The sequence below is a fragment of the Gossypium arboreum genome, chromosome 4 (genome assembly GCF_025698485.1).
Source record: "Gossypium arboreum isolate Shixiya-1 chromosome 4, ASM2569848v2, whole genome shotgun sequence".
Classification (NCBI taxonomy): Eukaryota; Viridiplantae; Streptophyta; class Magnoliopsida; order Malvales; family Malvaceae; genus Gossypium; species Gossypium arboreum.
In genome coordinates this window covers 18,110,124-18,182,212 of record NC_069073.1, presented here as the reverse complement: position 1 = coordinate 18,182,212, position 72,089 = coordinate 18,110,124, and the positions used below count along the sequence as shown (strand labels likewise).

Genomic DNA, 72,089 nt, shown 5'->3' with positions numbered 1-72,089 from the left:
TTTTTTTGCAATCAATTTCTAACATGAAATAAGAATCAATAATTAGATAATCAAATTGATAAAAAAATATAAAATTAAAAAAATAAAATGAGAATAATAATTACCTGTTGAAAATCCCTTAGCTCGTATCCAATCATCCAAGCAAACAACGGCTTGAACCATTTTTGGCTTAAGTGAACTCCTCAAAGGCGTGAAAACTTTCTTACCCATGCTAAAAGCCGATTCGAAAGCTATAGTCGATATTGGAATTGCCAAAAGATCACAAGCCAATAATGAAAGCTCATTATATCGAACTGAACTTTTGCTCCAATAATCCAAAACATCTATTTGACTAATCAACTCAAACTCCGGTTCTTACAAATAAATGTCCAACTGTGACTTTTCACTCTTAGTGCTAGATTCATTTAAATACTGTTTATAATCATCACTCTCATCAAAATCTCCCCCAAAATCAGCACTATTAACATTGTGTTCATCCAAATTAGAATCAATAGGATTTTTATTTGAAACATTAGAACTCCCAGCCAAAGAGGAAGACGTGGATTTGGATTTCTTAACATACTCGTCAAACAAGAGTCTAAGATTGCTAAGAATGGTTTCAACAAAATTTGAAGCATGAATATCATAGATTGTAGTAAAGTAATACTGCACGTAATTCAACTTGTAGCGAGGATCTAAAGTTGCAGCACATGACAATATCAACAAATACTCAGCCCAATATTTATTAAATTTCTCTTGATTTGTTTAACCATTGGAGTTAAAAACGAATAAGGACCTTTAACTATATCAAGCAAGACCTTGTGAACCTTCCAAACCCCTCTAAAATAAAGATTAGCCGTTGGATAATTAAGACCAAAAAAAAAAACAAGTCACATCATAAAATACTTTCAAAAATTTGCAAAGAAGTAATATTTCTCCATTCCTCGTTAGGAAGTGCAAATATTTGATAATCTTTATCCCATTGGCCCCAATAATCTAGTACATCTTTATAGTAAAGAGAAGATTCAAGCATCAAACAAGTAGAATTCCATCTCTCACACACATCTTGAAGCAACTTTTTGGTCACATTCAAATGAAAACTTTTTTCAGCCACATCATAAAATCTTTTCCTACGAATTCCCAACTTTTTTATGTACTTAATTCTATTTCGAATCTTACCAAAAACATCATCAGCAAGTTCCAAACCAGCTTTAACTATAAGATCCAATATACGTGCACAACATCTAACTTGAAAAAAAGCACCATCATACAAAATAGCTCGGTTTGCATGAAAACGATTTTAAGATAAGAAACCATAACATCATTATAAGAAACATTATCCAAAGTGATGATAAAAATTTTCATGTCTATACCCAATTGAGATAAACATAAAACAAGTTCATCTGCTATGTTCAAACCATCAAACGGAGGAAATAAAGCTCTAAACCTTACGATTCTCTTTTGTAGCTTCCAATATTTGTCAGCCAAATGAGCAGTAATGCAAATATATTCATCATTAGTATGCTCTAAGTTCCAATTATCGGAAGTTAGACAAATTAAACTAGGTGCTTTAGCGAACTATTCTTTAACACGATCTATCTCTTTTGCGTAATACATTAGGACATCCTTAGCAGTTGTATGTCTACTTATATTATTAAAATTAGGACTAGCAGTTCTCATCATGTATCTAAATCTCGGTTCTTCAACTGTCCTAAATGAATGCTTGCCATACACAAGAAAAGTAGAAACAGCTTAATGACACTCATCAACATCAAACTTGTAGTTTTTTATAGATGGAACACCTCCTAATGATGGTTGAGTAGGTATGGTGTATTGAGTGATGTCCTTATTAACTTTTTTCAAACAGCTATTTAGATGACGTCTTAAATGAGAGGTTCCACTAGAAGATTTAGCAGAGAAGATAGTCTTACAATGATTACATTATGCCTTCAATTCATTTTTGTTCTCGCATTCAAGCTTTGTCATTTCATCCCACACCTTTGAAGTGGTAGACTTTTGATGTTTGCGAGCACTTTCATTCTTATTAAACCCATTGTCCACATGTATAGGAGTTCAAACTAACCATAGTCATAAAAACTCAAGTCCTGAAATCCAAATAAACCAAAAGATTATACAATTGTTCAACAATTGTATATAATATATGAATTATTCTATATTATTATTTACTATCATAAAATGTTAGCCCAACTTAAAATCAATTGTATATAATACATGATTGGCATAACATAAGAAAGATAAAGATAAAGGGAGAAAATGTGTGTCAGAATCTGACACATTTACATATATATAGAAAAGACAAACATATAAATATCGGGTATGCGGCTAGTCAGATTATTGTTTTGCAATAACCTAGAAGACGCGAATCATCAATAATTAGTTAAACTTGACCAAAACAAAGTTATTAATAAAATTATTGTATAGATATGAATCATCAATAATAAATTTTTAAGCTAGTTCCGTTGGTATACTGAGTTTATTACAACTCGATGTGGATCATCAATATAATTTAATTTAAGCACAACAAACCTAGCTACCTAATGCAATATATATACATGGATTTCATCACTACTTGAATGGATCGTGGCCTAAGTTTATTACAACTTAGAAGGTAGAATCTCCATCAGTGTGAATTACAGCTACAAAGGAATTGATGTAGGGGCCTTACATAGATCAATATTGCAATTTATTAACAATCGACAGAACAAAAAGAAAAGGAACAAAAGAAAAGAGCTAAATATAAAATACTTATAACCCAACTACAAATTTCCTTATTTAAATCATTGCCTATTGATGAAAAGAAAAAAAAAATTGTTGCAAAAACTGTGTAGATCATGATCATAGGTTAATCAGCTAGCTAGCTGTATATGTTTATTAAATTTCTAGACAGTTCATGGCCTTCTCACTTTTCCCTAACATAGAGAGAAATTGCTCATCAAATTAATATTTAATAGTAAAAGTTGTATAATATAATCTCTTCTTCTTCTTTTTTTTTTTTTACTTTAAAACCAAGTGTTTTACGGATCAATCTTTTTTGGTTTGTTCATTAATTAATGGGGTAAACCAAATCAAACACAAAATCTGGCCCTGCATATGCGAGAATTTTGGCACTGCAGATTTGTCCCATGCAAGTGTGGAACTATTCTGTGCTTTTAATTTCAAAACTTTATTTTTTTGTGGATTTTCTCCAACCATGGATATATGTATGCATGTATATATATATACTTTGTATAGTAACTTTCATTTACAAAGGAGGCCGCATTTATCAGCCCAAAAGGAACACCCTACTTGGAGATGTATTAATTAGGTATAAAACAGGGTACAAAATTAAAGCTACTTCAATAAACTATATTATTGCATTAAAACCAAAAAAAAAAAACTATATATCGTTTTCTATAAATAAAAAGAACAGTACTTAAATCAGTAAAAAAAGAAAAAATATAAATAAAAATGAAAATATCATCGAAAGACACTAAAAAACCCAATCCAATCCCATCGGGAGCTCACGTTTCTTTTTTATCTACAATCCAAATAAATAATAATTACAAAAATAAACTAAAAAAAAAGAAAAACAAGAAAAAAGAAAGAAATACCAAAGTCTTCACACATGAATTAATTTTTACCTAAACCTGATTAGAGGCCTTTTTGATCTACAGACAATAGGAATTTATTGTTTCTGGGGGGAATGACTAGAGTTTACGCCAAGTGGCCATATTACAACAAAAAGCTTAATCCATGAAACAAGAAGAAAAGAACTTGTAAAAATAGAAACAACTTAAGCTATGATGATAAGACAGCAAAAAATGTAGCAATGATCTGATTTGGTACATAGATCTACAAATGAAAGTCAGAAATAGGAATTTGAGTGGTGGGTCTATGACCAAGACGGATTCACATAATATAAATTTAAAGCTAATATTATTTTTTGCTTAATTACATTAATATGCAATTCAAACTAATTTACTAATCTATGTATGTTTTCCACAAATATTCTGTAATAAAACAGACACAGGCAATACAAAAATCTTCTAAAACATCATTCTTATCTACTAACAACAAGTACCATACCTGTATCAGCCCTATCAGCAACTCTATGTTATTATAGCAAAACAGGAAAATATTATGGAGTGTTATCATAATATATATACATACATACAGGCACTTATGCAATAGAACGGAAGAAAAGGGTTGTCTAGCTACTGGTCCTTTTTGCTGTTAGGCAAAATGAACTAAAAAAAAAAAGAAGAAGAAAAAGAGAAAAATACCAGACTTACACAAATTCCTATTGACGAAATACCAGGGCTAGCTACTGGATTCTGGAATTTGGGATTTTGAGTCTTGATTCTGGAATTGGGTGTAGGTGGTGACTACTCAGTTAGGGTTTAAGGATTTTGAAGCTTGATTTTGGAATTGGGGAAAAAGGGAGGGCACTAACGGACTAAAGTGAAACATGAAAGTTAAAAAGTATATTTGATTAAAAATAAATATATATATATTTAATATATAATTTGGGCCGGGCTTAGGCCAAAAATATTTTACCCAAGGCCCAGCCCATTTTCTAAACGGGCCTCGTTTTTTGCCCAAACCCATATTTCAGGCCTATATTTTTACCCGAACCCTCCCATTTTTCGGGTGGGCCTTTAGGCCTGGCTGAATAGCCCAACCCATGATCACCTCTAAAACAGACAAAGGGCCTTAGGGTTTCAAAAGTTTCAAATTCAATTGGCTAGTCAATTTAATCCATTTTTCTTGTAACTTTTATGTTTTTGGAATCCCAGTGTTAAATACTACCCGACCTATGTCAAAATTTTAGAAATTATTGAGTTTTTAAGTGTTGTCTATTTGAATAATTGTAGTATTAGGGACTAAATTGATAGATTTTTAAGCCAGAAATGAAAAAGGATTAAATTGTTGAACAAATAGTAAATTTTGTGTAATAGGGACTAAATTGTAAAAAAATTGAAATTTAGGGATTTAAGTGAAATTAGAGTGTTAAATCTAGTTTAAAGTGGAAATTGAATAAAAATATAGAATTGATTGGAAAGAAAAAAATTAGTCTCGGTTTAGGGACTAAATTGGAATTTAGACAAATGTTGAGTAAAAAGTTGAAATATTCAATATGAAATTTAAAATGTATTGTATTGATAAATTTTAATTGTTTTAATTCCGTAGCTAACGTCGTATTGGAATCCTTAACTAAAAAGGGGAAAGATAAAGTCGACGTGGAATAGCATGGAATTCCTAGTTTGTATTTCTATAATCCGAATCTAGTTATTAATTCTTGTATTTTGATTTAATGCTTATGGTAAGTGGTTGAGGTGAGTATTTGACATTTTGACATTAAATTGAATTAAAGTTGATTGAATGGATTGAATTGATATATATATATATATATTATGAATATATTTATTATTGAATTGAAATGAATATATCTTATGTGTGCAAATATAATAATTGAATTTTGGTTGTATTTGGAAAGTAAAATTAAACCTTATTAACAGTATTAGGCTGAGTCGGATATAGATGGCATGCCATAGGATTGGAAGAGTTCAGGGATTTCTTCGACTTCGAGTCGATGAGACACTAGGTGTCAAATTATTACTTCGGATATATTGGATGAGGCACTGGGTGCCAATTTACTTCGGTTTAGCCGATGAGACACTTGGTGTCAAATTATTACTTTGAATTATTCTGGTTGGATCCGTGTATCCATCTAAGTCCGAGCCGTATTAATAGGGGTAAATTAATAATAAAGTTTTATAATTGATATTGAAATGGTATGGTATGAGAAATGGAAGTGAAATAATGAATTGAAAATAGAATGTGAAATATGTTGCAAATATATGGAATATATGAGTTATATACTCATGAAATGACTATGGAATGGATATTGCAATTGTATAATGAAATGTGAAATAAATGTGAAAAACTATATATATAGCAAGTATGAGAATTGAGATATTTGTGAAACAAATGAAATATGATATGGTTGTTGTAATAGTTAAATATTAATATGTGTTTATATTTAAATTGTATATTTGTAATTTATTATCTTTAAATATTCAAATTATAGAAATACCACTGAGTTTATACTCAACGTACGGTTTTGTTTTCTGTGCGCAGGTTAGGTACTTAACTTTTCATTGCCAATTCAGCATCCAACAACGATCCCGAGCTCAAATATGGCGATGTTTATCCTCCATGTCAGCATGTACCTAGGGTGTCTAAATAATAGTTATTTTGTGATTTGATTGTAAATGAGGTTATAAGTTTAATTTTGCTTGGTTTTATACATATAAATATGTGTTTGTTTTTGAAGCCATATTATGGGATTATTGTAACGCCCCAAAAATACCTTATATTTATTTTTGTATGTTTCTATCACAAAATACCATCTGCATCAGTGGTTATGAGTTTGGGAGTGTCTGAGAAGTCTTGGGTTCAAGCTTTGTCTTGAATAAACTTTTGTTTTTATATGAATAATCCCTATCTCTGGCCTGTAGGCTTATAAGGATAAGTGTGTGAAAATATAACAGAATGGGTCTGCTGGATAAGTTTGTGAAAATATAACAGAATAGGCCTGTTGGTCTAGTGGTTAAGTTGGGGTTAGCATGCTGGAGGTCTTGTGTTCGATTTTCTGCGATGACAAGTAGTATTATTTTTGCTCAAGGTTCGGCTAGAGTTGCGCTATTAGTGGACTCCTAGTGGTGGGTGGTTAGTAGAATTTGATGGAGAAAATTAGTGGTTTTTGAAATAGTAGGGATTTGTGGAAACATTAGGGTACCAAAATTCTCTCCGGAGAAAGAAAAATTGACGCAAGAAAAATTGACGCCTTTTCTTCCATCTTTTGCTGTAGCTGAAATTCCCCATGTTGCCTTCTTTTTTCTTATTTTCACACTATTTTCTTATTCTCTAAACTCGATTTTTGCCTTGTTCCCATTGTCATTTCATGTCTCTACTTTTTGTGTGTTATTCGATAAGTGATAAGTGAGTTCTTTTCGATTTATTCAATGAATATTTGTTTGATGAGAGTCACTTGCTGTTTAGGCTCAAGTTAAGGGGCTGGTGGATCTCAATTGATGCTGCGGTTGTACGAAATTGGGGTTGCTTAAGCGAGGTAAGGTTGTCGATGGTATTTGAGAATTGTCTGTTCATAGTAATTAGGATTAAGTGGCTGAAATTGGGCTTTTTATTGTCGAGTATAAGTTCTAGAGTGCTCGGGAGTGATTACGTGTCGGAATCAAACTAGGTGTGTAACTGAAACGTAGAAAATGCGACTAGACAAAAAGTCGAAAAAGCTCTCTGTCACGTCGCACAGGCGTGTGGTTACCCAACTTGGCCGTGCACGCATAACACGGACGCATAACACGATAGTGTAATGGCCTAGCGAGGCCGTGTGCGACGCACGGGCTCTACCTATTGGGCCGTGTAGGCCACACTGGTAAATCACACGTGCATGTGAAATTTTGGGCCAGGCCGTGTGATCCACACAGCTAAGGCCAATTTGGGCTATGTGGGTCACACGGACGTGTGGGCCCACACAAGCATACAACATGGGCATGTGAGACCATTTCCACTGATTTGTAGCTAAGGTTGCACAGGTCGCCTAAGAGGACTGTGAACCTTTTGTAGGTTCAGTAGGCTTACCTAAACCCTTAGCTGAATGAAATAACTGAATGACTAAAATATCCATATATGATATGTGTATATATGTATGACTGTAAACTAAGCATGCTGTTAATACTGTACTGAATATATGCATGATACCATGATTTGGCATGACATGACTGTATGTTGTATTGTATAGGGATGGGTTGGTATTGATCGGAGGAAGTGCACTAAAAGGCTTCGAGCCTAAATTACTGGTAGCATAGCTGCATATTACTGTCCAATGCCACATTCGGTACTATTTGGAGTGTAAGGATGGGTGGGTTGATTATATCCCCACATGGAGTGTAGGGTTGGACGGAAATCGTGTGTAGAGGCTGGTTGGGTAGGATTTTTTGACTGCATATCTAATACTACTATCGTTACTGTGATGGGCTAAGGCCCTACTGCATGACTAATTCTGTACTGAGGCAGGCTAAGCCCAAACTGGACTAATACCGATACTAGAAAATGGCTTAAGCCCAGACTTTGTTTGCCTGGTTATTTGCATGGGGATTATACATTGAGTTTATGTAAACTCACGCCTTCGGTTTAATCTGTACAAGTAACCCCTAGATTTGACGGATTGGTGTAGCGGAGGACTCGATGGTGGCCATACGACCTCTTTTACACTATTTCGTACTTATTTACATTTTTTATTTTGGTTTGGGTATTTTATTGAAAATATGGCCTCTACGAATTTTCATTTTGGTTTGGGATTTTTATTGGTTATGGTTTATAACTGCTAGTAATAGGAAAACTCAGGTTTTCAAAAGAAACGAACGTTAACAAGATACTCATAAATATGCAAGCCATTTTAAAAGCTTCCGTATTGAAAAAATATTTTGAAAACTTTTAGCTGATAAAATAACACGATTTTAGAATTAATAAGTAATTATAAAAAGTTTCTAAACGGAAATTGTTTCAAGTAAAGTTATGGTTTTCAAACACACTACCATGTGACATTGCTCGATCCAGCCATAACGTCCAGACCGAGTTTGGGGTATTACATTTAGTGGTATCAGAGTTAAGTTACAAAACTCAACTATAGATTTGGGGTTTTAAGATTTGATTTCCTAATAACTATTTTCTAATAATTTATTTTTACCAAATGTGTGGTATATCAAGACTCCGGCGTCGATCCAGTAAGTTTTTTAAAACTGTTTTTTATAGTACATTCTGAAACCGATATAGGTAGTACTGAGACTATTATAGATAGACTGTACTGAAAACACTTAAAATAGTGTATAATGAGATTGTAGTAAAACTGATAGACATTGATTGACACTACGATGTACGAAACAAACTTTACACTTCTGATACTATTTTCATAAAATATCTGATAATAAACAATGAAACTGTAAACTGATGCATAAAACTATTAATACAGATAAAATGTAATTAGAAAATGAGCACCAGAGGTACTCGCGGATGGGGTACAATATGCTGTGGTAGAGGCCGTAAAGGTGCTCGAGCTAGGTCTTCATCATCTGGCAACCTGCCTAATCTAGATACTAGTGAGACACCGGCTTCACCTGTGACTGAGACTGGGTCTCATGATCGAGCGGCTGGAGACGACGCACTATCCCTGGCCATGTTGAAGATTTTAGAGAGGGTCGTTGGGCCCAACACTGGAGTTGAAGGCCGCGGGTCGGTTATGGAACGACTCTGGCCTAACGGAGCTGAGCTTTTCAGGGGTATTGCAGGAGTTTCCCCTAATGTGGTTGAGTACTAGATAGAGGCCACAAAGAGGATTATGGACGATCTGGACTACATTCTCGAGCAAAAATTGAAGGGTGTTGTATTGCTGCTACGTAATGAGGCATATCAATGGTGGCGCACTGTTAAGGAGGGCACTCAGCCTAATCGATTGACTTGGGAGTTCTTTAAGACCACTTTTCAGATGAAGTATGTGAGGGCCAGTTATGTGGATGCCTGTAGGCGAGAATTCCTGAATCTAACTTAAGGAGATAGATCGGTGCCCGAGTTTGAGGCCGAATTTTTGAAACTTAGCCGCTATGCGCTAGGTATGGTAGCGACTAAGTATGAGCAATGTATTCACTTTGAGGATAGCCTCAGAGATAATCTGAGGGTTTTGATAGCTCCACAAAAGGAGCGATACTTTGCTGCACTGGTTGGTAAGATGAAGATTGCCGAGGAAGTTAAGCACGCTGAGTGCCAAAACCAAGAGAGAGGTAGGAGCAATAGGGATTCAGAGCCCTCGAGTTTTGTTCAAAGGCCTAAGGAAAAGGCTAGAGTGGATGAGCCGGTCAGATTTGGCTCCTATTTCTGCTATTGTATAGCTACCGTGTACTGACTGTGGTAGACGCCACCAGGACGAGTGTTGGAAAAGAACTGGGGCTTGTTTGAGGTATGATTCATTAGAGCACCGTATTAGAGAGTGTCCGCGAAGGTCCAATCAGATGCAAGCTTCGAGTACTACTACTGCACTACCACCGAGAGCAGTTCAGCAGCCACCGAGAGGTCGTTGTCAAGCTAGAGGTGGGAACGGTTTGGGTCATGGTCAGAGAGCATCGGGTAGAGGTGCTGGTCATACTGAGGCGAAATAGTCGGCTCTAGTTTATGTTGCATGTCGCTAAGAGGATAGAGATGCTCTGAACGTTATCACAGGTACATTCTTTATTTATAATATAACTTATACTGTACTGATAGATATAGGGTCCACTCACTCCTATATAGCTTGTACTATTTCTGAGAACATGGATATCTTGGTTGAGAGTACTGCAAGTGAAGTGACTGTACTGAGCCCGTTGGGAAATCAGTAAAGGTAGATAACTTATCTAGAGACGTTCCTCTAGAGGTTTAAGGGGCTATTTTTCTAGCTGATCTGATAGAACTGCCTTTTAGAGAGTTTGATCTGATACTGGTGATAGACTGGTTGGTAAAACACCGAGTGAGCTTGGATTGTGCCACAAAAAAGATTATATTGAGAATTGAGGAGGATAGCGAGGTAGTCGTAATTTGGGAACTTCAGAACTACTTGTCGAATATGATTTTTGTATTGAAGGCAAAAAAGTTGGTTTGTAAGGGATGTGAGCCGTATCTGGCCTACATCAGTGTTTCAGATTCTGAGGATTCTTCAGTTAAGGATATCAGGACAGTTAAGGACTTTTCAGATTTTTTCTGAAGAGCTACCAGGGTTACCTCTGAATCGTGAAGTAAAATTTGAGATTGAGCTCCTTCTTGGTACAGCTCTGGTGTCCATCACCCCTTATAGAATGGCATCGAAGGAGCTCGTAGAGCTTAAGGCTCAGATTCAAGAGTTACTGGATCGTGGGTTCATCCATCCTAGTGTGTCTTCGTAGGAAGCATCGGTTCTGTTCGTAAAAAAGAAGGATGGATTCATGTGTATGTGTATTGATTACCGGTAACTGAACAAGTTGACCATAAAGAATAAGTACCCCCTACTGAGGATTGATGATTTGTTCGACCAGTTCTGAGGAGCTTCAGTTTTCTCTAAGATTAATCTCCGATCAGGGTATCACCAGTTGAGAGTTAATGAGGCTGACGTTTCATAAGATGGCATTTAGGACTCGTTATGGACACTACGAGTTCCTAGTAATGCCATTTGGACTGACTAATGCACCGGTAACTTTTATAGATCTGATAAACCGAGTGTTTTAGCCCTATCTGGACCGGTTCATGGTGGTATTTATTGACGACATACTGGTATATTAGAAGACCGAGGATGAACATGATAAACATTTCAGAGTGGTTCTACAGATTCTGCGAGAGAAACAACTGTACCCCAAGTTCAGTAAATGTGAGTTCTGGTTACATGAAGTAGCATTTCCAGGATATGTGGTTTCTGCTGAGGGGATTAGAGTCGATCCTCGAAAGATTGAGGCTGTCTTAGATTGGAAGCAGCCTAAGAATGTATCTGAGATTTGAAGTTTTCTGAGATTGGCAAGGTATTATTGACGTTTTGTAGAAGGGTTTTCGTTAATTGCGACACCCTTGACTAAGTTGCTACGTAAGATTGTGCCTTTTAATTGGACTAATGCGCAACAAGAGAGCTTTGAGAAGCTCAAAACTATATTGATTAAGGCCCCTCATTTTGATACAACCAAAGTTTGGAAAAGAGCTTACTGTCTACAATGATGCATCACATGTCAGTTTGGGATGTATGTTAATGGAAGAAGGTAAGGTGGTAGCGTATACGTCTCGTCAACTTAATATTTATGAAGTGAATTATCCGACGCATGACCTAGAGTTGGCCGCTGTGGTATTCGCACTAAAAATCCAAAGACATTACTTATATGGTGAGAAGTGTATCATCTACACGGATCACAAGAGCCTCAAGTATCTCATCACTCAGAAGGAGTTAAATCTTAGGCAGCACAGATGGATTGAGTTATTTAAGGACTACAATTGTGTGATTGAATACCACACTGGTAAGGCCAATGTGGTGGCCGACGCACTAAGCTGTAAGGTTATAACTGATTTGAAGGTGATGTTTGCTCGCCTCAGTTTATTTGATGATGGAAGTCTGCTAGCAGAGCTTTAGGTTAAGCCTACGTGGATTGAGCAGATTAAGGGTAAGTAGTTGGAAGACGAACCGTTGGGTCTTCGTTTCTGACAGGTTGAGAGTTGGATTATTGAGGACTTTAGACAGAATAGTGAAGGGGTACTTTGTTACCATGGGAGGGTCTGTGTGCCGAAAGACATTGAATTGAAGTAGGTGATACTGAAAGAGGCATATAGTAGCCCCTATGCTAAGTATATTGGTGGAAATAAGATGTACTGAGACCTTTGTGAGATATACTGGTGGCCAGGACTTAAACGAAAGGTTACTGATTTTGTTGGTAAATGTTTAACTTGCCAGCAGGTTAAGGCTGAGCATCAGTTATCTTCGAAGTTGTTGCAGCCAGTTAAGATTCCACTTTGGAAGTAGGAGAGAGTGACTATGGACTTCGTTAGTGGGTTGCCCCTCACACCCACTAAGAAGGATTTAGTATGGGTTATAGTGGATCGGTTGACCAAATCTTCCCATTTCATACCGGTTCGTACTGACTACTCTCTACAGAAGCTGGCTAAATTGTATGTGCCTGAGATAGTGAGACTGCATGGGGTACCGGCTTCGATTATCTCTGATAAGGATCTTCGCTTCACGTCTCGATTTTAGAAGAAGCTACATGAGGCTCTGGGTTCAAGGTTAGACTTCAATACTGCTTTCCATCCTCAGACAGATGGTTAATCTGAAAGGGTGATTTAGATACTGGAGGATATGTTGAGGAGCCATGTGATTGATTTCCAAGGCAGTTGGGAGGAGTATTTGCCGTTGGCAGAGTTCACTTACAATAATAGTTATCAGTCTAGTATACAGATGGCACCTTATGAGGCACTTTATGGCCGTAAGTGTCGCACTCCTTTATACTGGATTGAGTTGGGCGAGCGACAAGTTCTGGGTCTTGAATTGGTTTCTGATACAAAGTATAAATTTAGATTGATTCGAGACCGACTGAAAGATGCATCTGATAAATAAAAGTCCTACGCCGACCTGAAGCGACGTAAGATTGAGTATTCTGTGGGGAATTTTGTTTTTCTCAAGGTCTCACCATAAAAGAAGGCACTGCGATTTGGTCGTAAGGACAAGTTGAGCCTTAGATTTATTGGACCCTATTTCATACTAAAACGAGTGGGACCTATTACTTACTAGTTAGAGCTACCTCCAAAATTAGATCAGATTCATGATGTTTTCCATATCTAGATGTTGAGGCGCTATCGCTCTGATCCAACACATATTGTTCTAGTAGAGGAGATCGAGGTTAGGCCAGATCTGACCTTCGAGTAGGAGCTGGTTCAGATATTAGATCGCGACATTAAAATTCTGAAAAAAAAATCCATTCAATTGGTTAGAATCTATCGTGTAATCATAGCACTAATAAGGCTACGTGGGAGCCTGAGGATGCGATGCGTCAGCAGTATCCTCAACTGTTCTGATCAGGTAAAATTTTGAGATCGAATTTTTTTTTTAAAGGGTAGAGTTGTAACGCCACAAAAATACATTATATTTATTTCTGTACATTTTTGCCATAAAATACCATCTGCATCAGTGGTTATGAGTCTGGGAGTGTCTGAGAAGTCTTGGGTTCAAGCCTTGTCTTGAATAAATTTTTGTTTTCATATGAATAATCCCTATCTCTGGCCAGTAGGCTTATAAGGATAAGTGTGTGAAAATATAACAGAATGGGCCTGCTGGTCTAGTGGTTAAATGAGGGTTAACATGCTGGAGGGCTTGTGTTCGATTCTCTGCAATGGTAAGTAGTATTATTTTTGCTAAAGGTTCGGCTACAATTGTTCTATTAGTGGACTCTGAGTGGTGGGTGGTTAGTAGAATTTGATGGAAAAGATTAGGGGTTTTTGAAATAGTGGGGATTTGTGGAAACACTGGGGTACCAAAATTCTCTCCGGAGAAAGAAAAATTGACGCCTCTTTTTTCATCTTTTTCTTTTTGCTGTAGCCGGAATTCCTTATTGCTGCCATTTCTTTCCTTTTTTCACACTATTTTCTTATTCTCCAAACTATATTTTTTCCTTATTCCCATCATCATTTCAGTCTCTACTTTTCGTGTGTTATTCGATTAGTGATAAGTGAGTTCTTTTTTATTTATTCAGTGAATATTCGTTTGACGAGAGTCACTTACTATTTAAGCACAAATTAAGGGGCTGCTGGATCTCAATTGATGCTGTGGTTGTGCGAAATTGGGGTTGCTTAAGAAAGGTAAAGTTGTTGATGGTTTTTCAGAATTGTCTGTTCGTAGCAATTTAGATTAAGTGACTGAAATTGAGCTTTCTATTGTCGAGTATAGGTTCTAGAGTACTCAAGAGTGATTACGAGTCAAAATTGAACCAGGTGTGTAATCGAAACGCGGAAAATATGACTCTGAAAAAAGCCGAAAAAGCTCTCTGTCGACGCCACACGGGCGCCGTGTGACGGAACACGGGTGTGTGTTCGACGAACCAGGCCGTGTGTGCATGACACGGGGGTGTAATGGCTTGACGAGGCTGTGTAAGACACACGGGCTCGACCTATTAGGTCGTGTGGGTGACACGGGGGTGTAGGATTTTAGGCCAAGCTGTGTGATCTACACGACCAAGGCCAATTTAGGCTATATGGGTCACACTGGTGTGTGAGCCCACGTAGGCATACAACATGGGTGTGTGAGCCCATTTCTACTGATTAGTAGCTAAGGTTGCACGGGTCGCCGAGACGACTGTGAACCTTCTGTAGGGTCGGTAAGCTTACCTCAACCCCTAGCTGAATGAAATAACTGAATGACTGAAATATCCATATATGATATGTGTATATATGTATGACTGTATACTAAGCATGCTGTTAATACTATACTGAATATATGCATGATACCATGATTGGCATGACATGACTGTATGATGCATTGCATGAGGATAGGTTGGTATTGATCGGAGGAAGTGTACTGAAAGGCTTCGAGCCTAAATTATTGGCAGCATAGCTGCATATTACTGTCCAGTGCCGCATTCGGTACTATTTGAAGTGTAGAGATGGGTGGGTTGATTATATCCCCACATGGAGTGTAGGGCTAATAATAAATGATTATGTTGAATGTATAATGATTATGTTGATGATGACTATTATGTTATGCATGTGTATATATGAGAGTCAAATTTTGAGGCTTTAAGGCCTTCACCCCCTCACCTGTACAGTCTTATACAACAAAATTTATAGGATTTATATTCTTTAAGCTTACATGTGTGAAACTGAAGAGTTCAATAGTTGAATGAATAATAATGCGGCCAGAGCCGATGATAGGTTAGCAAGTAAAGAAAGTGCTAAAAGTGATATCAGATTTTTCTAAAAATTATTAGGGATACGCAATGTCACTATTAAGGAAGAAGTTATTCATGAATAATTTACTTATTCAGGTATGGTATTTAAAGAACGGGTTAACCAAAATTTCATTTGAATTGATTTTTTTAGTGATTCAGATAATGTGAGATCATTGATGACTGTCGTAGTTAGTGGATAGTGTTGAAATTCCAAAGATATCTGAATGCAGCTGTTATAGTCGAGTATCTTATAGTGATCTCTTTTAGGTTTTCTATTTGTTCATTTATTCTCAGAGGTATATGTAATAATTCATCTTCAGAGGTGATTCTTATCGTAAGATAACATTAGCTAATCATAATGTTAGACGGAATTATTATTAGTCTGGTTTATTCATGATCAGTATTGCTCTATCTTTCTTTCGTTTTCTAATCTATTATGTTCGATAGAAGACTTGATGATAAGACTCATATGATATTATTTTCTATTTCTACTGGTTGATGCTCTGAATTACATATGAGCAATTTACATTGTCTCTATCACAACTGTTTCTAGTGTGCATGAGCGATATTCTTTTTCTGGACTTTCTCTGGGATATGATCAATCTCTTTATCATTCAATGTGGTTTTTATTCTCGAAAATTCAGTATAGCTTCACATCTTTGATTTCATTATCTCGATTTTCTTCTCATTCTTATTGTTTAATTTATCAAACATGGTTCATCTGTAAAAGATATTCATTGGCTGAAGGTAATTATATTTATTACTGTTATAAATCCTAGTTTGATCAGGGGAGCTCGGTGATATGGATTTCAGATTATAGAAGTTGTATTACTGCACTAGTTGTTATTGGGACTACTTTCAATTTTCCTCTTCTATTTTGGAGTGCACTATTGATGTTGAGGTATTGTTCTATCTATATAGTTGAAACGTCAGTCCTATTATAGCACTATGGTTTTTAATCTATCTGATGGTTGTGGCTTCAATATAGTTCAAAGCTTCGATGTTAATAATCAAAATAGCTTTATTATATATAATCCCTTTCTAGCTTTCGTGAAAGGGTTGACATCGACAAAAGAGTAGACAGTGGAAGATTAAGCTCAAACTTGTATATTGGTTTTCATTCCTTAGGTAATTTTGGATTAATGTCAACAAGTTAAAACGGGATGTTATGTTTCATTTAAGTTAATGCAGTTTTTAAGGATCATTGATTATTATTCTAGGGGAATTGTGATAGATTGTATGTATGGGTTGTCTTGACAACAAAAAGAAGGGATTATGCTGAAATATTATTATCTGATAGATAAAATTGACTCAGTTGTTTTAATCAAAGTGGGTTATTCATTGAAAAGTTAATTGAGTTATACACATTTGAGTTTATCCTCAGGTCCGAGAATAAATTTTGTGCATTCTTGAGTAAATAAACGGACAGTCAGAATGAGAAATTCAAATTCTAGAAGACTTGATACAAAAAATATATATATCATGTCAGTTCTAATCGGGAAAATGTTATTATGGGTTAAAGTCGTCCCGATTGTTGAAGTTATCTCACTTGTGTAAAATGATATTGCTTCACGCTTTCCTGGAAAAAAAGGGAACAAATATCAGTTGAAAATTATAGATGCAACCACGTTAAAAACATTAGTCAGAGTTTGATAATCCAGGTTTCTCGGTTATGTTTCGACAAACGATTACTGGGAATTTCTCGATAGTTATATTACTAATGATAAAGCAATGATAAGAGAATGTTAGAGCTATTCAGTTAAGTTCAGGTCTAGTATTAAGTTCTAAAATGAGTTCTGATATGAGTTCGGAAATGATATGAGTTATTATCGATTTTTATGGACTTCGATTGAAAATGTGAAAGAAAGACTTGATTTAATAGCTTGTACTAGGTAAGAAACTTCGAGGACGAAATTTTTGTAAGGGGGAAGAGTTATAACAACTCTTTTTTTTTAGTGGTGTCAAAAATAGTGGTTTTGGGGCCACCAAATCTGACGAGTAAGTTTGTAAATATTATTATTTAATATTTATGAGTCAAATGTGATTTTTAAAAGGTTTTTTATTTGATAATTTATGTTATATAAGTAATTTATTAAGTTCAAGCATTTTAGAAAATGAGGTATCGGGGCCTTTTTTTATAAACCGAGCCGTAAATATTTTTATAAATATATACGGAGTGTCATTAAGGTGGTATTAAAGTTTCGTTAAGAAATTTTAACGTTTCGATAGTTTATTAATTAAAAAGGACCAAATTAAAAAAAAAGTGCATTCCCGAGAACCTATTCTCGTAAATCGGACTCATAAATATTTTTAATAAATATTTACAAAGCTAGTTGTGTAGTTAATTAGGTTTCAGGTTAAGTGAATTTGCTTGAATTAAAAGTAATTAGGTATAAGGACTAAAATTGCATATAAGGTAAAAGTTGAATTATAGATTAAAGAAAAATTAAAAGGGACTAAATAAGCAATTATACGATTGTTCTTTAGGTAAGGCTTAAAATAAGTTTACTTAATATATATGTATATATATTATATATTATAATAATAATAAAACAAACAAAATAAAGAAAGAAAAAGAAATAGAAAGGTAGAAACGAAACAGAGAAGCAAAACGAGAAAAAAAAAGAAAAGAAAAAGGAGAAAGAAACAGACGAAGGGCTTTAGGGTTTTTAAATTTTTAAATTCAATTGGTTAGTCAATTTAATCCATTTTTCCTATAATTTTTATATTTTTGAAATCCCGGTGTTAAATACTACCCGTCCCATGTCAAAATTTCAGAAATTATTGAGTTTTTAAGTGTTTTCTATGTTGAATAATTTTAGTATTAGGGACTAAATTGATAGATTTTTAAGCGGGAAATGAAAAAGGATTAAATTGTTGAACAAGTAGTAAATTTTGTATAACAAGGATTAAATTGTAAAAAAATTGAAGTTTAGGGATTTAAGTGAAATTAGAGAGTTAAATATAGCTTAAAGTGGAAATTGAATAAAAATATAGAATTGATAGTGAAGAAATAAAATTAGTCTCGGTTTAGGGACTAAATTGAAATTTAGACAAATGTTGAGTAAAAAGTTGAAATATTCAATATGAAATTTAAATTGTATTGTATTGATAAATTTTAATTGTTTTAATTTCGTAGCTAACGTCGTACCAGAATTCTTGACTAAAAGGGGAAAAGATAAAGTCGACGTGGAATAGCTCAGAATTCCTAATTTGTATTTCTATAATCCGAATCTAGTTATTAATTGTGGTGTTTTGATTTAATACTTATGGTAAGTGGTTGAGATGAGTATTTGGCATTTTGACATTAAATTGAATTAAAGTTGATTGAATGGATTGAATTGATATATATATATATATTATGAATATATTTATTATTGAATTGAAATGAATATATCTTATGTGTGCAAATATAATAATTGAATTTTGGTTGTATTTGGAAAGTAAAATTAAACCCTATTAACTGTATTAGGCTGAGTCAGATATAGATGGCATGCCATAGGATTGGAAGAGTTCAGGGATTTCTACGACTTCGAGTCGATGAGACACTAAGTGTCAAATTATTACTTCGGATATATTGGATGAGGCACTGGGTGCCAATTTACTTCGGTTTAGCCGATGAGACACTTGGTGTCAAATTATTACTTCGAATTATTCTAGTTGGATCTGTGTATCCATCTGAGTCCGAGCCGTATTAATAGGGGTAAATTAATAATAAAGTTTCATAATTGATATTGAAATGGTATGGTATGAGAAATGGAAGTGAATAGTGAATTGAAAATATAATGTGAAATATGTTGCAAATATATGGAATATATGAGTTATATACTCATGAAATGACTATGGAATGGATATTGCAATTGTATAATGAAATGTGAAATAAATGTGAAAAACCATATATATAGCAAGTATGAGAATTGAGATATTTGTGAAACAAATGAAATATGATATGGTTGTTGTAATAGTTAAATATTAATATGTGTTTATATTTAAATTGTATATTTGTAATTTATTATCTTTAAATATTTGAATTATAGAAATACCACTGAGTTTATACTCAACGTACGGTTTTGTTTTCTGTGCGCAGGTTAGGTACTTAACTTTTCATCGCCGATTCAGCATCCAACAACGATCCCAAACTCAAATGTGGTGATGTTTATCCTCTGTGTCGGCATGTACCTAGGTGTCTAAATAATAGTTATTTTGTGGTTTGATTGTAAATGAGGTTATAAGTTTAATTTTGGTTGGTTTTATACATATAAATATGTGTTTGTTTTTTAAGCCATATTATGGCATGATAAATTGAACTAAATTTAGATAAGTGCATGTGAATTTAATTCTATATTTAAGTGCTCATAAACTAGGCAAAATTGATTTGGATTCGATATATTTATAATTTGGATTAAAATGATGCTTTGATGACTTGTTTTGATGATATGAAATGTTTGGAATTTCTCTTTGTTTAATCTGTAAACTTTGGTAATGCTCTGTAACCCGGTTCTGGCGAGGGATACGGGTTGGGAGTGTTACAAAGTGTGACGGTGGGTTAGGCTCTCAAGATTTTGGCAAATTTAATATAGCTTTATTAGAGAAACAGGCATAGAGATTATTGACGAAGTCAGATAGTTTGTTTGCTCGAGTTATGAGAGCTAAGTATTATCATGTTGATGATTTTATGAGTTCAAGGTTGGGGTCTTACCCTTTTTATACCTGGTGGAGCATTTGGAGCGCTAAAAAATTTTTAGAGAATGATTGTGGATGGAGGGTGGGCAATGGGACGGTGATAAATATTTGGAACAATTTATGTTTGCCAGGACTTGGATAGGGAAGGGTGAGGGGTCAGGATATTAACATTAATTATACATTTGTGGCAAATTTGATTGATTTAAATTCGGTTACCTAGAAATTGGTGTGCTGAAAAGGCTATTTTATAGTGAGTAGGTGGAAAGAATTGTGTCAATTCCACTTTCCTGGTTTGCTCAAATGGATGAACTTTTATGGCAATAGGATAATACTAAAGTGTACTCGGCCAAGAGTGGCTACAAGTGGCTAATGGTACACGACAATGATACAACAGTAATTGACACAACAAATCAAAATATAGTGCTAAAGGCTTTTTATAGGAAACTGTGGAATTTAAATGTTGCTAGCAAGAACAAAATTACATGTTGGAAGATTGTTAATAATTATTTGCCCACTCTTGGTAATCTTCAGGTAAGAAGAATTGTTGTGGTGAGTTGTTGTCCTCTCTGTCAAAGGGCTGAAGAGTCTGTTGAGCATGTTTTCAAGGAATGCTAGTAACGATTCAAATCCTATAGGAGCTGGAGGTGCCATTTTCATCCTCCAAAAGAACAAATAATTTGAAGTTATGGTTAGCTTAGGAATTTTTGAATAATAGTTTAAGCACATGCAAAATGTGGGGGATTATTTTTTGGGCAATATGGCATAATAGAAATAGCATTTACCCTGAAGGGGTACGCCATAATGCATTTATGGTGATGGCTTTTGTGAAAGCCTATGCTCAAGAGCTTGACAATTTAAATGGGGTAATGATAACTACTAAACAGTCAGATATTTTCATATGGGAACCACCAACAGGTTACATAAAGAAAGTCAATGTTGATGCAACATTCTATCAATTTTAAAGGATTACAACAATAAGGGCCTTAGTGCATAATAGTGAGGGTTTAATAGTGGGCGTGTGTACTTATCCATGTGAGAATATGGTGGATCTAGTAGCAACAGAAGCCAGGGCATGTTTGCAAGCTATAACATTTATAGAGGAGCTTGGTTTTCCAGAAATCATTGTCGAAGGGGACACGTTGGCAATCATAAAAAAAGCTAATGTTAAACGAAGAGGATAGATTGAATGTAAGTGTTTTAATTAAGGAGATTAAAGAACAGGTTAATAGATTTGGATCGGTGGAATTTAGATACATACCCCGCCAAGAAAATGAAGCAACCCACTTGTTAGCTGAAGAGGGAAAAAAATATACGAGTCTCATGATTTGGATAGAGTAAGCTTCAGTGATAGTGGAAGCGGAGGTAGAGAAGAATAGAGAAGCCATGCAAGGGAAGAGATGAGATGGGTTTTGTCACGCCCCATATTTTTATTTTTAATTTCGTCAGTTTATGTGCAAGCAAGTAGTAGCCTAATAGTAAGGAGCTCAACTAAATTCCCTAAGATTCTAAGTTTAATTCCCTTTACCTACAACTTTTTTTTTTTTAGAATTTTTGACACATTAAACCTTGGTCAAACCCCCTTGTGTTGTCTGCACCTAGTTACCATGCAAGGGAAGATTCTTTCTTTGCTTAGCTAGTCAACATTCCCTCAATAGTCCCCTTTTCACTCTCTTGATTCCCTCATGATCCACTTTTCATGCCTTTGTCCCCCTTGCTGCCATTTTTCCTTCCCTTGCCATTCTATTGCCGTCTCATGCATCTAGACACTATATAATTCCATTTGCTTCTCATTTGAACTTTCTCTCCCATATTTTCTCTCTTTTCCCCCTTCTTCAACCATCATTTCTTTTACATTTTTCCACCATATCACCACATTTGGCCACCACTTTATCATCCAATCACCACCACAACACCACTAAAACCCCCCTCTTCCATGCCTCTTCCACACATTATCCCCACAGCACCACCGTCGTGTCATCACCGTAATGTTGTCGTACCACCACCGCTGTTAGTCACCGTTCTTCGCAAATTTTCATTTCCTCTTCAATTCTTTAGTTATAATTTAACTATTATTCCTCCTCTCCTATTTTTATCGATCATTTGTGGTCCTGATCTATTCTTTTGAATTTCGGACGTTGATTCTCCTTAAATAATCTTCCTTTATAATTGAATCACCATGGGATTAAGGACTCTCCTATTTCTTGGAATTATCATAAGTGATATTTAAAGTTCAGATATTAATATTTTCCTTTCCATTTCTTAAGGTCGAATCTAACATTGATTTTGCACACTTGTGAAGTGTTTGGATTCGTATTCTCATTTTAGGAAAAAAGTGTATTCATTTATATGATTGATAAGTTAGTCCTCTCACTTGATTTTGATATGAGACCTATATGGAACGTTTTAGCATTTTAACACATGGTATTTATTTTATTAATAAAAATGATTCAAGGTCGAATTTCTTCCCTTGGAGTTGGAATTAGAATCAGAATCGATGTTGTCGAACTTACAAAACAATGTGTAGTTAACTTAATAGCAAACATATACGAGATTTATTATCTAAAATAAATATATTTTATTACAAAACTTTGTTAAGCTCTCTGTATTGTGAAATAATGTGAATACTCTAGGTATTCAAAAAGGGATGCAAAATTCATAAAAAAGGGCGATTCTCAAGTAAGTAATCTGAATTGATCATTTTGTGACAGTATGATTATGTTGAAGTGATACAAGTTGATTGTGAAAATACATTTACATTCCAATTCTCATTGTCGATGTGATATCTCGAATTAGGGCCTAATCGGAATAGTAGTTTTAGGACCACAAATCCGAGATAAAAATAATTATTTTATGATTATTTTGAGGTCTATGATATGATTTCATGATTTTGTGAAAATTTCGTGAAGAAATTCTATGCATAAAGTGCTTAATTTGAAGTTAGGGACTAAATTGAATAAGTTACAAAATTTGCATTCTAGAAGTTTCTAGTATGAAATTGCTTTAAAATATTAATTAGGAGGTCTTAAATAGCAATTTGACCAATTTCTAAGTTTATGGACAAAAATTGGATATGGATGGAATTTTTTAAAGTTTAATAAGGAAGGACATTTTGGTCATTTTGATATTAAATGAAATAAAATGGGAAAAATAACACAAAAATGATCATCTTCTCCATAAGTTGCTGCCAAATTTTTCTCTCCACCATAGCTAGGGTTTCAACACTTTTAAGCCTTGATTGTAAGTGATTTCTATGCCTGTTTTTAATGTTCTTTACATTTTTGAAATCCTCGTTGCTTGGTTTACCTATTTCTACCAATATTTTGAGCTAGGGTTTATATTTAAAATTTTACCCATGGATGATATGTATGAATTTTGATGTTTTATGGTAGAATATGAAGTTTGAGTTTGTGTTAAACAACTTTTGCTAAGTGATTTTTCCTAAAAACGAGTAAAATGACATAATCGATAAAAATACCTAATATTCATAAGTACATGTTAGAGTGTGAATTTGATGTTTCTATAGAAGGGAAAAATGATTAGCATGTCATAAAACATAAGAAAATAGGATGAGGTTTAATTTATGAGCCTTGGGGTAAAAGTGTAAATATGTGAAAGTCTAGGGGTAAAATGGTAATTTTTCCAAAGTTCGTACTAGGGGCTGTTTTGATGAATGTGTGTATTAAATAAATTAATTTGTATTATAGATCAAGAGAAAAGAGATTCGAGTCGAGATCAGGGGAAAAATAAAGTTTACGAGGAATAGGCTCGACTATTCTCATTTTGTATCGAGGTAAGTTCATATGTAAATATTGTAATATAACTGTTATTTTAAATCATTTAATGCTATTTATACGATATTATGATTGTTATCATGCAATTCTATGTTTTGTGGTCATTGTTGGACAACATGCAAAAATTTTATGAATTATGTGAAAAATGTGAAAGACTACCGAAGTATCGTCATTAGTATTCTAAGGAGAATGGTAAAGGAGTACGAACGAGGAAAATCCCGTTAAACCTTAGTAATAGATAAGGATATTTGGGCATCCGAACTCGTTGAGTTGAGTCCGAGTTCACTTATGGATGCGAATGCCCGAACTCGTTGAGTTGAGTCCGAGTTCATGAGATGTAACTAGGTATCTAAACTCGTTGAGTTGAGTCCGAGTTCACTTATGGATGCGAACGTCCGAACTCGTTGAGTTGAGTCCGAGTTCGTGAGAAATAACTAGGCATCCGAGCTCGTTGAGTTGAGTCCGAGTTCAGTTATGGATGCGAACGCCCGAGCTCGTTGAGTTGAGTCCGAGTTCGCTTATGGGCGGGTTACATGGTAGCTTGGCTACATATGTGGCACTTATGTGCAAACTTTCCATGTATCCAAGTTATATTCCGATATGTTCAACGGATAAAATTCTAGTGAAATGGAAGAATACTTAAGATGCAAGTGACGTATTGGTAAGTGTTGTGGAATGGGCACTTTGGACAGGTATGTACTGAACCCTCGGGTTGAGACTTGATACGACAACAATAATTTAGTAAGACGATGAATGATGAATAGAAATGTGATATATGTTTTAGTGATATTATGCTAATGTTGGTTGGTATAATTGCTTTGTTAAGTTATTGGTTATTTGCATGTGAACTTACTAAGCATTTATGCTTACTCCTTCCCTTCCATTCCTTGTAGTTTTGACAAGCCGATTTGGAGATCAGAACGGTCAGAGGCACGCTCACACTATCAACGGACCATCTCGGTATGGTGGCTTGCATATTTTGGGAATATGGCATGTATAACATTATAATCCTTTTGTGTATATAATCTTATGATATAGCTCATGGATGGCATGGAAATGTTTGAGAATGATTAGCTATTGGAGTGGCTAATCGAGATTATATTTGATAACAAGTATGCTTTATGTGCTAACTAATCTATGGAAATCCATAAAATGGTGAAATTGGCTATAAAACAGAATCACACAGCAGCAGTGACGTGAGTTTGAAAAATCACTAAAAATAGTAGAGATAGAATTAGTGATGAATAAAATATGGAATTGAATCTTAATGAATCTATTTTCATGAGGAAGAAACGAAATAGGTAAAAGAGTTGTATTTTATGAGATATTTAAGTTTTGGTGAAACAGGGTCAGAGCAATTTCTGGATTCCCTGTTCTGACTTTAGAAATTCACCATAATTTGTGTAAACATAATTAGGACTCACAATTTATATTTATGGATTCCTTATTGAGTCTATTTTTAATTGAAACAAATGACATAGTCATTGGATTTCTGTACAGAAAGAAATTTGATTCGTAGTGCACAGGAGTCAGAGTAGCCGAACCCTGAAACAAGGGAGACTTTAACTAATAAAATGTACTAATTGGCCTAATCAAAAATTCTAAAAAAAAATTATTAGATATATATATGATTCTAGTTTCAGGAAAAATTTACGGATCTTAATTTCGAGTTTCATAACTCGAGATATGAATTTTTAAGCAACTGTGATGCAGTTAGCCAGCTTGTCCGGAAATTTTAAAAATAAATTGTTTGAGCTGTTTAATTAATGAATTAAGTCTGTTAACACCTCGTGCTCGACTCCGGAAATGGTCTCGGGTACGGGGGCGTTACAGTCGAAACCCTTTTTTTTTTTGAAATCAACTTTTTATTTAAAAATGAAGATGGAGTCGCCACCAATCTTTTTTATTAGGTGTGATTGGATCACCCCGAAATTTGATCATTTTAATAAAAGGTTAAATTTACTAAAATGATGATTTTCGGTCTACAAAATCCAAGAAATGAGTTCGGGAGTCGGTTTCGTATGAGGAAGGATTAGCATCCTCATAACACCCAAAATTGGTTTGTAGTTGATTACTTGATGCCTTAGCGTCAAAAATTGAGAATTCGAAGAGAATTTAAAATGCAATCCCTTTTTACATGATGTTATTTGATGGCATCGAAAATGTCACTATCTAAGTTAAATTTTACAGAGGAGATTCTCTTATTTCGAGAAAAAAAGATCATGTCGCAGGAGTTAGGGCACAATGTCTTGAATTCCCAAAAACAAGAATGCTCACCATTTGATTATTACCTAAATCATTTGCATTTTGAATTTTAAAAGGATGTTCAATTATTTAGGTTCAAAGAGAAAGTCGAACCCCGTAAGTTAGGGCACAACTTCTCGACTCCCTAAATAAAGAACATTGCCTCGATTTTAATTATTTCCTATGTGTCAGGTAAGAAAAAATATAACGCTTAATGCGATATGCAATTAATTCATTTGGGCATAGTATGAAAATGGATAAATATATTTAAACACGATACATGGTATGGGGATATCAAAATAAAATAAAATAACTAAACTATGTGGGTGAAAAAACAAAATGTTGATATTACAATAATAAATAAAAATAAAAAAAAAACAAAAAAAACCATGCGAGTAAATAATAATAATACAACTATAATAGTAATAACAACAGTAATTCATAATGATAATAGCAATGGTCATGACATGATTACTACCATAATACCGATATAAATAAATAGAAAAAAAGATAACCACCTAAGAGTAAAAAAAAAAAATGTGTAGTTAAAAAGGAGAAATGTAAATAACATAAATTTCAAGTGTTAAAAAAAGTAAGTAAATGGGTGAAATTAAATAAATGAAAGATTAAATTGAAGTTTAAACAAAATTTAAAGTATGAATTAAAAAATAAAGCAAAATAAAGGATTAAATTAGAAAATGTGAAAATGAACAGGGACTAAAAGCAAAGTTATCTCGACCATATTACACGTGTCATTCCTTCAATGGGTCAATAGTGAGCTAAAGGACTAGATTGCACGAGAAAAAAATAAAAAGGATAAAAATAAAATAAAATAAAAGATGTTGGACGAAATTAAAAAGGGGCAAAAAGGAGGAAGGGCCAAAACAACAAATAGCCCCTCCCTTAAAAAACACGCTGATCCTGAGAGGATATTCGGGTTAGGCTTGAAACGACGTCATTTTGAGTGTCTGAAGCCAAGCCCAAAATGACGTCGTTTTGAGGGGCTATATAAGTTTAAAAAATGTTAAAAAATTCATTTGCATCAATTTTTTTTTAAAAAAAAACTTCCTTTTCTCTTTTTCTTCTCTCCAAAGTCCCTCCCTATCCGACCTTGGAGTTGGCGAGTCTCCGCCGTGGCCATCGATTATCGACGACGGAGACTACCGCCTTCGATGGTCGGAGATATAAAAAAAAACCCTTTTAATCCTTTAAAAGCGTATAACACAAATCTAGGGTCAGAATCCCAAAAAACCCGACCAAAACCCGACCGAAGGTGGAGAAGCCTTTTAGTTTCTCCTTTTTTCGACAAGACGTTCGACGAATCCCAAGGGATTCGAAGACCTTTCAAGTCGTAAAGGGACATCCACGATAGCGGCGCGATGAAACAGGTAAAACACAACTTTTTCAGTTCTTTTTCCTTTTTCATATTTTTGGAATTTAAAAGATAAATAAAAAATGAACTAGAATTTAAAAGATAAATAAAAAATGAACTACCTTTAAACTTGTTTTTTTTTCTTGTATTCTATTTTCTATTTTTTTTTTGTGTTACAATTGGTTTATGCTTTTATAGCCGAAATATATTACAAGATATTAATTTTTTTTTCTTTATCTCTGTTTCTGTCCTTTCTCTGTTCCTCTGTCTCTGTTCTTGTTTTTTTTCCTCTTTTTTGCGGGTATTTGTGGCGGTCAATAACGATAGGAAGCCTCGCTTTGCCATTTTGGTGAAAGAGGAGTAAACTTCGGATAGTGCGCCTGCTGACATGGAGAGGGAGCGATGTTGAAGGGGACTTAAGGTTTTCCTTTTTTTTTTTTGTTTAGGTTTTAGGATTTGGGCTATTGGGCTTCGAGTGTTTGGGTTTTAGGGTTTTGAATTTGGACTTGTAAATAGACTTTTTATGTAATGTGTTTATTTGTTTTATTTCTGGTTTAGTTTGTTTGAGCTGGATAAAAATGGGCCTCTACACTCATGATGTGTGATTTGTTGGCATTATATGATATGCATGGTAAATAAATCATGCCATTGATATAGAAATTGAGATATATGATACGAATGTTAAGCATGCCCACTGTACTAATTATGAATCTAATTCGCATGTTAAGCATGCCCACTGAAAATATTATTTATATGTCATATCACATGCATTGGGTTGGATGATTTGTAAGGAGGAAGACTTTGACAATTTTACTGCAATATTCAATGGCTTGACTACAACGTTATGTAATGGCTTGACAACAACAACGTGCAACTTGTTTGCATGGCTTGGCCACAAAGTGGTGTATTATTGGATGGATGAGTTTTGGAGAAGTCTTAATTGGTGTGTAGCGGAGATGAGTAGGAATGTTTTCTGAAAGACTTGCATTAATTTCTATAAAGCTTTGCATTGACATACTCATACACATGGCTATATGTGAAATTATGTTTGAATGTGAATACTACTATATTTATGAAATAAATGTCTTAATTCTTTACTTTTATTTAAGTTAATTCTCACACTGGACTTTAAAAGCTCACCCCATTTAATTTCTGACTTTTCAAATAATCCTCGAGATTAGGACATGGGCACGACTGACGAAAGATTACTCGAACATATTTATGGACTGTGGAATTGGACGTTGATTTCAGATTTTGGATAATTTTACATGATTTAGTTCAAAACAATTATTGAAAATGGTTTATCTAATTGGTACGGAAAACTGAATTTTTCAACATAATTACAATTTCGACCCAATGATTTTATTTCAAATTCAAGTACACATTTTTACAAAACTCAAATCTATTTACTTAATTATTCAGTATTTATGAAATGTATCAAATAACTATTTTAAATCAACAATACGATTTTTGTTAATTTTTGCTACAACATTTTCAAATTAAGATGTCTTCTTCAAATGCTCAAACTTGGACTTTTCAAAGCTATTTTATTTTGATAATATTCTTTAAAGGAAGTTCAAAGAGATTATTTTAGATTTTCTCAAAACAAATCAACATGCTGTTTTTAAATGAAAGAGATAACAATTTTTAAATAAAATAATTAAATGTTTTTCGTGCCATCATCATGATTAATATAATTGTTTATAATGTCTAAATTAGATTTAAAAAGTTACAGGTCTGTCACTAGAGGATTTGTTTGTTTCTTTTTGACTTCAATGACGACGAACCGAAAGGAGAGGACTGAGATTAATCGTCAAATACAACTTCCGTTGGAGTGGGAAGGTCGAAAGCTCGATTCATTGGCTGATGAGAGGCGGGGATGGAAGAACTTGCAAGCCCGTTTCGACTTTCTGCAAATTGGGGGTGAGGGTTTCTTTACTGCTTGAAATTTTGTTTGTTTTTTCAGCTGTTTTTATGAATGCATTTTATTTTCTTAGGTTTTCTGTTATGTTTCTTCAATAAAAGGTCCTTTTAAGGCACTGACCCCTATATCCAATCAGATCGCGGTTAGGTGGGATGTAACGACCATCTTTTTATTAATACCATCAGTAGAATTTATTTAAAATATATATTTATATTTTTTAATTTTAAAATTATTATAGAATTGCAAACCAAGACCCCCTTATAATATAGGTACTATTTAATAATTTTGTAATTTATGAAATTTAAGAATTTTAACCTATATATATTTCATTTCAAAGTATTGTACTATTGTTATTTTTTTATTAAATATTTCTGAAAAGAAATTATTATTCTAAAAATATTTGAAGTAACTTTTTTTGGTTTAATACGTTAAAAAGTGAAAGATCGGAGGCCTTTGGTGAAATACGTCCTGAAACTGACTGCTAAGATCTTGAACCCTTATTATAACGTAATTCATCAAGGAAAGAAAATCAAAATAGTGATTACTTATTCAGATCAACCGGTTGTTGTATGAAAATTACACATCAAAATGTTAAAAAAAAAAATTAAGTGCGCATATATGTAAGCGAACATCGTCCCATATATTCAAAGAATTTAAATACAACTCTTCTACTGTACTTGATCTTTGGAGTCTTCCATGAACAAATCAAGTAAAATAATCCGAAAGCATTGACATTGGTTAAAGCCCAAGCAAAAAAACATTCCCAACCAATGAATAATCTTTAAATTTTAGTCATTTATTAATAAAGTCAGACGAAGATTAAAAAAGATATAATGTATAATATTTGATGTAAATCAATGGATCTAAATAAGAAAAACCTTCAACAGACGTCTTGCTAACACAAATGAATTTTTTTTTTTTTTGCATAAATTTGGCATATCAAAATTGGTTTGTCTAAGCTAACAATTTATATTACCAGATATTTACAATCAAAATTGATATTAATAGTAAAAGTAAATGAATTTAATATTTATGAAAAGAATGAAATGTAAAGTTTTGGAAGATGAGAAAGGAAAATAAACTAAATAAAAGGGGTTATGAAATAAGTGCTGATAGAGTTAAAAATACATTTTGCTTAAGAAAAGCTCAAGAAAATAATAAAATATAAAAAATTAATAAATATACCGTGATTAACTCCAATGACTATAGAGTCGAAAATATATAATAAGAACAAAAAGAAAATAAAGATGTAAAAAGTTAATTGAGTTTTAGCTCAATTGACATAAGTATTAATGATGTCAATAAAGAAAAACATAGATTTAAGTACATTGAAGTGCATTATTTTCCTATTAACGAGTTGAAAGAGATTGCACCTAGTTTTAGGCATTGTGTAAAAAAATTATCAAAACCTATAATAAAAGAGGGAAAAAAACTTTTGATGAAAAATATTAAAAAATTGACGGGTTTTGAATTGATACAATTTTAATTTCACTTTAATTTTTTTTCAAAACCATATTCTTTAATCTTTTAAAGATTTTAAACAAATAAATATTACCTAAATTAAAACAAATAAAAAAATCAAAAGTAGAAATAATTATTTACCTTCTATTAGAATATTTAAATTTTCCTTAACTTTTAATACCTAAATTACTCCTACTCCTAATACTTAAACTACCTCTATTTACTCCTAATGACTTCAAAATAATTGGTTTTATATAACATATATAGATTATTTAATATTAATATTATTATATATTTAATTAAAATTAAATAATAATTTATATAAAGCAGTTATTAATTGGGTTCAGACTCAATAGTAAAATTAAGGGTAAATTACACCAACAGTCACTCAACTTTGGGATAGCTGACAAAACAATCACCTAAATTTTATTTCAGTCACTCAACTTTCGAAAAGTTACAAAACAATCACTAACGTTATGAAAAAGTGACAAAATAGTCACTAATTAGCAGTTTCTGTTAGGAGGTTAACGGGAGCGCTAACGTAGCAAGTTAACTAGCTGACGTGGCAAGTTAACTTGCCACGTAGGAGAAATAGTAAAAGGGTCAAAAAAAAAAAAAAGAAAAGATGATTGGTCAGAATAATTTTTCTTCTTTTTCTTCTCATCTTTCTCTTCATCTTCTTCTCCCTCAACCTCTTTCTCTTTATGCTGCTTTTATTTTTTCTTATTCTTCTCTCCTTTCTCTTCATCTTCTTTCTCCCACAACAGAACAATGGCCACAAATCAGAGCCACAACAGTTGTTGAACAACCCCAAGCAACCCACATCCCTGAAAAACCATGGGATTACTATGAACCAGTGGAAAAGAAGCAGAGGAAGAAGAAGATGATGAAGCAGCAGAAGAAGAAGCTACAAATGAAGAAGGAAAATGTGACAAAGAAGAAGACTTAAGAAAACACAAAAAGAAAAATCCCTAAGCCAAAAGCTGAGATTAATTCTTGAAAAAGACAACAGAACTATGTTCAACTAAGAGGTATAGAATTGTAAGTTCAAGCTTTATTTGCAAAATAAATATTTGATCTTTTTGAAGATAAGAAATTAGTTCTTATAGCTATTATTTAAAAGAGATGCTAGTATTTTTAATTAGGATAAAAAAAAAAGGAGATAAGGAAATCAAACATGTTAAGCGAAAGAGAATAAATAACAGAAAGCATTTCAAACTCCTCAAAACAATCAATAATACAAGTCAATAGAAAACGTGATTACCTCATTGCATGTTTTGCATCAGCCGGTTCCATGTTGTCAGTAGTTTCAGTATCTCTAAGTTCATCATCATCTGAATCTTCTCCTGATGACACACTTGTTGTTTGCCTCATTTGTACCTTTGATTTTGTCTGTGTAGTAGACATAGCTAAGACTTCACTAGGTGTAGCATCTAGTTCACCCTGTCCTTGAGCCTTTGAGGAACCTACAATGGTAGAATTTGTATCAGCTAGTTATTATTATATGTAAAGCAATCATTGAAAAAGGAGAAATTAATGCAAGAAGAGCTCCAAAGATCTTTACAATATTTTCTACAGATTAGATATTGGGAAATGTGAAGAAAAAGAAGTAGGAAATAAAATGAAGAAGTGGAGAAAAATGAAAAATAAATAGGATAATATTTCATTTCTTGTTTGAATGCCTATGTAAAGTTTATAAGAAACTAATAAAAATTATCAAATCTAGTAAAGAAAATTAATTCCATTTTTATGTATCCCTCTATCTTCCTTCTCATATTCCTTTCCTTCACTCTTTTAGAACAAACATGAATCAAAGATTGAATTACGTTGCACCTTGTGAAGACAGAAAACATTAGTAACTAGCAGTTATTATTTATTAGGAATAATCATGCATGATACGTGCAGGATGGCTCCAGTAAAAATTAAATTGAGCACTAGTCTCATCTCCTTCTATTTTCTCTTAATTCTTCTTCTCCTCCTCTTCTTTTTCTGCTATGTTTCTTCTCTTATTCTTTTTTTTCTTTTTTTCTTCTACTGCCCAGGGCTGTTTAGGGTTAAAAAAGACTATTAAAATGACAGCTTACTACCATTAAATGTCATGTCATTTTTTCGTTATGTCTGTAACGAAAAATGGTTAAAATGACCGTTTTGTTATTTTTTCAAAGTTAGAGTGACTGAATTGAAAATTAGGTGACTGTTTTGTCAGCTACCCCAAAGTTGAGTAACTGTTGGTGTAATTTACCCTAAAATTAATAGTAGTGCTATTTAAAAAATTCTACTTTATCAGCACATATCTTTTTGCTTCTTTAGCTAGCTTACGTTTAAGGTTTTCCCTTTTAGTTTTACTTTTTGGGTTTTCTTTTCAAGGTTAATGGCGACAGGTTTTGCTAGTGGTGCAATTGATCTGTTTGTGATTAGAGGTATTCCATTATGGATGATGAGTTGGCGAGTTTATCATTGAAGGATGGGGAGGATGATGTTATCTTGGTGAGAAAAGATTTTGGATCTCAATTGGCGGTGAACGACTATAATTTGGTCAGTTATTTCCTAACAATTAGTATTGTTCACTTTGTTCACTTTTCGAAGATGAAAAGTACTATGGCCAATGTGTGGCACCCAGTTCGAGGGATTTAGATTAGATATAAGGGATAAAAAGTTTCTTTTCAGGTTTTTTCATAAGATGAATCTGGAACAGAGTTTTTTTTTTGGAGCGCCTTAGACTTTCAACAATCATCTTTTAGTGTTTCATCGGTTTGAGAAAGGGGAAGATCCGACAAAGGTCATTTTATTTTTTGTTAACTTTTGGGTTCAAGTTCACAAGCTACCAGTAAGGTATTTCTCTGAGACGATTGCAAGGCAATTGAAGGATTTTAGAGGAAAATTTTTGGAGTACGACTTGTGAAGCATAAATAGGGGAGTGAGGAATTTTTTTCATAACAGAGTCTAGTTGGATGTTAGGAAGCCTCTGAAGAGAAAAAAAAGACTTACATTTGATTTAAAAAATTATACTTATGTGAGTTTTAAATATGAGAGAACTTTGTTTTGTTTCTATTGTGCCCAACTTGGTCATAATGATTCTTTGTCAGATCCGAATGTCAAAGAGGCAAGAGTTGGTTGATATAGGTTTGGATCTTTCTCTCAGAGCACCATTAAAACGTGCTGCTGTGATGAGTAGTATTTGGCTGGTGAGGAAGAGGTTTGGCAAGGGAATGGGAGTAATAATAAACAGTCAAATTTAGGGAATAAAAGTAGGAATGGTGATCAAAGGGGTCTTAAAACGTTTTTGGACCTGATACCCGTTTTGGGGGAAAAATGATATGGACTATGATGGGAAAGAGACACTGATTGACAGTGGAGAAGGCAAGAAAAGGCCTCATCAAGAGATTAGGAATTATGATATTTCTGGAGGGGAAAACTCAATTGTAGTAAGAAAGGAAAGACCAGTAGGAAAAACCCATATTTTATTGATGGCTGCTAAGTGGCAAGTTGACCAGTCGCAATGAAACTTTTATGTTGAAATGTTCGTGAGTTGGAGAGTCCACGGGCAAAGTTCAAGAGTTAGAATATAACAGACATTGAAGATTTACTAGGTTTTATGAGGCTCCTTATGCTAGTGGAAGAGTTCATGCTTGGAGTGTTCTAAAACTTTGGGCTCTTCGTAGAATCTTCCATGGATGTTGTGTGGCGAATTTAACAAAATTATGTATTATTTTGAAAAAAAGAAAGGATTACCACGGGATAAGAGAAGAATAGAGTTATTTCAGACGGTTTTAAAATAATGTCAATTGGTCGATGTAGGATATTCTAGACCATGGTTTACTTGGGAAAAGGAGAATTTGCCGGAAACAAACATAAGAGAACGGTTAGATAGAGGTATGGCAAATGATGGGATGATAACTTTATTTCCTAATATGAGGGTTCTACATCTACCATAATCGTATTCTGATCATTGTTATCTCATTATTCTTATAGAGTAGAAGGAGTTGAATAATAAATTGAAAAGATTCCTATTTGAAGCTTGGTGGGTTTATGGGCAAAAGCTCTTGGAGATGCATGGAGTAAGTTGGAGCAAGTGAAGAAAGGTTTAATAGAGTGGGTGAAATTAATCAAGAGGAAGGAGGTTGGGATTAAGAGAGAACTGACGAATAAATTGGGGGAGTTGCTAGAGAAGGAACACGATGATGAGAGTCTTGAATAACTAATTGATATGACAATCCAATTAAATTCATAAATTGACAGAGATGAAATTTTTTGGGAGTAGAGGGTTAGAGCTAATTGGTTAAGACTAAGTGATAAGAACATGATTTTTTTTCATAATTTTGCTTCGCAACGTCGAAGAGCAAACATAATTGGGGGATTGCAGTATGAGGATGGAAGGATAACTGCAGAGGTAATTGAGATGGAAAAAGTTGCTCGTTCTTATTTCCAAGAGCTTTCCATGACAAATGGAATGGGGGATACAAATCATATTTTAGAGGGAGTCAAAAGGTGTATTTTGGATGAAACCAATTAAATGTTGATGGCACGATATATTATGGATGAGATAATGGCTGCATTGAAAGGGATAGGGCCAACAAAAGCCTCAGGTGATGACAATTTTTTGGCTCTATTTTTTCAACAATGTTGACATATTATAGGGACGGACATTATTGATATCTATTTAAAGGCGATGAATGAAGGTATGACATTGGATTTCTTAAATTCCACAAACATTGTTTTAATCCCTAAAGTCCAATAAATGATGCATCTAAAAAACTTTCAGCCTATTAGTTTATTACAGTGATTTACAAGTTGATAGCAAAAGTAATATCTAATAGGTTTCAAAGAGTGCTTAATGATTGCATTGATAATGCTCAAAATGCCTTCGTTCCAGGAAGATTGATTTATGATAATGTGCTTCTAGCATATGAGGTTTTACATTCTTTTAAATATAAATGAGTTGGTCAAAAAGAATTTATGGCACTAAAGCTAGATATGAGCAAATCATATGATAGAGTGAAGTAGGGCTTTCTTTGAGTTATGATAGAGATAATAGGGTTTTCTTTGCCGTGGATAAATCTGATTATGCGATATATATCCTCAATTTAGTATTCAATGATCATTAATGAGCAGGTAGGGAAGGCTTTTAAATTAAGCAGAGGGCTACGACAAAAGGACCCTTTGAGCCCTTTTCTTTTCTTGATTTGTAGTGAAGGACTCTTTGTCTTAATGAAATTAGCTTTGAGTGAAGGTCAATTAAAAGGGTTAAGGTAGGTCGAGGGGAACCACAAAGGACTCTCTGTTTTAATGAAATTAGCTTTGAGTGAAGGTCAATTTAAAAGGCCAAGGTAAGTCGAGGGGAACAACAAATCTTTCATTTACTTTTTGCTAATGATTGTGTCTTATTTGTAAGCAAATAAGAAGGGAGCTTAAGTTTTAAGGGAGGTCCTTAAAGAATATGAAAGATACTCTAGTCAATGTATCAATTGTGACATGTCCACGGTTTTCTTTAGCATGAACACTAGAGAAAGTAAAACCTTATGTGTAAGGGTTTCAAATGACCCAGGGAGCTATTTTGGACTTCTAAATGCAGTGGGACAACTAAAGTAACTAGCTTTTCAGATTTTTAAAGATAGGGTCAAGCAAAAGATTGATAATTGGAGCACTCGCTTTTTGTCTCAAGGGGGGAAGGAGGTGTTTATCAAAGTTGTTTTACAAGCCATTCTGACTTATTCTATGATGTGTTTTTTGTTGTCGAAATTGCTTTATAGATATTTGGAAAACATTACTGCTAAATTTTGGTGGCAGAAAAGTCATGGTAAAAGGGGGGAGACTGCCAAACAAAAATTATATTATGGAAAATTTTTGCTGGAATTTTCTACCATCCCTATCTAACCTACAATATAGAAGGCTTCGAGTCAATACAATCTGTCCACGGTGCGAAAGAGGGGTGGCCATGTGTTTAAAGAGTGCCCTGTTTTAATTGAAGCATGGAAACACTTAAATCTTGAGTAGGTCAGAAGTAAATCTAGAAATTTGAGATTGGCTTACTTGGGTGTTTCGTAAAGCCTCGAGCTATCAGTGCCACCTATTTTGTTATGCGACATGGGTTATCTGGACTGAAAGAAATAGGAAAATCCATGAACGCAGAAGCATTTCAAGCAGAGGAATAGCTGAGTAGACTGTTAGATGTATCAGGGAATTTGAAGAGTTGAGGGTGAGAAAACTTACAAAATAGATTCTATGTGTGACTTGGAGGCCTCCGGAGTCTGGATTTCTTCGCATTAAATTCGACACGGCCTATAATCGTGAAATTTTCCGATCAACATCGGGAATGGTTGCTCGTAATGACAGAGGCGAGGTTCTAGCCTCGCAAGCAACTTTGGAAGAGGCGACTGCATCCCATTTTGCTGCTAAGGCTTGTGCATGCACTCATGCAGTGAGATTGAGGATCCAACTGGGAGCGAGGAAGGTTGAAATAGAAGGCGATGCGTTAGTAATTATCAAGAAATGTTAGTCTAACAATGAGGATTAATCAAAAATCAGGGCTTACATCAGAGATATCAAGCAATTAGCAACAAATTTTCAAACCATTCAGTTAAAGTATACTCAAAGATCATCGAATCAGATAACACATTTCATAGCAACAGAGTGCTTAAAGCGCGGAGAAGAAATGTACTTGGAAAGACTGATACCTCTTTATGCAGTGGATTCTCTATGCCCTAGCAGACAAAGAAAGAGGGAGCCTAACTGAGGGATGGGGAGGAGCAAAACTGTTAAGTGATAAGTTAGGTGGTTAGTTTGTTAAGTATTTGTTAAAAAGTTGTTAAGTAGTTAGACCTCATCTTTTTCCATATAAAGAGTTGTATACACTATTCTGAAGCAAGAATTATTGTATAAAGTATTACCTCTATTAGTTTTCTATCATTCTTCTTTAAAGTTCTCTTTACTCCTTCTAGCATATTCTTCCATTCTTCTAGCATGGTATCAGTCGCTCGGTGAGTCTTGAGCATGGCTATCGCGCATTCCGCTGACTCTGACTCTGTGGAACCTGGAGGTTCTATTTTTACTGGTGACCGGGTTGTTGCTTCGTTTCCTCGACATGAGGTTGTTAAACTTGATGAAGGATCGTTTGTTCAGTGGCAACAACAGGTACGTTTTTTCCTAGCTGGCTATGATTTGCTTGGCTTTCTTGATGGTTCTTTGGCTGCTCCGACGAGATTCGTTCAAGCTCCCGATGGATCTCTTACTTCAAATCCGGTGGCCTCGGTTTTTACTCAACAAGATAATCTTCTTACTTCATGGCTCCTTTCTACCATTCATCCTTCATTTTTGTCCTCCTTCACGGACGTCCGGACTACGAGCGATGTGTGGATCATGGCGTCTAGCTTGTTTGCAGCTGACACGAGCACGAAGCAATCTCAACTCTGACATGAGCTTTATTCGCTCAAGAAAGGTAGCTTATCTATTCGCTCCTACGTTGATAAGATTAAAGGTTTATGTGCACTTCTTGCAGCGTCTAGCTCTCCAATTCTAGAGGCCGAACAATCGGCCGTGTTACTTGTGGGTCTTTCTTCTGATTTTGAGGGAGTTGTGTCGTCGGCCTCTCTCTCGTCGGCTCCGTTGCCTTTTCAACGACTTGTTGATGCTTTACTTGAGTGTGAGACTCGACAGAGTCGATCGGTTCAAGAGGTGGTGGCTGCTACTCACTATGTTGAAGGATCGCCGTCACTCGTAGAAGATGGAGTTTCTCGTGGTAACCGTTCGTCGATCCGTGGTTGTGGCCGTAGTTTTTGTCCTCGATTGCAGTGTCAAATTTGTAGTCCGTATGGGCATGTCGCCCAGCGTTGTTATTACCAATATCATCGAGAGGAACCATCGCCGGTTGTAGCGCAACAAGGTGGGCTGGTTTCTGGTATGTTTCATGGCTATGGTGGAAGTTATAATTCTAGTCAAAATTACACTATTGGTCAAAATTACAATGCTGGTCAAAATTATAATGCTGGTCAAAATTACAATACTGGTCAAAATTGTCATGCTAGTCAAAATGGTTCTCTGCCCATTTTTGATAAACCGATTTTGGGGGTGGATAATATGACTCCACGTGGGCCACCTATGGCATTTGGGCTAAATAATTCTAGGACACCTGTTGCTATGCCTTATGCGAATATTGGTGGCCAGGTTGGGTGTTCTCCTATGGGCCAATGCCTTGGTGAGGTTGACAAGGGCGTGACTGCTCCTGTACGTGGGCCGAATAGTGTAGGTCCTAATTTTGGGCCAAATAATTTTGTGAGGCCTCTTTTGGAAGATGGGCATTACTCTTTCAGGCCCAATGCTAATTATGTGCATTTTAGTCCACATGTGTCGCCCACTGCGCCTGAGGTTCCGTGGCGGACAAAACCGCGTGCCCGTGTGTTCGATGTTGATTCGTCTCAATACGATTCATTTCTATTTATTGGAATACCCCTCCGAGTTTCTGATTTGCGAGCCTCTGACTATTCTGATGCCACTAATTATGGTTTGAATTTTCATAACACTGATTCGTATATGCCATTACCGGTTGGGAGCACATCGTGGTGTCCAGATTCTGGGGCTACTCACCATGTGTGTCAAAATGCTTCTAATCTTTATACCTCCAATATGTATTCAGGTAACTTGTCTCTTATTATGGGTAATGGAGCTTCTACTAAGGTTTCTTTTATTGGGAATACTGTTATACCTACACAAAAGAAAATGCTTCATTTGTCGAATGTTTTATGTGTTCCAACCATCCGGAAGAATTTGTTGTCTGTCTCTAAGTTTGCGACTGAGAACAATGTTTTCTTTGAGTTTCATCCGTCTTATTGTGTGATTAAGGACATCCAGACACAGGAAATCTTACTGCGGGGCCAAGTTCGTGATGGGCTTTATCATTTTACTGCAGAGTCAGTTGCTCTCCGTCCGTCTGCTTACAACGCTGCAGTTCAAGATTGCTCTACGGGTGATGATGTTTTTACTTTGTGGCATAAAAGACTTGGTCATCCTTCTTCTACTATTGTAAATACTGTTCTTGATCAGTGTCAGATTACTTTTAATAAAAAATGTCTTGATCATGTTTGTGTTGCATGTCAGAAAGGGCCCTTTTCCCACTCTCATACTGAATATACCGAGTTATTTGAATTAGTTGTTTCTGATTTGTGGGGACCTGCTTCTGTCTCTTGTGAAGGTAACTTGTATTATGTCTCATTCATTGATATGAGTAGTAGGTTTACCTAGGTTTATTTGTTAAAACGAAAATCACAAGCGGTGGAGTGTTTTCTACAGTTTCAGAAAATGATACTTACTCAGTTTGGGAGGACTATAAAGAAGTTTCAGAGTGATTGGGGTGGAGAGTTTCGTGCGTTTGCTTCTGTATTGGCTGATCATGGGATTCTTCATCGTCTTACCTGTCCTCACACCTCAGAACAAAATGGTGTTGCTGAGCATAAACATTGTCATATTGTGGAAACCGGTCTTACTCTTCTGGCCCAAGCTAATTTACCTATGACTTATTGGGGATATGCTTTTTGTAGTGTGGTTCATCTCATCAATCATCTTCCTACTCCAGTTCTGAAGGGTAATTCTCCATATCAAAGTTTGTTTGGCCATAGTCCAACCTATGATCGTCTTTGGGTATTTGGCTGCTGTTGTTTTCCGTATTTACGACCTTTTGTTTCTCATAAGCTTGATTTTCGCTCACAACCGTCTACTTTTCTTGGGTATAGTTCGCAACATAAGGGCTATTATTATCTAACACCTGATGGTAAGATTATTGTCTCTCGCCATGTTGTGTTTGATGAGTCTCGATTCTTGTTTCCTGTTCCTTCGACTTCTGGTGATCTGGTTTCTCCATGTGCTACTACATATGTCCCTGTTATGCGCTCTGTGTCTTTTACAGAGTCAAGGAAAGTGGTCGACACTGCGGTTACTTCGACCAGTCAGACTCCTGTGCTGTCTCCCTCTACTCCGTCTGATTCTCCACCAACTCTTCTCGTCAGCCCAGTGTCTGCATCAGGGTCTAGTTCCCGATTTACTCATCCTTTTTCTAGTAGTGTTCTATCTCCTCCTTCTCAAGTCTATGTTCCTGCTATTTCAACCACTAATACTCATGCTATGGTTACTCGATCTAAGGCTGGGGTGTTTAAACCTAAAGCATTGACTGTGGATAAAAGTGAGTTTGAGCCAGTTTCTGTTGAGGAGGCTCTTGCTCATCCGGACTGGTGTTTAGCGGTGCACGCGGAATATGATACTTTAATTGCTAACTCAACTTGGGAACTTCGTCCTCTCCCTCTTGGTCGTAAAGCGATTGGTTGCAAATGGTTGTTTAAGGTCAAGACCAATCCCGATGTGTCTGTTGCTCGACGAAAAGCCCGATTAGTGGCCAAGGGCTGTTCTCAGGTTCCCGGTTGTGACTTCAAGGAAACATTTAGTCCGATTGTGAAACCAGCTACAATACGAATCATTCTGTCTATTGCTGTGACTAACGGGTGGTCTCTACGACAAGTTGATGTAAATAATGTCTTCTTGAATGGAGATCTAACTGAAGAAGTTTTCATGCAGCAACCCCTGGGGTTTGTTCAGTCTGGTCCGAGTGGTGAAAGGCTTGTGTGTTACTTGAAAAAGGCTTTATATGGCCTCCGGCAAGCCCCACGTACCTGGTTTAACAAGTTACAACAGTTTCTGGTGTCTGCTGGGTTTGTTCTTTCTAAGTCGGATGCTTCTTTATTTGTCAGAGTGTCCTCCAAATTTACGCTTTATGTGCTTGTCTATGTCGATGACATTGTTATCACTGGCAATTCATCTGACGAAATTAATTGTTTTGTTCAGCAGCTACATAATGAGTTCGCTTTAAAAGATATGGGTGAACTCCATTATTTTTTGGGAGTTGAAATTAGCCGGACTTCTTCTGGTGGTCTTCACTTATCTCAGCGCAAATACATTCGAGAGCTTCTTGACCGGGGCCATATGTCTAACGCCAAAAGTGTTTATACGCCTATGGTGAGTTCCCCTATGTTGTCTAAAGATGAGGGTGAACTTCTGGCTGATCCAACTGAATATCGCAGTCTTGCGGGAGCACTTCAGTATATTGTTCTAACTCGACCCGACATCGCGTATGCTGTTAATCGAGTGTGTCAGTTCATGCATGCGCCTACTACTTCTCATATGGTGGCGTTAAAATGAATTTTGCGGTATCTACGTGGTACTCTTTCTCATAGGCTGCTTTTTCGCCGATCCGATCGCCTCTCTTTTGTCGGTTATGCTGATGCGAATTCGGGCCTTGATTTTGATGACCGGAGGTCCACTACAGGGTACTGTGTCTACTTTGGTCATACCTCTATTTCATGGTGTTCTAAAAAGCAGTCAGTTGTTTCTCGCTCTACGGCTGAAGCTGAATATCGCAGTCTTGCGGCAGCCACTAGTGATATTACTTGGCTCGTCTCGCTATTAGCAGAGTTGCATGTCAAGTCCGTTGATTTACTGATTGTCTGGTGCGATAATTCTAGTGCTGTGGCTGTTGCAGCTAATTCGGTTCTTCACTCCAAGTTCAAACATGTTGAGCTTGACTTGTTTTTTGTTCGTGAGAAGGTGGCTAGTGGCGACTTGGTTGTTGATGAAGTTCCAGCTTGTGACCAAGTGGCAGACGTTCTTACCAAGCCATTAACAGTGTCTCTGTTTAGTCTTTTCCGTAATTTTCTTCGGGTGTTACCACTCGAGGAAGCTGGGTGAATGTTAAGTGATAAGTTAGGTGGTTAGTTTGTTAAGTATTTGTTGAAGAGTTGTTAAGTAGTTAGACCTCATCTTTTTCCATATAAAGAGTTGTATACACTATTCTGAAGCAAGAATTATTGTACAGAGTATTACCTCTATTAGTTTTTTATCGTTCTTCCTTAAAGTTCTCTTTGTTTATTCTAGCATATTCTTCCATTCTTCTAGCTTGTAACTTGTTAAACCAGGCACGTGGGGCTTGCCGGAGGCCATATAAAGCCTTTTTCAAGCAACACACAAGCCTTTCAACACTCGGACCAGACTGAACAAACCCCGGGGGTTGCTGCATGAAAACTTCTTCAGTTAGATCTCCATTCAAGAAGGCATTATTTACATCAACTTGTCGTAGAGACCACCCGTTAGTCATAGCAATAGACAAAATGATTCGTATTGTAGCTGGTTTCACAACCGGACTAAATGTTTCCTTGAAGTCACAACCGGGAAATTGATAACAGCCCTTGGCTACTAATCGGGCTTTTCGTCGAGCAACAGACCCATCAGGATTGGTCTTGACCTTAAACAACCATTTGCAGCCAATCGCTTTACGACTAGGAGGGAGAGGACGAAGTTCCCAAGTTGAGTTAGCAATTAAAGCATCATATTCCGCGTGCACCGCTAAACACCAGTCCGGATGAGCAAGAGCCTCCTCAACAGAAACTGGCTCAGACTCACTTTTATCCACAGTCAATGCTTTATTCTTGCTTCAGAATAGTGTATACAACTCTTTATATGAAAAAAGATGAGGTCTAACTACTTAACAACTCTTCAACAAATACTTAACAAACTAACCACCTAACTTATCACTTAACAAAAACCGATGGAGAGGATGTTGCAAATTGGGATTTTGTCTTTGGAAGCATGAGGTTGTCTCTTCGGGGTACTGGAGCCGTCAAGGAAATAAAGGTTTTATTTTTACGCAAATGCAGATGGTTGCCAGCTTCAAGAATCATGATTGGACAACATTTCTAGAATAGTCTATTAGTTTTTTACTTTTGCTTGTTGGGCCTATTTTTCGGCCTTTGCTTTAAGAATTGGTTCTATTTTATTGTTTTGTTTGATTTTGGTTTCATTAATAAAAGGTCCAGTCTGATTTATTTCAAAAAAAAATATTAGTGCTGCTTATTAATTGGGTTAGAATTCAGTTTTAAAATTAACATAAATATTTTTTTATAAATAATTTAGGAGGTGGGAGATGAGATTTTGAACTCAATTTTCATGCCTTACAATACATATAAAATTTAGAAAGGTAAGATCTTTAAATCGAAACTATCATAATATTCATGCTTTCAATTTTATCATTTCAATCGAAATTATTTTAATTTCTATGTTATCTTTTTATAATTTTACTGTATAATTATTTTCATTCAAATTATGAATGTCATAACTTAATACTAAGTTTTATTTTACGTGGAACCCTTTTTTAATTGAGTTCTCTTTAAAACATTATTGGGTTCACTTTAGATTTATCAATTATATAATTGTAAAGCAGCCCCAGCTTTAGTTACTAAATAATCCCAAAAATGTAGATAAATAAAAAGAAAAAAAAGTAATAGGAAATTATATTTTCTCCTTCAGTACGAGTGATGTTTGACCCAAACTTAGGAGAGTCAAAACTCAATTTTATAATTTATTCAATTTAAGGGTAATTAAATTAGGAATCAATTAAAGTATTGATTCTAAGAATAATTTTGAGTTGATTAGATCAGAAATCGATCTAAACTGGTTGAATTGGTTAAAAAATCAATTGAATCAGATTTTTTTTTAAATTTTAATATATTTTAATTGAACTGGTTAAACTAATCGAATCGACAAATTGATAATTCAATCCGTTTGACTATCAATTAGATTTAAAAAACATTACAACTGACATCAAATCCAAAATATTTAAATGTCACTCTTAATAAACAAGTTAAATACGATATTTGGATTCAAATATAAATATTTAAAGAAAAATTGAAGATAGGAGTGATGAGAACCGCATTTGATATTGGAAGAGGCATAAACACTAACAAGTAGTTCCTTATTATATTTACAACTCAAATAAATAACATAATTTTAACTAATGAGTCAATATCTTATATCTTAAAGTTTTTATCACAAATTTGATTAAAATTCTAAAACATGATGATGAATTTGGAAAATTCTTTAATTAAAAATATTAAAACATTGATATTTCACCAGAGGGTAAAAAAGAGAAAGAAATAAGCGAAAATTAAAAGAACCATATCTTACTCATGTATTTCTATATATTATGATCACAATTAAGATTTTTATGAATTTTGAAATGCTGGTATGTTTTGGTTGTTGAAACATTCAACCCATGATGACAAGAATAGAACCAAAAAAGGTTAGACCACATGAATACTTTTAAATAACATCATTATTAAAAAATAACCATCATTTGAGCCACCCTACATCCATATTAATGGAAAAGAGCCAAGCCAGCTGCTAAACTTGACCCACCCAAAAATGGCGTAAAATAAAAGCAGGTTAATGTCAACTTGTAGGGTCGATCATAAGTGCTCCAGTTTTGTCTTCAATAGCTGTCACCAGATCAGAGGGTGAAAATGATTCATGCTTAAACTACTCGAGGATCCTTAATCAGTCATTCTTCTGATAAAAGGCAAAATTGCAGACTGCCGCCCCAATTTCATTCATCTGGTAAGGCAAAACCACAAAAAGTCGTCCCGATTTCACGGTGGTGGGAATCCATTGGCCCTCAAATACAAGCAGCTCGAGATCATGAGCAAACATGTTGGCACGGGGAAATGATCAGTTTGATGAAAATGTCAAAACCATTAACCCCGCCAACATTGAAGCTGCAGGCTGCGGCCCATTACCATATCCAATGGCCATTTTCTGAAGGATAATGGGTGCAGCAAATTTTGCAAGTCTCCGTGGCCGAAGCGATCTTCAAGCTCAACAGCTGCAAGTTTTAAAATTCAGATTCAAAGACTTGCAGGTGGAGCAAAAGTTTTCACGGATCGCGCCTAAACAATTATCATCCTAAACAGGTCTAGAAACAAACCGTTCTAGTTGAATTATCATCACACTGATGTCATCAAATGAGCCTTTCCATGACGATAGCTCAGCAAGTTTTTTGCAAGCAGAAAACGGCTCAGGCTTATCAATATCTACGCAGAAAGGCCGAACTAAATCGACAGCCTCTTGATTAGTAACCTAAGGATCAGAGGAAAAAAGAAGTTCAATTTGCCATCATAATAACTCGAAACGGATGATCGAAGGAGGTTCAAAAGCAACTATATCAACAACTTGGGTAAAAAATATAAACCTTGTTCCAAAGACCATCTGAGGCCAGGATCAAAAACTCACACTCCGGCCGAATCTTTAACGATTTTGTCTCCGGTTCTGCAATTACCCATTGTTTAAGATGTTTATTTCCGATTGCTCTAGAAACAGCAAGAGAACCTTGAATTCTCCAAACACCATGGCAAAAATCAACATAACCACCCTACAAATTAAACGTCAAAACACAAATTTTAATTTCAATATTATCAATTTTGTCTTTAAACTCTTCATTATATTGGATTGCAACAAAAACTAATGCACGCAAAGAGAAATAATCGATTACCAAAGCTTCAATTCTAGCTCTCTCATCTTGCCTCGAAACCTGGTGATCAGAAGTCAAGGCCTCTGCGACACCGTTTCGGCTCAAAACAGCACGGCAATCACCGGCATTTGATACAACAAGATCACCTTCGTGAATCATTGCCGTAACACAACAGGTACCACCACCCACATCTTCCTTGAGAAAATCCATGTCCGTGGTTAAGTATGCCTCTTTAATGGCTTCTTCAATTGCATCTCCACATCTTTTCGATACCTCCGCCATTGCGACCTTATCTAAATTGCCTGCCACGAATTCAGCTGCTTTAGAACCCCCATGCCCATCAAAAACACCAAAGAAAGCCTGCAAAACATCAAAGCCTTCAAATTTTTTTTTTTAAATCATCAAGACCCGCACCAACGTATTTTCCGCTTTGACACAAAGGGTGTCACGATTTTGTTTACAAATGCATCTCGTAAATATGAATTTAAGGATACGTATAGTCACGAATCCTAAGAAATTCTTGATGTGGAACTTGGAGCATTAGCCTTACATGATTTTTTTTTTTAAAAAAAGGAATATATATTTAAAATTTTCTATTCATTTAAGGAATACGAATTAAAGCAGAAGAATCGATTAAAAGCAGAAAATATAAGGAAATAATACCTGTTTAGAATCTCCTTTAAGATCAATAGAGACAGAGTAACGGTCTTCCATTTTACCTCTTCTCCCTCTCTTACAATAAACAGAATATCCTTCGCCATCAACCTGAACCTCCTCCTCTCCTCTGGGCGTCACCGCCGCAAACCCCAGCTTAACCGCCACCGGAGTCGGTATCTCTATCTTAGGTGGCTTCTTCCTCTTGGGCACCGAAGCCGGCGCCGCAGCATCGGTTCCCAAAGAAAACTGTGGCGGCTTCCGGATGCAAAGGGACCACGGAGATTTCAACGATGACGATGATGATGGAGACTGCGGTGTCATAACGGAGGTTGATGAAAGTGGAAGAGGTGAACTCGGAGAGGATAACGGAAGGGATGACGGAGACTTGGGCGAATGAGAACCGCTGATGTGAGGAGATGAAGGGAAAGATGAGCCATCCGGTTTGCAGAAAATTGGAGAGGAGGGGACCGTGAGAGACCAAGGCATTTTTTCCCTTTTTCTTTTTTTGCTTCTCGGTTGTTTAACGAAAATGGGGAGAAAACGTTAAAAAATAAAGCTAAGGCAACAGAAATGAAATTATATATAGATGCGAAAACGGATTGAGATTCCCTTTTTTCTTTTTTTCTTTTTTAATAAAACGGATCGAGAGCTTGAATTTTGGGGTTGGCAAATAATTCTGTCAATGCACGCGCCCTACAGGAGTGGACTCCTACGGCTCGTGCTTGAGCTTTTTAATGGCTCATTTTTCTCGAGCTAGTAGAGGCTCAATTTTCTTAGTAGTCCATGGTTTCTTGCTTTCTACTTAATTCAAAGAGTATTGATTAAAGCTACATTGAGATTCAGGAAGATTATGAACATTGATTGCATTAGATCACAATGTTTTTGGTGGTTAATACACAAACAATTGATTAAATAAAATTTATTTGACATACTTGAATTTATGAAATATATGAAGAAAGTGAAGCCCTAAAAAAAGAAAAAAATAGGGATGCCATGGTAAATATGGAAATTAATGTTAGAAGATTTGTAATTTTATAAAATTACATTTTGTAAGTAATCTTATAAGATTTAATTTTATAATCTTAGAAAATTGTGTAAATTTTTTAAGAATCTCAATTGTAGATAGACTTAAATTTCAACCATCAATGTAAAGTACTGTACCGTTGGATCTAGGGGAGCTCAACTATAAATAGAGGCATTCTCCCTCATTTCTAATCAACTCATTGTATCATCATTTATAGTAATTGAATATTATTGAGAATATTTACTCAAACACCTTGCGAGCGTTGCTTCCATGTGTTTTTTCTGTTCTTTCATTGCTCTTTTCTCTTTGAGTTGCTTTTGCTTTATTTTTTGTGCATTAAAGAATTTCTATCAAGAATTCTCACTTAACGAGAGTTAGGCTGACTTAGGCGAATTCGAAACAAAAAAATCACCTAAAGCCACACGGATTGCAAAACTAAAGTTCTAGCCCTATGATAGTTGCTATCAAAGCCAGTGTTTGAAGGTGTTGATTAAGATGGAGAAAGAAGGAGAAAACATAATATCTTAATAGAGATTTGTGGGAAGACTAGGAAAAATAGTAGATCGAGGGATATGTTGTCGGGTTTTGAAAGTTGGGTCACAATCTCAAGGAGTCCATAGGTGGTGTGAAGAAAACACTCGAGGGATATGCACCATTGAGTTGGACTTGATGAGAGAGCAGCTTAGGGACTACGTGGCAGATGTTGGATCTAGTGCCCTAAGTGTAATATATTCATTTGTATACCTATAATTTTTTGAAAAGATTGATTTAATAAAATTATTCATGAATTACATTAATACCCTTTGTATATTGTCATCAATAGTTTTTGCATTCAAAACAAAATAGAAGCAAATATTAGTTCACTGAGTATCTAATATTTAACTAATACTAAGTGATATTACATGGCTGAATCATAATATGAAAAGATAAGTTGTATTAGTAGATGAACCTAAACATGTCCTTAGTTTAATGAGAAATGAGCAAAGTGATTGAAAGACTAATATGCTATCATCAAGTTTAATTGGGGAAATGTTTTGTCTCAAGCATTAGAGCGAATAACTCCTAGAAGATATAGACATAGATGTGATTAACAAAATTGAAAGTACATTAGACAAGACCAAAGAAGAATAGATCATGAATCCATTTATGGATTTATTCACTTGTAACGCTCATAGTGTGACATACTTAAATCCTGAGTGGATGACGAACTATATATGTATGACTCGTACACTTTGATATAAGTAAAAGCGTGAGTTCAAATAGATAAGGAACCGTAAGCTGGTGCATTGGGTGCATGACTTTTGCAGTATGTAACATCATTCACAACAGTGGAATTCATAGCCCAAGACATGGGTAAATGATATCCTTTCACTGGAATTACATAGTTGATGAAAAGTAAACGTGGCCAAGAATTGTTTATCTTTATGATGAATGACTTGATTACTATTTTATAGTAATTGACTTTTCATTAAGGAATATGTAATAGTTACCATGAGATAAGATAGGATCATATTGAGGGAGGGATTTATCCCAAAGAGATTAATGATATCCTATAAGGGTAATACACTTATGACAAGGTCATTAGATGAGCATTGATCGAGTAGCTTTCGTAATGACATGTAATTAGGGAGAGCTCAGTCACGATACCATAGTGGAATGACTTTGTGATTAAATGAGTTTATAATTAACAGTCATAAAGCTAAAACTTAACTATAAATCGTTTGAACCCTAATCACATATGTCCAATTGATCCCCTAATAGCTCATTGAAACTGAAAATGAATTGCACGTAGAATAAAATGGATAAAAATGAATAGAAATGATAAAGTTAGAGAAATGAGTTACAAAAAAAATGAATGCGACTTTTCACTAAGTATGGAAATGACCTAAGTATTAATTTGAGGTTTTTGAATTATTATTTAAATAAATAATTGAAGTTCGAAATTAAATTAATTGAATGTAGAAATTAAATATATTTTCACATGTATTCTTTTACAGTAAAATTGCCATGACTTTAATGAAATTAGAATTGGATTGAGAAAATTATTTAATTAAAAATTAATTAATTTAATAAATAATATTTATTTTGGGAAATAGAAAAACATGTATTGTGTTAGATTAAATTATAAAGTGTTAGGTTAAAAGTCTAAGAAGCACATATAATTGAATCTGATATAGGAGAGGCCCAAAATCCCTCATAATAAGCATGAGGGGCAACTAATCCTAGTTTAATTAACTACGATTAGTCACCCCTCTCTCCTAATTTAACTAAGGGATTGGTTTTTCTATTAAATAAGTATTATTTGTATTCTACTAATTCAACTAGGGTTCCTCTATCTCTCTCTAGTATTGGTAGGACTAAAAACACAAGTTATTCACAACTTTGAGATATTGTTGTTCTACTAAAAAATTTTTAGAATTTATTTCTAAGTATAAATTCTATGTTTCGAGAATAACAATTCTACCAATTTCTATAAGAGAAAGATTTACATTCCTACTAAAAGTAAGAAAATTATTTTCGATTCTATGTTTGATTTGTAATTGTTTGAACTCACAATCAAAGCGATTTGTGGTATGAGAATAGCGGAGAAAGTCATTCGGTTGAAAGTTGGAAATGTCAAGGATCTATCTCGCTCAAAGCATATGTACCTTTTGAAAAAAGTTTATTGTTATAAATATGACAAACCGAATCGATTTTTAAAATTTTATTTTTCTACTATGCAAGAAAACCATTTTCGAACTAGATTTTTTCCAATAGTGAAGGTTCTTAGTTCTAAGTGAGGTGCGATGAGAGAGACCCTTAATGCCACCATGGATGATTAAACCGAAAAGTTGACTAGGAAAAATGATGCTCTTGAAAGCTATGGTTGTGGATTTGGAGGAGGAAAATCAGACCACGATGTCAAAAATTGAGGAGTTCGAGGGACAACTCATTATGTGCAGAGTTGTTGTAGGAAAAAAAGGGATGTTGGCTTCGATTCCTAAGCAATGCAAAATGGATGTCCTCAAGCTGAAAGAGTTTAAGGGGATGAGGTTCGTAAGGGATGTGGATAATTTTATTTAGGGGGATGAAATAATACTTCCGTGCAATGAGCATTGAGGATGATGCCACTAAGGTAAACACTGTTCCAATTTATTTTTCTAATGTCGCTTTGTTATAGTGGCATCATAGGTTCATAGATGAAATTTAGTTGGAGTTCTAAAATGAATTTAAGAAGCAATTTCAACCACAGTATGCCGAGGAGGAGCCTCGGTCTAAGTTATTCTGGTTTACATAACAAGGTATTGTTTGTGAGTATGTATGGGAGTTCACTGAGTTGTTACTTCAAACCTTTAATCTGAATAAGAATGAGGCATTCTACTGGTTCAAGGATGGGTTGAAGCCTTGGGCAAAGCAAAAGTTGTGTCAACTAGGGGTCAAAGAGCTTACCAAATCCATGGCTAAGGTAGAATCCTTTGTCGAGCTTGGTCCAAGGAAAGATAAGTTCAAATTTTCCAAGCCCAAAGAGATGGGCAATGGTAGGAGAGACCATGAGAAAGAACAAGATAGAAATGAAAATAGTCACAATTGTAAGAATGGTGGTAATAGGAAACCATTTAATGGATAGGGGAAACCCAACAACCATCTGAGAGATAAAGAGAATGAAAAAAAAGTCAATACAGTGCTTCTTATGTAGTGGGCTGCATAGGGTGTGGGACTGCCTACAACGATCAAAGCTATTTGTAATCAGTAAAGAAGACAAAGTGGAGTCTAATGAGGAAAATGTATTAAGGCTTCAATCAATGATACTCAACTTTGGTAAAACAAAGAGGGATTGCAGGCCAAGAAAAGAGTGCTCTTGTTGATACGGGGGCATCAGACTTGTTCCATTAGAGAAAGTTGCGGGTAAACTTGGTCTCTAAGAGGATCAAGACAGTGAATCCCAAAAAGGTCTCAACTATGGGAGTAGCACAAGGAGTTGAGCTACAAATCAGCGAGTAGAAAGGCAAAGAAGATTTTGAGCTAATTCACTAGATGATTACAACTTCGTGCTTGGCTTGAATTTTCTTGATTGGATTAATACTCTGTTGGTTCCTTTTGCTGATTGTATTTGTACCTTGGATACTTGTCAACGATAATGCATTGTGCCAATGAGCTATGATTAAAGAGGTGGAATCAATGCATTGTCGGCAATCTAACTAGCCAAGGATGTTCATTGTGGAAAGAGAATTAACTTGGTAAATTGGAGTGTTAGGAACACCCCATTGGAAATGCTAAATGTGCAATAAACCGATATGAAGCCTATTGAGTTATTAGTGGGGTTACCACCTATGAGAGAGGCATCAAAATTTGGGGGAAAAATAATGATGCAAATTAGGCAATTGAAAAGAGTAAAGGCTATACATGAGGAACATCCGAACACTTTTCTAGTGTTTTTCATTTTGACTTACCATTGGCTTAGCAAGGACACATGGACCCTTTCAAAGTTCTAAAGTGAGTAAGCCAAGGGGTTTACAAACTAGAGTTGGCAGGGAAACTCAATGTTAACCCAACATTCAATATGGGCATGTTGAAGTCTATTTGTGCAGATCGAGAGGATCTTGATCGAGGCAAGTCACAATGTAGGCAAGTAAGAGATACGAGCTCTTGCAAGCGAGATGTACCAAAAAGAGAAACTGTTTGAGTTAGGCAATGATGAAAGCCAAAACAAATGTTTTGAGGGGTAAAATTACTCGATAGAGAGACAAGTTGGGAAATGGCCAAGGCATTGGGAAAGTTTTGAGGCAAGTCAAACCAATGTCATCCTAATGATGCAACGAAGGCATTGCGAGAATGGGTAGGGGAGAATTAGGTTGCAGATCAAGGCCCATGACTAATGCACAAATAACATCCTATGAAGATCAATTGATAAAATGAGACTCATTTGATCCACTTGAATTGATCTAATTCATGGAATATGTGGAGAACCCATCTATTTGAAGCCTTGATGGCCAAGTATAGCATTTAAGGAAAATTAGGGTTGCCATGGTAAATATGGAAACTAATATTAGAAGCTTTGTAATCTTATAAGATTTGATTTTTTAAATCTTAGAGGATTGTGTAAATCCTTTAAGAATCTCAATTGTAAGTAGACTTTAATCTCAACCATCGATGTAAAACAAATTGTATCGTTAGATCTAAGGGAGCTCAACTATGAATAGAGGCCTTCTCCCTTATTTGTAATCATCCCATTTTATCGTAATTTATAGTAATTGAATACTATTGAAAGCATTTATTCAAACACATTGTGAGCATTGCTTTCTTGTGGCTTTTCTTTTCTTTCGTTGTTATTTTCTCTTTGAGTTGTTTCCGCTTTATTTTTGGTGCCTTAGAGAATTTCTATCAAGAATTCTCATATTGTGAGAGTTAGGCTGACTTAGGCAAATTTAAAATAAAGAAATTGCCTAAGGCTACAAGGATTGTGAGACAAAAGTTTTAGCCCCGTGACACTATATCACAATGCTTTTGGTGGCTAAAGCTGTAACAGTTTGCCCGATGTAGATCATGCCAATATTCTTTTGGCTTATAATTGAGTAAGCCAGAGTAGTATTAAGGTGAATTATCAACTTAAGTGTTTAGTCGACGTGTTTTTTTGTTCGCCTTTGTAGGGGATCGCCTTGGTGGAATTTTCCATTTGGTGAATTCTAAGGCTGGCAAACTCTAAGGTTTGATGGAATATTTTATGAGATGATCCACCAACCCCAGATATTTTGCGCAAACTTGTTAGTTCGCGGGGCGATTTATATGGAAACAATGGATAGTGGGCATCGTTAGAGTCAAGTTTAGATCTAGTTGAGTTGGAATTGAACTAGAGTGTTGTAGATGAAAACTTGATATGTTTAGGTATCTGTATGGAAAGTTTAGTTGGTTTCCTAAGTGTGCAAGTAATGTTTTACCACTCTAATTAGTGGTAGTAATTACTTTTGCAAAAGGGTTAGCTTTCAAATCTTATTAGGTAAACTTAGTTTCTGAATTCAAGGTCGGTATGGGGTCTCAGTCCTTCCCACTACACTTATTTTCATTGTCTATACTATAAAAATGTGTTGATAACCAACATGTTTTACTTTTTTCTCTTCTCTCTGTGTTCTCTTCTACGTTCTTAAGAAATTTCTTTTGAGTCATCTTCTGTAGAGGAAACAAGGAAAATATCTAGAAGCTTGTCAAACACCATTGATAAGTACTAGTAGACTGGTAATTTCTGGGAAACCCTTAAGATGTCATTGAGGGGATTTACATCTTTGCTTTAATACATCCACGATCAATTTATAGTAGATAAAGTGTCTGATAATTATGATTTTTTTCACTTAGCCCAAGAAGCTAGAGAATGTCGCAGAAATCGAGGTAATGTACCAATAAATTAGATTCTATCTTGCAGGTTCTAATGAGTTTCTTTTTACTTCTTTCGGGTTTTAAAAACTCTATAATATGGAGTCATTAAGGTAAGTTGTCTCTACTGAAAAATGCCAATGTGTTGTGTATTAACGAGTCTATATTATGTGTTCATGGCCATGGTTATAGTTAATACCCACCTTGTGTGCTAGCTCAGTACCAAACTATCTTCGATATATGAAAATATGGAAAGGAACCTTATTTGTGATGCCTTCAGAAAGGCAACTTTATTGCAAACCGGATTGGCAAATCACGGCCCAACCTTGTGGGAGAACACATGTTCTATATGACAAGGAATAAAACAAAAATATGTGATTTTGATTTCTAATTTATAGTTCTGAGGCTAGCACAAGGTTTAGTCACAGGTATACACTTATGATCGAGAGAAACATGCATGATTTACTGGCACATGTTCATTAAGAATTTTGCGTTATAATTGTGATGTATGTACCAGCAGATTGTACTAGTAGATTGGCATAAAGTTATTGTAGGGCGGAGTTTCAAAAATGTCTTTATCTTGGATTCGATTAAGGGTAACCTTATAATAATATTGTGTTAATAAGGAACTCACTAAGTTCAAATGAACTTACTTTTTTACCTTTCTTTCTCAAGCATTTGAGTAGTAGAAGAAGATCCGTAAAGAGGGTATTACGCCGAAGTTGAATTTATAACTGAGCCAGTATGGCTATTCGGCGAAGGGCGTACTCACACATTTTGCGTTTAAATTGTGTTTTCACTTCACAGATGTATTTTGTTTTGTTCTACAAAGTGTAATTGACTCTGATTATATCTATATTTGTGATTGCCAAATCCCTATGGTTTTCCATTTTTCAAAATTTCCTTTTCCTAAGCGTATTCACTTTTAATGGAGGAGTCTAATTAAAGAGTTGTTTAGTAATTCTTATTACTCTTTTTAAAGCTGTTCTACCTTCAAGAGAAATGATTAACAATTTTGACGTAAAGGGAAATCCTTATAACTATTTTTCTCAAACTTTAAAACAAGTCAAGGGTTTTGAACTTGTCAGTAATGCCTCAGTTCGTTGGACGAACTGTTTGCTTATGGGTATGCACCATGTCTTCTTAACAGGCTAAGGGGTGTTACAAAATCCCATTGATGGTTTTATTTTTTAGGGTTGTTTGTAATTTATTGGTGGTTTTTTTCACTGTAGCAATTTTTAAGATCAAGTCTTGTTCTCGTTATGGCTTGATCTTCGATATAACATTTTATGGTTTCCTTTTCTTTAATTGCAAGCTTGCATATCATTTTGCTATTTTGTAATGAAAGCTTATATTGAACAAAAAAATATTGATGTAAAAGTTTTGACAAAAGTAGTTTGACTCATTGTACTTACATGATTTTGTTTTGCTTTAAATGAGAGGGTTAAGTTTCAATTTTTGTCCCTGTTTCTTACCAAACTTGAGATTTAATCTATATACTTTAAATTGACACATTTCAATCGTCTTATTGTTATTATTGTGAATGGTTATTCCAAAGCATCAATACCATAAAATAATTCCTTAAAAAGTTTAGATTTAATTATCAATTTTTAACTAAACATGTTACGTCATAAAAATACTATAAATATGATACAAATATACAACAATCTCAAAATCTATAGAAAATAAATTACTAACATGTAGAAGTTTATCTATTTTATTAATTTGAACACACTCAAAATAAGACAAATGCAGCACTAATATTTTTTTTTCTCTAAGTTGAATAAGAACGACAAGTTATGCAAGACGTGTTATGCATTGACACATTAACTTTGATAGCTGCGATGCAAAATATCTATCGTCTCGATATCCTTCACCATTTCAAAACAATTGAACTCAATGGCAGATGGTTGATCATTCGAAGTTAGTAGGCTAAGTCACGACATTCTCCTCCTATTTTGAGATGCTTGTTACTTACATTTCTCTAATTTTTCTTCCAAGCTCTCTTCAACCTACACATTAAGTTCAATTGAGGTTTAAGCACACTAAAGACTAAAAATAAACAAAGTTAGCTAAAAATAGACAAACAAACCACTAATAAGCTAAACCAAACTGCACTAAACATAACAATTCCACTTGAAATCAAACACAAATCAAGTGTGAACATGATCTAAAAATATATAACCAAAAATACCTATAAAGACAAATAAGCATAAGAGCACAAAAAAGTACAAAAGAAAGAAACGAGTATATTCCAAAATCAATCTAAAATCCTCAAGGTTAATAAGAACTAATACTAGGTGTTTATATCGTTAGGAACAAAAACTAGATAGAAAGTCAAAGTTCTAAATTAGGCACTTACTGTAACACCCCTATACCCGGTTCGACCCAAGGAACCTGGTATAGGAATATTACATTTGGTGCCAAAAAGATTTTGACTAATCACTAATATATTTGGACATTAAAAAAAATTACAACTTATATATTTGTCCCTAGTACTTGGAACATATTTGATCTTCCTAAGTACATGCCATTCTATTCAAAATTTTGAAACATACCCCCTTGGCACTTGGAGACGAGATGAGATGGATGCTCACAACCTCAATTACAACTCTTCAAAATCACTGTACCTAATCTACACATGGAAAATAAAACCATATGCTGAGTAAAAACTCAGTGGTATTTCTATAATCCGAATATTCAAAAACAAAGTGATATAATAGGCACAATTAAATTATAAGGACATATTAATGTCTAGTATCATGACTACATTTTTTTTATTTAAACACTATCCTAATTCACACAATTGTTATATAAATGGTTATTCACATATCAAACCATATTATTCGTACAATGGCATTAATCATGCAATACTCAATTCATGGATACATCATTTCATAACATACTCAATTCTTATCATTTGCTATATAATAGCTTTTCATAATTTATTTAAAAATAATATTATCCATTTCATGAACACATAATTCATACATTTCATTGCATATTTCAATTTACTATCCCATTTTCAATTCACATACAATACTTTCCAATTCCAATCACACTGCCATTTCATTTAGTTACCCCTATTAACACGACTCAGACTTGGACAGATACACGGATCCAAACAAAACACACTAGTTTGGCACCTAGTGCCTCATCGAATAATTCGAAGTAATAAGTTGACATCCAGTGTCTCATCGGCCTTGCTGAAGTAATTTGGCACCCAACACCTCATCGAATTTATCTGAAGTATTAATTTGACACCCAGTGTCTCATTGATTTGTGGTCAAAGCATCCCTGAACTCTTCCAATCCTATGGCATGCCAACTATATTCGACTCAGCCCGATATAGTTAATAGCGTTTTCAATTCACTTTTCAATACAACCAATATTCAATATTCAATTGCCACAAAATTCACATTTCAATTATCAATTAATAATTTCATCAATCACAAATTCATATAATCTCAACTCATTATCCAAATAATAATAATCAACACCCACCTTAATTACTTACCATACATATTAATTTAAAATACAACAAATAAAAATTACTATATTCGAATCATAGAAATACAAACCATAATTCCCGAGCTACTCCTCGTTAACCTTGTCTTTTCCTTTCTTAGCCAAGGTTTCCGGCTCAATGTTAGCTACTGAAATTAAAACAATTTAAAATTATTAATACACACAATTTCACATTAAATATTTCAATTATTATTCAATTTTTTTACTCACATTTCAATTTAGTCCCTAATAAAAACTAACTTTATTTTATTTAAAACTAATTTCATATTTTCATTCAAATTCCATTTTAGACTAATTTCAACTTTCAAATTTCACCAATAACCCTAATTTCAAGATTCTCTCAATTTAGTCCTTATTACTCAAAACTTATGACTTATTTTACAATTCAATCCCTTTTTCATTTCTAACTTGAAATTCTATCAATTTAATCCCTAATACTTCAATTTGTTCAACATGAACAACATCTAAAAATTCACTAACTTCTAAAATTTCAACATAAATCAAGTAGTATTTTGTTTTAGGATTCTAAAAACATCAAAATTACAAGAAAAGGGATTAAATTGACTTACCAATTTGAGTTTGAACCTTAAAACCCTAAGCTTTTCTCCTTTTTCTTTCTTTTATTTTTCTCCCTTGTTTCGTTTTCTATTCTTTTCTTGTTTCTTTCTTTTGTTTTGTTTCATTTATTTGTTTTATTCTTTTATTATAATATAATATATTAATATAATATAATATAATAATATAATATAACATTTACTTAGATAATAAGTAAATAGATTATTATTATTTAAATATATGTATTTTATTTTACCACATGTATTTCACTATTACCACATATTTGTCATTTATGGTTTAATTGCTAATTTAGTCCCTTCAATTTTCTCTAATCTATAATTCAACTTTTACCCTTTATGCAATCTAATCCTTATACCTAATTACTCTTAATTTAAAGAAATTAACCTAAACAAACCTAATTAACCACATAACTAACTTCGTAAATATTTATTATAAATATTTACGAATCCGTTTTTCAAAAACAAAGACTCGAAAATGAACTTTCCGATAACCGAAAATTTCGGGTCGTTACACTTACCACTAGTAATTAGAAATGTTCATGCGTGGAGCTTGGCTAGGTCAATGCATGGTATTAATATTGTACATAGTTTTCTAAGTTTGACCCAAAATCTGAACCTCAAATTTTACCAAAGCTCGCTTATATTGGTCAATGTCTAACCCAATCCCATTTAGGCCCACCGATATTATTTTTTATTTTTAAAAATATAATTAATTTTATTTAATAATTAGTAATTGACAAAGCTTTTACTACCATTATATATATTTTCTTTTATTAAATTTCTAAACATAAACAACTTAACAACTTTTTTAAACATTCATACTATAATATAGTACATTTAGTTTTCATTATAAATAGCAAATGTATAAAAACATATTATACAATTGGGTCAGTTGGGCTTGAATTTTGAATATTAGAGCTTGAGCATGAGCCATATTTGAAATGAAATTAATTTTTTTCCTAACTCATTTTTTAGGTATAATATTTTTGTCCAAATCCTCCCAAAATTTAGGCAAACCTTTATGTTTAAGCTAATAGCTCGGCCCTTGAACATGTCAACTAATAACTACTCTTTGTTGCGTTGGTAGTGACATGATTTTATTCGTAATGTGGTAAAGGTGACATGTAATATCAATTCATTACAAAAAAAAAAAAAAACATCTTTAACATAAAGAGTACATCATCCCACCAATAATCATAGCTTTTGGCGACCCTAATGATAAAAGCCCTCATTATCAGTCCTATTGGTGTCTATGTGTAACATCTTTTGTTACGTTCTCTTTGTTATAACTCTATCAACTACTTTGTGAGCTTTAAATCTACAAGCTAATTTGGTATAAATAACTCTTTGGTCTTTTTGCTTTTCCCTTATGTAGAAGCCCAAATTGCCCGGGCCCAATTATATGAAAACCCAACCAAACCTCTAAACCCACTAAAACCCTTAACCCATGACCCATTTACATCTACCCAAACCCAATTCAAAAGCCCATTAAGCCCCCAAAAAAAACCTAACCCAAAAAAAACAAAGAAAAAAAAAAGAAAAAGAAAAACCTACCCCAAAAAAACCTAACCCAAAAAAAAAAAAAAAAGAAAAAAAGAAAAACCTAACAAAAAAGATGAAAAACCTAGCCACTTAACCACTTTCCCACTTGCCCCATTTTTCCTCCCATTGTCTACCACCACCACCTACAAAATAGAAAAAAAAAAGAAAATCATGTAAAGATGGCTATAAAAGCCATTCAAAAATCATGTAAGAAAAAAAAGGAGGATTTTGAAAGATTGAAAAAAAGAGAGACAAACACAAAATCCTTCAAATTTTGAATACAAAAGAAACATCAATAAAAGGTTGCATTTTTCTTTTTTCCTCTTCTTTGAATCTTTTTCTTTCTTTTTTTGTGTTTTTTTTCTTTCTTTATATATACATATATTGTTAAAAATTACCTTTTTCTACCACCGTGGTGGTGGTCAACGACAGCGGCGATCGACGATCGACCGTGAACAGCCCCTCTTTGGTCGGATTTCTTTCCCCCTCCTTCTCTCTTCTTTCCCCTTTTTTTTAGGTATTTTATATATATTATGTATATATTTTTTAATGCCATTAGTTATATATTTCTTATGTATATATTCTTAAATACTATTATATATACATATATATATATATATATATATTTTAAATACCATATTGTGTATATATTATTATTATAAATTATTACTATTGCTAGTATTATTATAACTATTATTATATTAGTGTATATTTTATGTACATACGTATATATATATATATATATATATTTTGTACATATCATTATTTTATATTATTGTTGTAAATTTTTATGTATATATTTTTATGTACGTTTCCTAATATTTTCTTTTATTGTAGATATTATTATTATTATTATTATTATTATTACATACTTTTATTATATGCATATATATATATGTATTTTTATGTACATATTATTATTTTATATTATTATTACCAAATAGATCATTTTTCCTATTTTATTATTAGTACATGATATGTTTTTATTTTGTAAATATCATTATTATTGTTATTCTAATATTCTAGTATTTCATGTTAATATTTTTCATTAATGATATCATTTTTTTTCGTCCTTTATCTATTTTAATTTCTCACTTTAGGAATATTTTTCTCATGTTTTAATTAATTTCAAAAATAAGGCAATGTACCGATTTAATATTAAGCCATCGATTTCATCGCTATGTTGGGTGAAATTAAATTGCTTGTGTTAAAAAACAGGACACCCTTTCTAAAAAATCGAAAACTAAAATTCTCATTTTTCAATCAGATCACGATTAAATATTATATTGAACTCGTATTTTGAAAATCAAGTCAACACATGTTTATGAGATACCAATTTTGGGCGTCGTGAGGGTGCTAATACCTTCCTCGCGCGTAACTGACTCCGAACCCTAATTTTTCTCTGGACTTTCACGTAGACCTAAATTTGGCCTTCTTTTTTGTTTTTAAAATAATTTTATTAGGTGTCCGATCACACCTATAAAAAAGGATCGGTGGCGACTCCCTTTGTTAATAAAATCGAAAGTTGGTTTTCAAGTGTTTAATAAATCGCCACATTTAGCGACCCCAAACCAAAACGAATTTTTTACGTCGCTACAGCTGGCGACTCCACTGGGGACCCTTTTTGAGAGTCGAGTCGAATTAAACTCGCGTTGTCAAAATTTTCAAAGTTCCTTGTTCAAATTAACATTTAGTCGTGATCTTCAAATTTTTTGTTTTCAAAAAAAATCATGCATTTGCATCGTGTTGTATATATTCTAACTTGTTTTATCTGGTTGTTTTTCAGCTTTAAATTTTTGTGATTTTAGTTTGGTTTAGTTTTTTAAATAAAACGTAAAGGTTTGCAAGTTTCTCCCCACACACCGTGCACGTGCATTTTGTTGCATAACATGAGCTCTCTACCCGGCTCCGTCCGTTTAAGTGAAAGTAAACGCTTCGCCGTGAGTTAACTCGTCCCTCCGCACGAGCTAGTGAATACTTTCGGTTACATATGACTTATGCTTTCGTGAGTTAACTTGTCCCTCTGCATAGGCATAAGTAAATGTAATCCTCGAATTGAACTCGTGAGCCGTGATAGACTATGACCGAGGCTCGTGCTAATCTTAGCGAGATGATAGTACGGCAATTCGAGTACCTATCTAGAACCAAAACCGCATATAATGAACCATACGAGCCACCTAACTAGAGCCATGCCGAACCTCTGTCCGCTTAGTAGTCCCCAAAATAAGTGCACGGAGGAATGCCTCTTGCCTTTTGCATTTTCACTTTCTATATAAGAGGATCGGTCATTTTAATAAACTAGGTCGGGTAGTTCGATTTGTTGAAGTTCTCTATGTTTTTCTACCGTATTAAATTACTAATCAAGTTTGTTTGTCTTTGCTTTATTGTTTTCATCATGCATTATAGGCATCATATTAGGAAGGTGTTGATTAAAGATTGGTTGCCAAAACGGGTTTCTAATGGAGGAGTCAATTATACGAGTGACCGAAACGTTGTGTAATACTCTTTTGATTAAGGAAATGCCTAAACAGGGGCTATCTTGAAATTAACACCAAATTTTTGCATATTCATTCATGACTGACATTCATTTGACATTCATGCATTCATTCATGCATTCATTCATACATTGCATATCCCATACTCGGTCGCTGAAGATAAAATATATAATTCGCAGTTGTAATACCACAAGACTGGAACCACGTCATTCGTATAAAACTCGCCGACAAGCTAGAGTAATGGAGGTGAATTCAATGAGAAAATTGAAAGATTGAAAAAGGCGAAAACCGAATGGGAGCCTATGGAATTCCCTCCTTTGTCAAGAACATTTACGTCATGGAATGATATACCCGAGCGAGACAATGCACAAGGCACAATGTTAATGATCGAAAAGGGTTTTCGAACATCAAGATAAATTTCACTGACAAAGGAGCTGACACAAGTAAAGATGTCTCAAGGATACGCCTTTGTCCCCCTGGTTTCATGTTGAATAATTGGACTGCCGAGAACCTTCTTGTAGTTTATAAGTCTTCAGAGTAATGCTCAAACGTTAACATTCTGTTATGTCCTTATATATAATAGAATTCTTTTGTAAGAGCCTGCATTCGCTCTTTATCATTTAAATGAATATCAATGAAGATGCATTTCGTCATAATCTTTCACATTATCACTAATTTCATAATCATTTTCTCATGTCATAGCCAATCCTTACATTTGCCTCATCCTATGCCATAACATTTCGTTTGTTGGTTTCAATACTTGGATGCCCCTCTATAGTTCCCTTTTCCATTCAACTTTCAGGTGCTCAGATGTCAACAGCATGAACAAGCCCGTTACGAGTCCTGAAATTGATTTTGAGAAGGCTGTTTGTTTAGAAGAATTCGAAGCCGAAGAAAACGCTGAAGACTATGTCTCGTCTCCTGATTTGCTAAGAATGGTAGAACAAGAGGATGAACAGATTTTGCCTCATCAAGAATCTGTTGAAATAATAAATCTGGGAACTGAAGAAAGGAGGCAAGAAGTGAAGATTGGGACTTCTATTTCAGGGGGCACTAGGCATAATTTGATTGCTTTGCTCCGCGAATACAAAGATGTATTCGTATGGTCATATCAGGACATGCCAGGATTGGATGAAGATATAGCGGTCCATAAGCTCCCATTAAAGCCAGAATGCAAGCCCATTCAACAAAAGCTAAGACGAATGAGGTTTGAGATGTTGTTGAAGATAAAAGTGGAAGTCAAGAAGCAATTTGATGCTTGGCTTCCTACAAGCCTCAAATATCCGAATGGGTGGCTAACATAGTCCGATACCAAAGAAAGATGGCAAAGTACGAATGTGCGTGGATTATCGTGACTGAATCGAGCAAGTCCTAAAGATAATTTTCCTTACCACTCATTGATCGTTGGTGGATAACACAAAAAAACATTCATTGTTTTCTTTCATGGACGGATTCTCGGGGTATAATCGGATCAAGATGGCCCCGAGGATATGGAGAAACTACCTTCGTAACAATGTGGGGAACATTCGCTACAAGGTGATGCCATTTGGGTTAAAGAATCTTTGGAGCAACATATCGAGGGCTATGGTAACGTTATTCCATGACATGATGCATAAGGAAATAGAGGTCTACGTCTACGATATGATTGCTAAATCCAGGGAGGAAGAGCATGTAGTGAACTCAAGAAATTGTTCGACAGACCGAGAAAGTTCCACTAAGGCTTAATCCGGCCAAATGTACGTTTGGGGCTACCTCGGGAAAGTTGCTAGGCTTCATTGTCAGTGAAAGAGGTATCGAAGTTGATCCAGATAAAATAAAAGCCATCCAAGAATTACCACCTCCGCGCACGCAAAAGGAAGTTAGAGGATTTTAAGGGAGATTAAACTACATCGCCTGGGTTTATCGCTCAACTTACCAACCAATGCGACCCAATCTTTCGGCTTCTTTGAAAATATAACCCTGAAGAATGGAACGAGAAATGCCAGGTAGCCTTTGATAAGATAAAACAATATTTGTCCAGTCCTCCAATGCTAGTACCGCCAACTCCTAGAAGACCATTGATATTGTATTTGACTGTGTTCGAAAGTTCAATGGGTTACGTACTGGGGCAACACGACGAGTCGAAAGAAAGAAAAGCGATCTACTACCTCGGCAAAAGTTCATTGAATATGAGGCAAAATATTCGTCCATTGAGAAATATTGTTGCGCTCTGGTTTGGGTAGCTCGAGACTCGGACAATATATGTTGTATCACACGACATGGCTAATTTCAAAGTGGACCCAATAAAATACGTGATGGAATCGCCGCACTATCGGGAAGAATGGCACGATGGCGATCCTCCTTTCGAATATGACATTGCCTATGTAAGTCAAAAGTCGATAAAAGGGAGAGCAATAGTGACTTCTTAGCAACTCGAGCGACAGAGGAATATGAGCCTTTAAGATTCGATTTCCCGACGAAGACTTAATATGCATCACGAAATAGAATCGAGTCATCAAAGAGAAGTCATAGAAGATGTGCTTTGATGGTGCGTCAAATGCTTTAGGGCATGGAATTGGAGCAATCTGGTATCACCAGACGGAATCATTATCCGTTCACCGCAAGACCGAACTTCTTCGTACCAATAATATCGCGAATATGAGGCTGTATCATGGGGCTTCGTGCACTATCGAACGAAACATCAAGATCTTGGAGGTGTCGGGGACTCACCTAGTGATTTACCAAATCCGTGGAGAGTGGGAAGTGAGGGACTCAAAATTGATTAAGTCAATGATTTAGTGGTGGATTGATCAAGGAATTCAAAGAAATAGCTTTTCATTACTTCCCACGAGAAGAGAACCAACTGGTGATGCCACGCCACTTTGGCTTCAATGTTCAAAGTAAGTAGAAAGCGAAATAATGCCCTCAAAATGAGCATATCGAGGTCCTGCACACTGTTGTAGCATTGAGAAAGAAGTAGACGGACGGCCTTGGTTCCATGATATCTTAGAATATATCAAGAATCAAAGGTATCCCGAACAAGCGAATGAGAACGATAAAAGAACAATTAGAAGAATGGCAGCGGGATTTGTTCTTAATGGGGATATCCTGTATAAAAGAGGAAAGGATCAGATGCTTTTGAGATGTGTGGATGATGTTGAAGCCAGAAAAATACTTGAAGAGGTCCATGAGGGAATTTGCAAAACGCATGTCAATGGTTTCAATATGGCCAGAAAGATCATGAGACTCGGTTATTATTGGCTGACAATGGAAAATGACTGAATCAATTTTGCGAGAAAATGCCACAAATGTCAAATCTATGGCGATAAAATTCATGTAGCCCTTCACCCTTCATGTCATGACTTCTCCGTGGCCTTTTTCTATGTGGGGCATGGATGTCATAGGGCCAATTTCTCCAAAAGCATCAAATGGACATCGATTCGTTTTGTGGTCATTGATTACTTCACAAAATGGATAGATGCCGCCGTTTGCCAATGTGACGAGGATTGCAGTTTGCGAGTTTTGAAAAAGGAAATCATTTTCGGTATGGTTTGCTGAAAGAATCATTTGAGATAGTGCCACGAATCGAACAATAAGATGATGAAAGAAGTGTGTGGCGTTCAAATAAAGCATCATAACTCCTCGCCCTATCGCCTAAAGATGAGCAGAAATTTGAAGCGACCAATAAAAATATTAAGAGGATCATTGGGAAAATAACTGAGACATATAAAGATTGGCACGAGAAGCTTCCATTTGCTTTGTTTGCATATCGCACATCTGTCGAACATCTACGGAGCAACTCCTTTCTCTCGGCTTACGGAATGGAAGTCGTGCTACCTATTGAGGTTGAGATCCCTCCTGCGAGTCTTAATAGAATTAAAGTTAGAAGAAGCGAGAATGCGTTCGAGCTCGATATGATTAGTTGAACCTCATCAAGAAAAACGTCTAAGAGTAATTTGTCACGGCGGATGTACGAAGAGAATGATCGCGCCCATGACAAGAAAGTATGGCCAAGAGAATTCCACGAAGGAGAACTCGTCTTGAGGAGATTCTCCCAATACAAAAGGACCTGCGAGGAAAATGGGCACCAAATTGGGAAGGACCATACGTCGTAAAGAAGGCATTTTCGGAGGACCTTTGATCCTTACCGAGATGGATGGCAAGGAGCTCATGAATCCAGTGAACTCGAGATCTTGTGAAGAAATATTATGCTTGAGATGAAAACCGAAAAGGGCATCAAAAAAAAAAGGGATCAAGGCGAAAACCCGCAAAGGCGTCTTGATTAGCACAAAAGATTAGGATGAAAACCGAGAGGCGTCCTAATGAGGTAAACCCGCTTAAAGAGCGTGGCGTTTAACAATGGGTCAAGCAGTGAGACTACAGATTTGAAGCATTTAAAGCTCAAATCTTCTACACAAGAAGCCGCTCAAAAGATTTTTGATTGAGGAACGAGGAAGAGTTCATGTGTTGAATATCTAGAGCATTTGTATCCGTTGAATACGATCCTTTCTTTCTTTTGACATTTTTACTCTCATTGGTTAACTTGCTTTGTTTGCCACATTTGAAATAGATGAATATGAAATATCATTTTTGTCCCTATCTGACCTTTTTCATGCATCTCATTATGTGTTTATTTACATGATAAATGGTGAAATGACACACTCTAAGCAAAAGAAATGTTAAGCATTACCTGGATGAAAATTTGATAAGCACAAGAGTCTCAAAGTAAGAACAAAGTTCAATCGGGGGCAAAAGAGTGATATCTGAGAAACGTCGATTACTCGTGAAGCTTGAAGACAGGTATAAGGCCTGAAGAGAAAGTCGAGAATCAAAGCAATGAACACAGATCCTCAACAATCGTGGCTAAATGGACATACGACAAACATGCTTAAGGAGCACTGCATAATCATGTAGGCATAAAAGCATTTAAGACAAACATGTGCATATCATGATAACATCATACATGGCATATACAGGTACTCCAACAGAGCAAGAAATCTTGAATGAAAGTCGAACTGAATCAAAGGAAAAGACACCTGAATTCTACTAAAGGACAGGTTTTGGTATTTTGATGTTTTTAATTCATGCTTTTCAAGGAAAATCAACTCATATTGCGAGAGATGAGTTGAGCCTCAAGACACGTTGAGGTATTTTTAATTGTTGTTTTCAAAATCAACTCATATTGCGAGAAGTGAGTTGAGCCTCGGGACACTGTTGAGGTATTTTAGTTTTAAATTGACTCATATTGCGAGAGGTGAGTTAAGCCTTTTAATTTTTGTTTTTCAAAATCAACTCATATTGCTAGAGGTGAGTTGAGCCTCGGGGCACGCTGAGGTATTTTCAATTTTTGTGTTTTAATCAACTCATATTGCGAGAGATGAGTTGAGCCTCAAGACACGTTGAGGTATTTTTAATTTTGTTTTCAAAATCAACTCATATTGCGAAGTGAGTTGAGCCTCGGGCACGTTGAGGTATTTTTAGTTTATGTTTTAAATTGACTCATATTGCGAGAGGTGAGTTAAGCCTTTTAATTTTGTTTTTCAAAATCAACTCATATTGCTAGAGGTGAGTTGAGCCTCGGGCACCTGTTGAGGTATTTTCAATTTTGTGTTTTAATTTCAACTCATATTGCGAGAGGTGAGTTGAGCCTCGAGTCACTGTTGAGGTATTTTCAATTCTGTTTTCAATTTACGTTGTTCAAGAATCAACTCATATTGCGAGAGGTAGGTTGAACCTTTTAATTTCTACTTTTCAAAATCAACTCATATTAGAGAGGTGAGTTGAGCCTCGAGATCTGTTGAGGTAATTTCAATTCTGTTGTCAAAAAATCAACTCAGTATGCAGTGGCGAGTTGAGCCTCGTGTCACACGCCGAGGTATTTTCAATTTCCGTTTTCAATTTTTGCCTTTCAAAAAATCAACTCATATTGCGAGAGGTGAGTTGAGCCTCGGACACGTTGAGGTAATTTCAATTCTGTTGTCAAAAAGTCAACTCGTATTGCGAGAGGTGAGTTGAGCCTCGAGATCACACGTCGAGGTATTTTCAATTTCCATTTTCAATTTCGCATTTCAAAAAAAAAATCAACTCATATTGCGAGAGGTGAGTTGAGCCTCGGGACACTGTTGAGGTAATTTCAATTTCATTTTCAAAATTCAACTCATATTGTGAGAAATGAGTTGAGCCTCAAGACACGTTGAGGTATTTTCAATTTCTGCTTTCAAAAATCAACTTATATTGCGAGAGGTGAGTTGACCCTTGGCTCATCTTGTTGAGCTATTTTCAATTTCTATCTTTCAAAAAATCAACTCATATTGCGAGAGGTGAGTTGAGCTTGAGATCACACATGAGGTATTTTTCAATTTATATTTTTCAAAAATCAACTCACATTGCGAGATGTGAGTTGAGCCTCGAGTTACATGTCGAGGTATTTTCAAAATCTGTTTTCAAATTCATTTTCAAAAATCAACTCATATTGCGAGAAGTGAGTTGAGCCTTGGCTCACGTCTTGAGCTATTTTCAATTCTTTTTTTTCAAAAAATTCAACTCATATTGCGAGAGGTGAGTTGAGCTTTTAATTCTGCGAGAGTTGAGTTGAGTCTTTTAATTTCTTTTTTCAAAAATCAACTCATATTGCGAGAGGTGAGTTGAACCTCCAGTCACATATCGAGGTATTTTCAAAATCGCTTTTCAAGTTAAGTTTCAAAAATCAACTCATATTGCGAGAGGTGAGTTGAGCCTTGGCTCACGCTACCGAGCTATTTTCAATTTCTGCTTTTAATGTCTGCTTTTAGAGAGTCAATTCATATTGCAAAAATGAGTTGAGCTCGGGATCACATCCGAGTAGAGAATAAAGATTGAAGGCGATTGAAGGCGTCGATTCGCCTCCTTAAAGTTGTAGTGGAGTTGATCGAGGCATCGATCTTGCCTTTCTGAGTCGCAGAAGAGAAGACCAAAACCTTATCTCACTGAGCGATAAAAGAGCATATTGAAATTGTAGATCTTATCTTTCTGAGATTACAGTGAAGCGGATCGAAGCCACAAATCTCATATCCTTGAAGTTACTTTGGAGCAGTTGAAGCTACAAGGCATATCTCCGAATTTGCGATGGATTGAACCAAAGCTACAAGATGCGGTGGACTGAAAAGAGACTAACTAAACAAGAAGAGTTCCAAAGCAAGTCAAGACCTAGCAAGACCGGCAAGTTTGGTCTTCTTGAAAGTCTTTGCTCTATTATCGTTGCGACAATGAGCAAAGAGGGCATTATAGAAGCCCAAATTGCCCGGCCCAATTATATGAAAACCCAACCAAACCTCTAAACCCACTAAAACCCTTAACCCATGACTCATTTACATCTACCCAAACCCAATTCAAAAGCCCATTAAGCCCCCCAAAAAAAAACCTAACCCAAAAAAAAAACAAAGAAAAAAAAAAGAAAAAGAAAAACCTACCCCAAAAAAAACCTAACCCAAAAAAAAAAAAAAAAAAAAAAAAAGAAAACCTAACAAAAAAGATGAAAAACCTAGCCACCTAACCACTTTCCCACTTGCCCCATTTTTCCTCCCATTGTCTACCACCACCACCTACAAAATAGAAAAAAAAAAAAGAAAATCATGTAAAAGATGGCTATAAAAAGCCATTCAAAAATCATGTAAGAAAAAAAAGAGGAGGGGATTTTGAAAAGATTGAAAAAAAAAGAGGAGACAAACACAAAAATCCCTTCAAATTTTGAATACAAAAGAAACATCAATAAAAAGGTTGCATTTTTTCTTTTTTTCCTCTTCTTTTGAATCTTTTTCTTTCTTTTTTGTGTTGTTTTTTTCTTTCTTTATATATACATATATTGTTAAAAATTACCTTTTTTTCGCCACCGTAGGCGGTGGTATGACAAGCGGCGATCGACGATCGATCGTGAACGGCCCCCTTGGTCGGATTTCCTTTCCCCCTCCTTCTCTCTTCTTTCCCCTTTTTTTAGGTATTTTATATATATTATGTATATATTTTTAATGCCATTAGTTATATATTTCTTATGTATATATTCTTAAATACTATTATATATACATATATATATATATATATTTTAAATACCATATTGTGTATATATTATTATTATAAATTATTACTATTGCTAGTATTATTATAACTATTATTATATTAGTGTATATTTTATGTACATACGTATATATATATATATATATTTTTGTACATATCATTATTTTATATTATTGTTGTAAATTTTTATGTATATATTTTTTATGTACGTTTCCTAATATTTTCTTTTATTGTAGATATTATTATTATTATTATTATTATTATTACATACTTTTATTATATGCATATATATATATGTATTTTATGTACATATTATTATTTTATATTATTATTACCAAATAGATCATTTTTCCTATTTTATTATTAGTACATGATATGTTTTTATTTTGTAAATATCATTATTATTGTTATTCTAATATTCTAGTATTTCATGTTAATATTTTTCATTAATGATATCATTTTTTTTAAGTCCTTTATCTATTTTTAATTTCTCACTTTAGGAATATTTTTCTCATGTTTTAATTAATTTCAAAAATAAGGCAATGTACCGATTTAATATTAAGCCATCGATTTCATCGCTATGTTGGGTGAAATTAAATGGCTTGTGTTAAAAAGCAGGACACCCTTTCTAAAAAATCGAAAACTAAAATTCTCATTTTTCAATCGATCACGATTAAATATTATATTGAATTCGTATTTTTGAAAATCAAGTCAACACATGTTTATGAGATACCAATTTTGGGCGTCGTGAGGGTGCTAATACCTTCCTCGCGCGTAACTGACTCCCGAACCCTAATTTTTCTCTGGACTTTCACGTAGACCTAAATTTGGCCTTCTTTTTTGTTTTTAAAATAATTTTATTAGGTGTTCGATCACACCTATAAAAAAGGATCGGTGGCGACTCCCTTTGTTAATAAAATCGAAAGTTGGTTTTCAAGTGTTTAATAAATCGCCACATTTAGCGACCCCAAACCAAAACGAATTTTTTACGTCGCTACACCTTAGTTAAAATTTCAATTCATTACAAGATCTTTGACCCACATTGAGCATTAGTACTGGAACATTATGTTAAAAGGTTCTTCATTTCCTTCAAAAATGTTGTAGGGATAATTCCAAAGGCCCAATCTAGCTTCACCAATATCTTCCTCAATGTGGACAATGACTTTCAATTAGAATTTCTCATTCCTATCCAATATAGCATATAAATTTAAGTAATTTTAAACCTTCTTTTACCTTTGCTATTGGGATCAACAGATGCCATCATTTCACATTCAGTGGGCTTGGTTTTTGGGTATTTGATAATGATATTGATCTGTAGGTTTAATGTATGACTAATCCATTCTCATTAAAGGTCCTATATAATTCATAGGATTGTCTGCAGACACTTCTTTACTTTTAATCTATAAAGGATTATTGTGTACTATTAATCAATCTCTTCTCTTGTTTTGTGCTCTCCTTCATGCGTGTATGGCTTTCATTGGCTTCCCTTTTAGTTTGCTCCTTGGTTTTTCCATTGGTTAATGGAGGTTTTGGTTCTCGCAATTCTTACATGTTCTTGTTTATCAGAGCTACTTATTGCCTTCCATAACTTGACACGCTTTTAAATTGTGATC

The 72,089-nt window shown here is 34.8% G+C and overlaps 1 protein-coding gene and 1 long non-coding RNA gene across 3 annotated transcripts; one reads left to right on the top strand and one right to left on the bottom strand.

The window, feature by feature from the left end:
• Positions 1 to 29,098: 29,098 nt before the first annotated feature.
• On the top strand, positions 29,099 to 29,688 carry LOC128291406 (uncharacterized). Its single transcript, XR_008281179.1, has 2 exons — positions 29,099 to 29,486; positions 29,561 to 29,688. It is a non-coding gene; the product is annotated as an uncharacterized LOC128291406 (long non-coding RNA).
• Positions 29,689 to 45,059: 15,371 nt separating this feature from the next.
• LOC108458162 (probable protein phosphatase 2C 25) lies at positions 45,060 to 47,716 on the bottom strand. Of its 2 annotated transcripts, XM_017757451.2 has the most exons (5): positions 46,946 to 47,715; positions 46,304 to 46,642; positions 46,004 to 46,183; positions 45,740 to 45,891; positions 45,060 to 45,637 (listed from the first exon to the last, which is right to left on the bottom strand). In XM_017757451.2, the coding sequence occupies exons 1-5, from the start codon at positions 47,423 to 47,425 to the stop codon at positions 45,631 to 45,633; spliced, it is 1,158 nt and encodes a 385-aa protein (XP_017612940.1). In that variant the 5' UTR covers positions 47,426 to 47,715; the 3' UTR covers positions 45,060 to 45,630. The 2 variants fall into 2 exon arrangements, with proteins under 2 accessions (XP_017612940.1, XP_017612939.1); XM_017757450.2 differs by having other exon boundaries at positions 45,060 to 45,891; positions 46,946 to 47,716.
• Between the last annotated feature and the right edge of the window lie 24,373 nt (positions 47,717 to 72,089).

Excerpts from the sequence above, each read along its gene's own strand:
- LOC108458162 (XM_017757450.2), bottom strand. The coding sequence starts at position 47,425 with ATGCCTTGGTCTCTCACGGTCCCCTCCTCTCCAATTTTCTGCAAACCG. Across the intron at positions 46,643-46,945 it reads TTAAAGGAGATTCTAAACAG|GCTTTCTTTGGTGTTTTTGA; the intron begins GTATTATTTCCT and ends GATGTTTTGCAG. Across the intron at positions 45,892-46,003 it reads CAGATGGTCTTTGGAACAAG|GTTACTAATCAAGAGGCTGT; the intron begins GTTTATATTTTT and ends TCTGATCCTTAG.